We start from the raw sequence: 72,089 nt of genomic DNA on the forward strand, positions 1-72,089 counted from the left end.
AACCAATCCTGATAAAAAAAAGTATTCTAAGTGAGTGCAATCAGAGACCAAACTTGAATTTATGATAGTTATAATTTTGTCCTTAAAAGATGTATGCTAATTCTTTCGTATGAAATATCACACTTTCTGTCTTTTTCTCCCTTGCTTATTCTCAACCTAATACTTTATTTGATAAAAAAGTATTCTAGGTGACTGTGATTATGAACCAATCCTGATAAAAAAAGTATTCTAAGTGAGTGCGATCAGAGACCAAACTTGAATTTATGATAGTTATCATTTTGTCCTTAAAAGATGTATGCTAATTCTTTCGTATGAAATATCACACTTTCTGTCTTTTTCACCCTCGCTTATTCTCGACCTAATACTTTCTTTGATAAAAAAAAGTATTCTAAGTTACTCTAATTAGGGACCAAACTTGATAAAAAAAGTATTCTAAGTGATTAAGATTAGGGACCAAACTTGAATTTATGATAATTATCATTTTGTCCATAAAAGCTGTATGCTAATTTTTACCTATGAAATATTACACTTTCTGTCATTTTCTCCCTCGCTTATTATAAACCTAATACTTTCTTTGATGAAAGTGACCGCAATTAGGGACCAAAGTTGAATTTATGATATTTATCATTTTGTCCTTAAAAAATGTATGCTAAGTCTTCCCTATGAAATGTCTTTTGTTTGATTAAAAAATGTTTTCTCATTTTAACATTAGATTTGTTTCTTATATTCATATCACTCTCATATAATGATAATAATAAACTGGTTATTTGTAAGGTGGTTAAGAAATATGTATCTAAGCGCTTACAGGTTTATTATTACCCCAGTTATCAGAGTCAATCAGTCATGCCTACAGACAATATACATGTATGCACATACTCCACTCCATGGGGAGTATTAGTTCCACTTTACACAAACCATAATACACTAAGCCGAAGAGAGGTCACACAAGCACTTTATCCATAAAATCATATAAAAATACAATATAAAATGGAAAACTTTCTCCATCAATACATTCATTGGTCACTACAGACCTCCCCCAAAAGAACTGATTAAAGGGGAATCCAACCCAAATAAAAACTTGTTTTTATAAGGAAAAGATAAATCAGACAAGCTGATAGGTCAAAGTTTGAACAATATTGGACAAACAACAAGAAAGTTATGAATTTTTAAAAGTTCTAAATATTGGTAATCACTATACTCATGGAGACTTCAAATTGGCCGCATATGGGATGTCATAGTGATGTAAGGCAAGGACTACTCTTCCATGTACTCCAATACATATTATGGCTAAAATGTCATTTTCCCAAAAGTTTTATTTCAAATTATATTTTTCTTTCATGAGGACATAAAACAATATACTACCTGGGTTATATTTAGATTACTGCCCTAGGGGAATGGGTACTTAAGAGAAAACCACAAATCCCTGATAATAAAGTACATGGCCTATGGGAAAGTTGTCCTTGCCCCTTGTCATAATTTACTTACCCAGTTGCCAATTTGAAATCTACATAGTATTAGTGATCTCAATTTTAAAGCAGCTATAACTTTCTTATTGGTTGTCCGATTTCTTTCAAACTTTCACAATTCTGTTTAATTCATTTTTCTCCTTCCCAACACAACATTTTATGGCCAAGGCTGGATTCCCCTTTAATGAATTGATGGACTGATAGATTGATGGACAAAGGAATGAATTAACAATTCATAAACTAATCAGTTGAAAAATTAATTCATGAATAAGCAAAGAGATGGATGAAAAAGATGAATTTCAAAAAGTCAATAAAAACAGAAAGATAATGATTCACTGTTTCAATATCTTTGTAATATATCTAATTCATCTCCTTATCTATCTCTTTGCTCATTCATGAAAAAATATTATTTGAAAAGCAGGTTATGGGTGCCTGCCATTCACTCATATCCATATAAAACTTGAACTCTACATTAAATCATGTTCATTTGTGATTATACACTACAACCCAATATATATGCTGTAACACTCGTGCATACGAACATGACTTGTGACAATGAAGCATAAACCAGGGGTGTGAGTGGTCACAAGAAATATGTATCTAAGCGCTTACAGGTTTATTATTCCCCAATCAGCAGATTCAATCAGTCATTCGCATAGACAATGTATGCACATTCTCCACTCCACGGGTCGTGTGGTCCAGTGGTTAGAGCATTGGACTCATAATCGCAAGGTTGTGAGTTCGAATCCCAACTCTGCCATTGTCTCCACTTTGATAAAAAGGCCAGGGAGTGATATCTGTCGTCTATAACGTCAGCCACTATGACTGATTAACCTAGACGTAAAATGTTTCCTAGGTAATTGGTTATATACCAGCTTGGCGTTAACCAGCAAAAATACTGTCCTGCCGAGTTCCTACGGGAGTTACCATAAACAGAAACAGAAACAGAAACAAATAAAAAGATCTGAAAAAAAGCTGAAGAGTGTTGAAAAAAACTGAAACAGAAAGAGCTCCCACAGTTTTCGTCCAGAGAAAAACTAAAATAAGTGGAAATTAAGCTATAAAAAAAATCTGAAATCAGGTGAAAAGCTGAACTCTCACACCCCTGATAAACATGTAATTTGAATACACATCAAAATAGCATCCAATATGAAATCATCCAATACAAAGGAAACGGTAGTGTGAACGATGCCAGGAAAACGGCAGTGTGAACGAAGCCAGGGGAGCGGCAATGTTCTGCCATTTAGGTTTCTGATTGAAAAACGCTCAGGTGAGAGAGAACGCTCTGTTCAAATATCATATCCCCATGTCACGAAGCCACGGCTCTGCAAGAATGCAATTAGGAGAATGTCATTTTCTGCCCCACTTTCCATTACGCCCCAAAAGAACTTCTCAATAAAGGTGACTAAAAAAAAGGCTTCCAAAATAATGTGCATGTATCATGTTTGAATCTACATCTAATCATGCATTTAATGACCTCACATTGCCTCGATGATGAAGGTATCATTCATTCTTCAATTTTCTTTTTTAAGGTGGTGTTAATACTAAAAACATGAAATCAATTGCAATTCAATACAATGTTCTAATATCAATCATATTTTTTTTCATTCCAAGTGCCAACTGCCCCACTTCTCGCAACTGAGTATGAATCAATCATTAATCTATCATTTGGAAAATAATCAATGAAATTCACCAATGGAATTAATCAACTGATTAATATAAATTACCAGGTAAATTGGCCAACAGAACTCACCAACGAAATTTACCAACACAAATAATAATCAAAAGTTACTAGAGAAATGTATCCATGAAATTTTGCTAGCTATATAATTTTACCAACAATTTTTTTTTTTTCAAATGCATTTTTCTCGCAATCAACTTAATCGCTTTGCATGCACTAAGCTCACTTCTTGAAAACAATGACAGAATACACCATCAAATGGTGAAAAGTAACACCAAAAGGTATGTAATAAAACCCACAGGAGTACAATGACTTTTGTGGTCCTTTATGAACACCACGGTTTTTTATATGCACTACAGTTTTGCAGTGTAGGTATGCAATATCAGAACACCTTTCATAATGTTTGGATAGTTGTAAGGTGTAATAACACATATAAGTGTTGGACTAACACCGAAAATTAATACTGAAGTAAAATGGCTGGTGTGGTCCTCTGTGTACACTAATCAAGACCAGTTTTTTCTGTGCAATATGGTTTTTGCAGTGTAGGTATGCACTATCAGAACATCTTTCATAATGTCTGAATAGTTTTAAGGTGTTGTAATAACACCAAAAATTAACACCAGATTAAATGACTGGTGTGGTCCTCTTATGTACACCAATGAACACCATAGTCTTTACTGTGCACTATGGTTTTGCAGTGTATTTATGCACTATGCACTCTCAGAACACCTTTCATAATGTTTGAATTGTTGATTAAAACCAACAATTAACACCGGTGCGAAATGACTGGTGTGGCCCTCTATGAACACCAATCAACACAACCACTTTTGAGGTGCAGTGTTGGTATGCACTTTTGGAAAACCTTTTATAATGTTTGAGTAGTTGACAAAGAGGAGGAAGAAGCCATTCTATATTGGCTTGACCTGTACTTTTCTCAATGACATGAATGTAATCAGACACCGAGCGAATCAACCTAAGTATCATTGATATTGAACTCAAGAGGAAAGCCATACAGTAAAAAAAAATTAAACAAATGCAGAATTTTCATATGACCTGGTTCACTATGTGAACTTCTGTTTTTTTTTATAAAGAGATTTAAAACAAATGTTTTATCATAATATTGACTGGCCTCTACGCTAAACCATTGTGACGTATATAATATTGCATCTTGATTGATAGTATGACGTACATTGTGCTGCGCTGATCAATATGACGCATATCACTTTCTACGCGTCCTCAGATGCCCGGATGCGAGACCAAGGAAAATACAAAGGTATATTTTGGGTAATCTCTGCATGCAAAGTCAGTACGCGCAGAATGACCAAGGAAAATACAAATGATATACATGTATACCTATCCCTTTCCAATATTTATGAAATCTAGGGCAATACGGTTTTGTAAATGACCAGCTCAGATGTCCGATATGGGTAATAATACCCAGTAATACCACTTTGAATAAGCCAGTTCATGGTTAGCTCATGATCAACTTTTCTCAAATGACCTTTGTGATTTTTCATTAGGATAAGCACTATCATTTTCAAATGTAGATGTTGGCTTGTTGCGTAAGATTTACCGTTTGAGTATTCAAATTCTAAGAACAAAAGGCATTGTATAGACCAGGTGACTAGAATAGTACATCAGGGATAAAGTTTGGAAATCTGTTTTATTGTCTGCCTTTGGCACATTTGACTATTGTTTAGGCTACTGTCAAATACCAGTGATTATGAAGGCTCTATTTATTACTCTTCAGCTTGGACGTAATAAATATTTTGAAAGGAATACATGAATAATCATCAAATCACAAATGCCTATGTCAGTGAATTTGAAAGCCACCTACATGGTTGTCTCCAATTACCTTTTTCTGCTTGTGCGCAGTTTACAACCGTGAACAGGCTTATTCAGGATGCAAAAACAGTAAATGAAATTAGTTTTCTGCAGTTATTTTCAACTCAACACTTGGTTCATTGAGCAGGAGCAAACCTGTGAATCAATTTAAAACCACACATCTTTAGGCAGTTTCAAACCGCCTCGATCACAAGAATCCCCCGTTAAATTACGAGAACATTTTTAGGCTAAAAAATACCCATTAATTATTCCTGCATTCACACCGCCCCGAAACATACCCTTCGGGATAACTTCCTGAAGTTAGGAGCATGCACAGTATGGTCTAATAAGCAGGCAAGGCGCGAGATTCAAAACCACTAGCCCAGCAGCCACCCACGGCGCCCGCGCCCAATGACACGCTGAGCTAAAAGTTCCCGTAAATTGCCTTCACATTGCCAAAATACCTGCAACCTTGGAAATATCCCCGCGAAAGTTCTCGTAATTTCGCCAAGTACCTACTATTTAGCGGGCATTTTCTTTCGGGGAAATTACGCGTAGTTTGCTTTCACATTACCAAAATACCTGGTATTTTCTGATCGGGGTAAATTTCCCGATCAGAGAATACCTGGAACTGACGAACTTCGAGGCGGTCTGGTTTCTCAAAATTTCATGCTAGTAAATAATATTATCTCCTTTTTTTTCTTTTCCCTGATTGAGTATTGTCTTGTGCTGTGGATATTTTTTTTCAATATGAAGCAAAATAATCATTTACTTAAGAAATCTCTACTCTGAATTTCAAGAATTTAGAATAAACTTCAAATCTGCTGTGAATAATGTCCAGCTGAGTCTTGGATTTATTTTTTAACCATTAGGAATGGCTTTAAAACCTCAAAAGATTTAAATTAAAATCTGCAAGGTTATATCTGAAATTTAATGTTTGATTTAGAGTGTATGGGGTCATTTTGTAGTATAAAAATGCTTTAAAGAAAATCCGGACACAAGTATAAATGTTCCTTCACGATTTTCATTTTCTCGTGTCAAGGAATATGAATTAAATCAAACTTAAATGAACATCAAGTGAAATTGGTATTACATCTAAAGCTGTGAGTGTATTATGTCTATAGATGTCATTTCTTCAAATAATGATCAGCTAAAATGCAAGTAGTAACAGTTTCAAGTCCACATTGGCATACAAAAAATCATTGATGTATGGCATTTCTGGCTCCTTCCGACACCAAAAATAGAATATTCATATTTCAAACAACTTCTCCAAAATCAATATCAAAGCTGCCAGGGAGTAAAAGTGAAATATATTAATTGATTTGTATCCATTATTCCTTTTTCTTTATGGTGTTATTCATTGATTTTAGTAACCTTTAACTCTCTCAACTCATACAATGGCCTTTGATATTATCAAAGCCAGGTGGGATGTATTTATCTCTTCTCTTTCAATCAAAACGCTGAAGCTATCACGGAAGTGCGATGTAGAGCTGGCTAAATGTGTGGGCTATCTGCAATGCGATTGCACTGAGATGCGATTGACAACTTATTACAATCAGATCTTAGTGCAATGGCGTCCAAAGTTTCACTTGGCGTAATGTTTACATCTGAAAGACATAATCTAGGGTCCAACCTTAAACCTCTGTGTCAGTCTGTAACTAGTCTGCCGGCACAGACCCTGATTGGAACTTTGATCAACAACTGGGTCTCCATGCAAAGACTAGCACATACAAAACTTGCTGTTTCAATTCAGCGAGAGGGCCTTCAGTCCACAAGGCATGAGTAGGCTGCACATTCAGACCCTTAACTCGAGTGAAGGGTTTGCCCAGCAGACTAGTCTGTAACTTCCCTATGAAGCTTGGATTGCAGGGGCAACGTCGTCGCAACGCCCTATCACTCTCTCTCACTCACTCTCCCTTCTTGCACTCCTCACATTCATGAATTTCAAATGAAAATCTCAAGGAGAGAATCGAGTGTCAAGTCAGCTTTAAAATGTCACTAGGTCCACGCATTGACATTTATAAAACAACCAGGCTATGAGAGTTGCTAGGTGGGTGGCTGGTGAAGCAACTCAGGTGACAATACAATACAACATTCCAAGAGCAGAAAGGGCCATTCCAATCTGTTCAGAGCTACAAACGATGGAGTAATGCTTCTTCTTTCATACATATCACATATACATGTAAGGATGAATAAATTTCAGTGGCGATTTGGCCAGAACTCGCCACAATTGTCAGCCTTCCCATGTGCAGCCATCAGGGGCCCGTAACACAAAGCTTAGCAATGATCGTAGAACATTTGTCTACGATTGATTGCATAAACTACAATGTACAATCAATCGTGATAATCAAGCGTACGATCAATCGCAAACCTTTGTGTTACGGGACCCAGGTCTTTTTTTTTAGGGGGGGGGGGCATCAAGAGCATCAAACTCTCACCAAAGAAATGGTAGTACATTGTTTTATATTGCATTCAGGTTAACAGGTATTTAATTTTATTTCATATGATACCACATTCAAAAGCAGTCTACTCCCTTCCATCAGCCAAGTTCCCCAACTTTCCCCTATCCACCCAACACCACCACCCCCCCCCCCCTCCTCTATACCTCCTCATCACCCCTAAAGATCAATGACACGGAGAGCCCCCCTTCCCGAGTTACAAAGTCTGGCCTCAACGGAAATGCAATCAATGCGGTTGCGCTGCTCAGAGCTTCCTGTTCCAGTCACCTCCGAGTACTTTCTTCGTTCGCAGTGATTTACTCTTCCCATCGCATCAAAGATGAAGGAGCATAATGACATGCTGTTCATGTATCAGAACACGTTATATTCAAACTTATCAGGTGGTATTCACATTACAATTTCTCGTCAACACTTCCATGGAGTGCTTGGGTATGTCACGGCTCGCTGGTTCTGATTCTTGTCTTTCAATAGGGTTGAGGGTTCAAATCCCAACTAAAGTGTATATTACTTCCGAAAGATATATGTTGTACTACACTTAACCCAGGTGAGGTGTATGGGAGCCCTCATTGAATGCACTGGGTACAGAAAGGGGCAGCTCGAGCTAAAATCGGGGTAACAATCACCCTGGAAGTCTGAATTTTGTACGGTAGCCAATATGGACTGGGGTCATGTCATGTCATGTCGAAAAAAAACTCCAGAAATCGTAAAGTCAAATAATACCGTAATCAATATATATAGACAAATCACACCCACCCGTCCCTTCCAAATATAAACATAAAGGCCCATATTCTGAAGTTGGGTTTAACTTAAACTCAGGTTTAAAGTTGTGGTTTAAGCATGGATAGCCCATTGTTACATAAATCACTAACAGTAGAGATATCATATTTCAGCTCATTTGGCTCTCAAATCATTCATAATTATCTAGGAAGTATAAATAGATGATTGTCTTCACCATCGATGAATCAGGAAAGAGCACAGTAAACATAAAAAACATACATAATTTTAGCACAGAGTTAGACCATGGTCTAAGTTAAACCTGACTTCAGAATACGGGCCAAAGTATATACCAAAAACACAATGAAAATGAGATTATACATAAAATTAGATTAACTTACAAATACTGAACAAATAGTTATTACACAGCATAGGCCGACTTCCATTATATTAAATTTCATAATACCATCAATCGCATGAATGCAAGTGTGTGCATCAGCATGCGGATTTAATGCCTTTTAAGTCCTTCACAAACATTGTACAAATCCAATCATCAGCCAATCATAACCAATCCATTACCATGGCAACACTAATACTACATGGACTCATTATTGCCAAACACTATTATCAATTACATCTCAATTCACAAAAGACCTCCGTCAAAATCTATGTAATCAGCCCAACAACAATGGCCGCAATCATTCAACGCAAACTCAATCATATTACCAAGGGCATAGGTTTGTCCCATGCACCATGCTATTCAACTGCTGTAACAGTGTATAGTATGTTATATACACCTCACAGTGTATTCATATCTAATAAAGATCGTAGTGTATGCATGAAGAGCGCTGAGTTGATGGAATAACTATTATTTTTCACTCTCGGCTGACTTGTTGCCTTGTATTGTGAACAATGGCACAAGCAAAGTAGTTGAAAAAAGGCATGCTTTCTGGCTTGATTTTATTCAGGTTGGGTGGAAGCGAAAGGGAAATAATCTGATAAAATATTTCTAGGGTGTGCATAAATTGAACAATAGTAGAAGTATATATTCTGTTTACACTATATACATAAGAAATGCACAACTTTTTGAAAAGGCAAAAAAATTGAGATTTTACATCAAAGGAGACATTTCAGTATTCTGTTTCTTTTTTTTTACTCTTGCTGTGTTAATTATCATGACTAATATAAAATTATTATTGAAATTAACTTTATCATACTCTTTATTCTTAGTTGTATAATCGTCTCACTGATGCTTTCATTTTTCATTATTATAATTATTTAGTTCCCTGTTATCTTACCCAAGTTAATATAATCAGATTTAAAATGAGATCTGTAGCTAAACCAGGGGCAGATCCAAGATTTTCCAAAAGGGGGGGGGGCACATTTTCCGCAAGGAAAATGTGAAAAGCAAAAAAGGGTCCTCACTTGTGTATGAAAAACATATTCCAATTAAAAATATATGCTCTGATTTTCAAAGGGGGGCACACTTTGTAAGAACAGCATATTTACATTAGAATTGTTTATTATGGCTCTCAAAGGGGGGGGGGCACGAACTGGATGTGCCCCCCTCCGGATCCACCACTGGGCTAAAGGTTTAAAATCTGAAAGTAAGGAGAGGGTGAACAATTATTTGAGAACACCATACATGTACGTATGCTTCCTTTATTTCAAACAGATCTGCAAAAGCTAAATTTGCAACCCAATTATGTTTTTGCTGGTGTTCTTAATCCAAACTATACAGTGAATAGGAAAAGGAATGGGGGAGACTGGGTATATATAAAAAAGCATGCCTTGTTTTTCCACGACAAATACAGTTCAAACGAAAGTGGACTGATTGAATTAATCCAATTATTCAATCATCACAAAGGAGCTACTTGAATCCTGAGAAGTTTGGCCAGACATTTATGAAGCATCCATTTTAAAGGTCAGGGATCATAAATGAATTATAAAATCATTCCGAAAGGAGTGCAATTTAAATCAGACATCTGTCTTGTGTAAATCTAGATCAAGCCAAAGCCCATGCCAAGTTTAGTCAGTGTCATTGCATACTTCACCTGACTTATCAAAAAATGGGTGCAAGAGGAGATGAAATGGTCAAAGAGAAGAAGAGTGAGAGGGGGAAATAGGGAATGGAAAGAGAGAGAAAGGGAGAGGTAAAGTGAAGGGGAAAGGCAGGGTGCTACATAACTTTTTAGAAGCACTTGCCCAGTCGGGCAAGTAAATTTTTAAATAGTTGGAATATACTTGCCCAAAAATCTATTTCACTTGCCCGAAAAAATCCTTGAAAAAAAAAGGTTTTACCTCTTCAAAAGAAAGTTTTGTGGTTTTATAAACCATTGACCTTTTTCTCTCTTTTGACATGAACTGATCTACCTTGCTATTGCATTTCTTTTTCCAAAGTGATTTTATCTTGCCTGCATTGACCAAAATTAGGGTCAATATCATATCATTGACCCTAATTTTGGTCAATCTGCTGTGAGAATTTTGCTTGCCCAATTCGGCCAAGTAGTTATGGTGTTTACTACAAAACACTTGCCCGACTCTAACTTTTACTTGCCCCGGATAATCGGGCAAGTGCTTATGTAGCACCCTGCCCCCAGGTGAGGGGAAGAAAGATGAAGAAGTGAATGGGCATTGGAGAAAGGTGCAGGGGGTGTTGAGAAAGAGAGCGAGAGGGGTGGGCTAAGGGGAGAAGGGGAAGCAAAGGAGAAAAAAGGGGGGCAAAAGGAGGGAAAGGCAAGGGGGAGAAAGATGAAGAAGGTATCGCACGAATGTAGCAAATTCTGGATTTACCAACTTTTCTGATGAGTGTCGCAAACTCTTACGAATGTTTCTTTGCTATATAGAAATCTACTTGGGAACTGCTTAAAAACGAAGAAAAATATATTTACAAACATTCAATCCAGATTCTTATCAGTGGGTCAATTTTACACAGGAGCCATGCAGTCATTTGCTTGCTTTCATTGGTGAATAAAAGAGAACTTCAGCTACATCGTCTGATAACAATTTGCAAAGGCTTTGACCATTTGCAGAAAATAGATTCGCTAAATAATTTCGAACTTGTTCTTTGCGACCACAAAAACTGTGGAACAATGAAAACTGTTTACCAACTTTCCTGCTTCCATTTATGAACCCTGGCAAAATCTCAAATTTGCAACGCTTGCAATTATTTGCTGCTCTATGGGATACCCCCTAGAAGAAGTGAAGGGGGAATAGGAGAGAGATGCGGAAAAGGCAGAGAAAGAGGAGGAGGAGGAGAGAGGGGGACAGTGAAAGACAGGAAAGAGAGAGTTGCAAATGGAAATAGATTTGTCATGTAAACAGTGAACTTCACAGTCAATGAATGTGAAAGGGATTTTCTTCCCATAACACATCAGTGTAAAAGCAGAACATATTTACAGAGTGGGATTTCCCAGGAACCGTTAAAGGTGATGTCCTGTTTGCTTTTTTAGCTGGTACAAATAAAATCACTTCAGTTTATTTACAAGTAAAAGTTCTGCACAAAAATACATACCATTAAACGCTGTATTTTCAAATGCAGGAACATGTAGTGTGCTGCACAATTACTTTACCATAACCAAAGGAAAACTAATAATTTTTCATCTTGTTTCTTGTCTCCTTATTAAAGGAGAATGAAACGTTTGGAACAAGATAGCTTGTGCGAAAACAGACAAATAAAAGAAACAGATGAATAAATAAGAAGAAAATTATGAACACTTGAAGTTTAGATCATTATTGTAATGTAGATCCTCCCATTGGCAATGCGACAAAGATGTGTGATGTCACATGTGACCAACCTTCCCATTACTTTTGTATATATTTCACTTTAACTGCACCTTTATTACATCTATCAGTAGATCATGTATTCTTTCTATAGGAGGGTATGCATGTAATACAGATTTTCAAAGAAAACATTTATGGATAAAGAGTTTGTATCACCGTAAGAGCAAAAACAGACATTTTGGGGGTATTTTACAGTCCTTCAAATGGAAAATTATTCACATGTGACATCACACATCTTTGTCCCATTGCCAATGAGAGGACCTCCATAGCATTAGTGGTCGCAATATTCAAATGCTCATAACTTTCTCATTATTTGTCTCATTTTTCTCAATTTTCTTTGACCTTATTCTTTGATTGTTCTGTGTCCACACAAGCCTACTTGTTCCAAAGGTTTTATTCCCCTTTAAAATTTATCAATCTTCTGTTCTCTTGAAAATTTGAATTAATGTGTGATGCACTAAAACATTAAAACAGTGCCTAAATATAAAAAATTATTGTAATGCACACATTTAAATGTATTCACATATCTTATTCATAAAAATAGAAAATCAATAAAAAAAAAGGATAAATGGGTTCTTTGAAAGATATTTAGGTTGGAAAATGGACAGACAAGAATCCCCATTAAATTACGAGAACATTTTTAGGCTAAAAAATACCCATTAATTATTCCTGCATTCACACCGCCCCGAAACATACCCTTCGAGATAAATTCCTGAGGTTAGGAGCATGCGCAGTATGGTCTAATAAGCAGGCAAGGCGCGAGATTCAAAACCACTAGCCCAGCAGCCACCCACGGCGCCCGCGCCCAACGACACGCCGGGCTAAAAGTTCCTGTAAATTGCTTTCACATTGCCAAAATACCTGCGACCTTGGAAAAATCCCCGCGAAAGTTCTCGTAATTTCGCCAAGTACCTACTATTTAGCGGGTATTTTCTTTCGGGGAAATTACGCGTAGTTTGCTTTCACATTACCAAAATACCTGGTATTTTCTGATCGGGGTAACTTTCCCGATCAGAGAATACCTGGAACTGACGAACTTCGAGGCGGTCTGAAACCACCTATTGATTTAGATGACAAATTCTTAACAGTCTTATGCTTTAGTCATGTACCATTCTTGTGCCTGAGCACTCAAGTCTAATAAATCAGTATATACCCCACATGAAGAGTAAAAAGGGTGCTTTGTTATAGTAAATGATACTGACGCTATGCTGTTATGGCACTCCGGGGAGAATTGAAAAATACACCCAATCAATCAGCATACATGTGATATTGAGCATTTCGCAGAAAACGGTTACAATAAAAACTCGCATACATGCATTTGAGGCAAATATATCAATCATTGGCGTGGGAAAGAGAAATAGAGAACACTACGGGGTAATGCAATGTAAGCCTTTTTGCTTAAAAACAGAAAATATCTCTTAATCAGTTTTTTTTTATGAAAGAAACTTTCACAAAATGATTAATCAATGATTTTCACTGATAATGTTCACAATCAACTGAAATCCTCGCTTCTGATTGGCTAAAAGCAAATTCGCCAGTGAAAAATCACAGACAAGACACTTCAAGAAATGCTCCTGAGATCGATGATAAATGAGAGATCAAGCACTCCCGAAAGGAAAACAGAATAGCATCTACATGCATGATCACACACCCGTGTGATAATTATCCAAGATGAAATGCAAGAAACAGCATATTAGTAGTCTACTCAGAACCAGGTCTGAATTTATTAGCAAGACATGAAATGAATACACTGCCTGAGAGAAAAGGATTTCCAAGAAAGAAGAACTCACATTACATATAGTTAGATGCTATATAAACCCTTTGAATAAATGAATGAACCTTCAGAAAAATGAATGCCACTCAAATATAATCCATTAAGAACATAAAAGGAAAAAGCACACAGTCAAAACGCTGTTCAAAATTTTATAAAGCACTGTTTACTAAATGAACCTTTCAGTAGTAGTTATTGAACAGTTTAATCACCCATGCCTAATTTATTAGAATTAACAATCAAACTTTGATTAAGGTTTTAAAAACTTGTTTAAGCAGTTTAAACCACTACTCTGAGGTTCATATAGTAAACACAATTGCATAAAAATATTAAACAGCGTTTTGCTGTGCATGAGTCTGAAACTAACATCAACTGCCATTGCCACACAAGGAAAAAGAATCTTGAATGTTCAAAATGAACATGTGCAGATGATCATTTCTAGAAAACATCAAATGAGACAGGAAATTGGTCTATTTTGGCTTTGCTATTTTGGGACTCGCATCGAACATTCAGTATTCTGGAATAACAGATGAATAAAATGAACAGTCTTTGAGCGAAAAGAATGGTTGAATGTCAATGCTTCTGGCATGTTATACAAGTAATCCCACACGATGTTGCTTTTCTATTAAGGTATCATGTTACAATTGGGTTTTTTTTGCGCTTATACGTGCAGTCTCTGAATGGAAGATGATAGGGCAAATTTGATATGTCTTGACTTTTACCATTTATGAACAATGCTTCTTAACCTTTCCATCACAATCCCTGCATATTTTGTGTTGTTTTCTTTAAAAAAAAATAATATGAAAGAGAACAAAAAGGAAAAATTAGGGATACATGCCATTTTTTCAAATCTCATTTTACTTAGATTTGAATTTTACAGTGAAGAGGAAAGCTTATCGCATCTTTTGGATACAGATACATGATATGAATTTCAGAAAATATCAATAATACAAATTTACAATCCACAATATCTGATTCAAGTCATGTGATTTTAAAGTATTTTGGCACATTATAACTTGTTTATGTTCATTAATTTGTACAAAACCTTCCCAATAATTTATTTAGATTGAATTGCCAATGTCTAAATGTATGTTATACAAGGGCGCATTCACTCACCTTTCTTGGGTATACATGTGAAATTTTGGTTTTATTTGAAATCATGAATTTTGCAAGTCCACCATGGTAAAAATTTCTTGTTCTCCACACAGCTATTGTTAACAATGACAAGAATTTAACAACCCTTCTGAAAATGTGTAGAAAATATTAATATCCATACTCTATGCACGGAATATTGGCTTTGAAGTAATAATGGACAAGATACATCTCTGTTCCAACACCTGAGAGAAATGAACTTTCGTATCTGTCATATACAGCAATCTGCTTTGAAACTTATCCGTAGAAATTCTTAAGAGGAGAAAAACGGATGAATTTGCGGCTTCCTTACTAAGTACTTTATTAAAAACATACAAATCTGACTGGAAGAGTTCGAAGAGGATGTGGGCGTTACCATGGCGATTCATCATAATCAGCCTATCGGCTCAGATCACTATCAATCACGTTTCGGGGCACACACTCACACTCACTAATCACGTCATGAGCTGTATTGAAATTCTAAAAATTCCAAGTTTGTACCTGATTTGCAACTGTATTGAGATTGACAAGTGGATGAATATCTACTGTATGTAAAAGATATAGTGAAGGGTTACGTCCACCATTGACCATGGCAATAAGACAATAAATTTATTTCTTGAAACGGATCACAAGTAAAGACACATCGTCTTTTTGAATCGTTGAAATGTACACACCTAGTGATTGTATATATCCAAAAACTAAAATGAATATAACTTGGAATAGGTTAAAATATAGAAATACCAAAATATGCAGATATTTTATTTTGCTTGGGCACTCGATCAAATTAAATTTTCAGGTAAAATGGAAAATAGTTTATCCTGTAAAACACATTTTTCATTTTATATCCTCCACTTCATACCTGTTTTAGGGCATAGACATTCATAATACATGTAGCTTGTAATGAATTGGAATAGGGAAAGACACATTTAGGGAGATTAACCAAAACTAAAGACAGGCTTTGATCTTCTATGACACGGTTCTCACTACCTTCCTAAAACTAGTTTAACATGTAGTGAAAACGGTCAAAGCGGTCTTGGAAGCGATCTTCCAAACCGGTTCAGATTACCACCTCGCGATGCAGTTTTCAAGATCGCTTTGCCTCGTTAAACTGGTTTTAGCGTGAGGACACAACCCTTCTTCGGGAAGCAATCTTCGCACATTTTTGAGCGCGCTACTCCACACGACGGGTGTAGAATGCCTATTGATTGATTGAATTGATTGAAAATCACATTTATTTCCTTCAAACAGATACAAAATAATATTTGACATAATAACAAATACAGTATATATTTCGACACAATTTTGAAGGAGGCGAAAACCCGGAAAGCAGAGCTTGAGTTGGGGTCGCCAGACACAAGTAAATAACAAGTTACGTACTGTAATGACATCATATGTAATCGCATATAATTAAGAAAGTTAAGAGTAGAAAAGAAACTTACAGTAGATGGAGAAGAGGGAGAAGGAATGTAGGCATTAGAAGATAAGTTCATTTGAATAACAGAGTAAACTGGTCGCAATTACGTAACATTGGTACATGTATAAAGAGCTTGACTGACATTTCTCTAGCATAGCAACAGGTAAGGCATGTGCATTAATTAACAATAGAAATGGCCTATGCTGCGGTTTCAAATATTGCGCGAAATGTGTCACCCCACTGAGAGTGTTTCCATAGCAAAAGGATCGCTTTACGTGAAGTGATTTTGAAGACCACTTTCATGTGATCAAGTGGGAACACTAGCAAAGCAATCTTACAAACTGGATTCCTGAATCGGTTTCCAGTAAACTAGTTTTAGAAAGCGTAATGAGAACGGGCTCAATGTTTTCGTCAAGCGCCACCCTTGGAGGATGCACCCCTCCCACTCGAACCTGTTTTCTTGCTTTCTGGGAGTAAAGTTGGAGATGACAGAGCTTCAGAGGAGAATAAATGACACTACCTTGAAGGTGTACCAAGACAAATGCGGACTGTTAAGCAGTAGCACTCAATCTCGATAGCCATCTTGAGAAATGATCTGCGACATCCATCTCCATGGTTCACCGGCAAATTCTGCAGTAAGCGGGCGGACAGAGATTGAATCTACGAGACCAGATGATTTGTAATGCAGTAAAAACTATGGTATACAGGAAAGCACCGGTTAGTGTTCTGAGAGGGCATCAAGTGTTGAATTACACCATAGACTGTGACCATAACACCAAAAACTACATACCACACAGATGCAATTTAAGAGACTGGATGATTTGTATCAAGATCAAAACTATGGTGTACAGGAAAGCACCATCAAGTGTTCTGAGAGGGCATCGGGTGTTGAATTACACCAGACTCTGACCATAACACCAAAATCTATATTCCACAGAGATGCAATTCAATAGACTGGATGATTTGCATAACTGTAAAAACTACATACATGGTGTAAGGAAAAGCACCAGGAAGTGTTCTGAGAGGACATCGGGTGTTGAATTACACCATAGACTCTGACCATAGCACCAAAAACTACATACCACAGAGATGCAATTCAATAGACTTGATGATCTGTATAACTTTAAAAACTACATATATGGTGTACAGAAAAGCACCATTAAGTGTTCAGAGAGGGTATCAGGTGTTGAATTACACCATGACTGTAACCATAACACCAAAAACTACATACCACATAGATGCAATTCAAGAGACTGGATGATCTGTATAACTATAAAAACTGCATACATGGTGTACAGAGAAGCACCAGTAAGTGTTCTGAGAGGGCATCAGGTGTTGAATTACACCATAGACTCTGACCATAACACCAAAATCTATATTCCACAGAGATGCAATTCAATAGACTGGATGATTTGCATAACTGTAAAAACTACATACATGGTGTAAAGAAAAGCACCAGTAAGTGTTCTGAGAGGGCATCAAGTGTTGGACTACACCATGACTGTGACCATAACACTAAAGTCTACATACCACAAGAGATGCAACCCAAGAGACGGGATGATTTGCAACATCATTAGGGCAACCCAGAGTAGCATTTTTCACCAACAGGTACAGTGTACTAGATTTGAAGACAGACATTTTCTTCTATTGTAATGTGCCTTTTCTTGTACTTATCTTTACCTTTTGTTTTGTTGTTTTCTAAGCACCTTGAGCATTTAATCAACATGGAAAGATGCTATATAAATCCGATGTATTATTATGTTTTATCGTTTATTATGATTTCTACAACTGTAAAAAAAAAATACATGTATGTTGGTATGAAGAATACTATATTATAGTCAGTATTCTGATAATTTTGGAAACTCCATATAAAACTGAAAAATATGAAAATTCATATTTTATTGTTTGAAACAGAAATCAGAAATAGATATCCTCAGTAAATTCATTTTGCCCTATTGATCGTGGGCCCGGCAGCCACTGAACAGCGCCAGATAGAGGTTGCTCTATCCGTTAAATCGTTGAACACCAAACAGGGTAGCAGCAACTCCCATCTTTTAATGTCCTTTGGTCTTGACGCGGCCGGGGTTTGAACTCCCGACCTCCCGGTTGTTTGAGATGGAGGCTCTACCAACTGAGCCAACACACCAGTATATGCCTCAATTTTTAGACGGTTTTACAATTTTTATTGTTAAATTTATCATAAGTCCACTTGAATTTAACTAAATTGAACTGTAGATTGCCAACAATTATGTAGCTGTGATGCTTGGTTCAGCAGACATGATTCAGCAACAATCTCATATTAAGTACAGTGTTGTGGCTGGTGTTAATACAACAGCAACCCCAGATTTCAATTACTCACTGAGAAAAGCTGGGATTGAAATATTATGGGTAAGGTATCCCCAAACCTTAAGAGTTCCCAATCACAAAAAATATGTTTTTAATTTTATGACACCTTTTTTCATTATGATATAGGAGCACCTTGAGCACCTAGCAAGGTGGATATGTGCACTATACAAATCCTATATTATTATTATTATTTATGATGATCAGAAAGATGGCTTGTGATGCCTGAGAGAACTTTTCTTTTTTTTTCTTTTTTTTTTGGAGAGAGATCAGCAAAAAAATACTGGGTTAGTCTCTGTTCAAGACAGTAACTATCCATTAAAAGTATTTCAACAAATCAGGCTTGCCTTGAGACTATAGTGCCATACTGCCTAAAAGGGAAACCAAGCTTGGAGGAACAGTCTTCAATCATATTGGATGTTTTGGGGTCAGGGAGGAGATGACCGGCATAAAAAAACACCGACAGCTTCCAATTCTCCAGGTGCATTAATCCATCAAAGGCTAGAACCATGCTGAAAATAAAATACCACTTCTAAAAATGAATAAGCCTACCCACTTTGTACTAAATGTAAAATGGTGTAGCATATGTTATATATAAAGTAGAATAAATCGCCCATAATACACATACACACACACAGTAGAAACGTTGTTTACAATTTCATACAAAGCTCTTTACTATATGAATCCTACAGTAGCTGTTTAACAATTCAAACAACCATGCATAATTGAGATTTAAACATTAAGGCCTGTATTCTGAACTCAGGTTTGAATTAAACCATGGTTTAAAGTTGTGGTTTAACTATGGATAGCCGATTGGGGCACAAATCTTTATTAGTACACGTTCAATTTATTAATTCATATGACACTCAAGTAATTCATAACAACTGGGAATGATAACTGAAGTATTTTTCTTCATTATGAAAGCAAATGGAAACAAAACAGTAAACTTGAAATATACAATGTAAACATAATTTTTGAGTTTTCGGCTCCCCATAATTTTAGCACAGAGTTAGACCATGGTCTAAGTTAAAGCTGACTTCAGCATACGGGCCTATGAATTAAACTTTTAAACACTTGTTTAAACTGTTTAAACAACTACTGTAATGTTCATAGAGTAAACAGCATTGTTTAAAATAATTAACCAGCGTTTTAACTTTGCATGTACAGTACTTGAAATTGGAAGATAATTGTCAGAAATAAGTATTTGTAAAAGTTTGTAGAGAGAAAACTATGGAATACTACACTAGACCAATGTAGTATGTGACTTTTTTTAATGTATGTAGATAAAAAAAAAGTCACGCCATAATTTCATATGATGTAATTTAAAAGAAATCATGTCAATTCAAGTAAATTAATTAATCATTCTGCTTGAATCATATTGTGAGAAGTGGATCGGTGAATATTGACTGGGTAATTGAGATTGTCAGTTTTGTGTAAAAATATAAATCAGGATCTAATATTAATATTCAAAAGATAATACTTTGTTCTACTTTTCTCCAATCTTATGAGGTTCTTGGTATTTCTGTGTTCATTAAAATTAATTGGTTTTGAGGGTTTCAACAACTCAACTAACTTATCAACCTACCACAAAAAGACCATACCAAATGATGAACACTATCATTATTATCTGACGTAAAACCCATAAATAGCAAATTCCTTGAGAGTATGGGGGAAAAGTGGGGAAAATACTGGAAGAACCAAAATTATCTAAGCGGATAATTATTGTGATGGCTACTTGTAATTAAGTCCTTAATGTCAAAAATTTGTCTATTTATCCTACAGCTTTCTCAGAATTATATTCTCTTCTTATTTTGGGGGGAGCTTACAAATGTTGGAGGAATTAGACAAAGATTTTATTTTTCTGAAGTTGTATTATTATAAGGATATTGGTAATGATCAAGGAAGCCATATACTAAGGCCCCTCTTTAGTTTGGTGAATCCACAAAGTACATGTCACCATTACAAGATTGTATATATTACAAGATTATATAAATGTGTATGCCTTAAAATGGTTATTATATCAAGGATATGAAATATCTTATTGGAGAAATTTACCAATTTTACATCAAATTTTATTTTGAACGGGTGCCCAATAAAATATATATATCTGCATATTCTTGTCTTGTTTATACAAAACCCCTTCTCAAGCATGGAATGGGTTGAAAATTTCAGGATATTTTTGTAAATATTTGATATCTAATCACTAAATTTCTGATATTTAATCACTAATTTTAGTTTTTGTTAATGCTTAAATGGCTTTTTTAAATAAAAATAAAAACACAAGATTATTTTCTGCATTGTCTGTAATCTATTAAAAAAACACTTCTCCAGTCATATTTAAATGTCATATTATAGCCCATCAGCTGTACTCCCTTAATAAAACAGTCGAATGGGTGAATTGCCGGCATTAACTCCTAATTCACCACAGTCGCAATTCAAAATCACGTCATGAACATAAACCCCACTGAGCTGCAACTTCTGTGACATGTTAAGAGTTAAGCAGAGAAAAAGAGAGAATATTTCCAGCATCGTAAGCAAACACCTCTAATTGCTCATCCTGTACGTAATTCAACCAGACACATGCCATCACATTACATAATTTTCCATACCAATTTTAACCGTTTTATTTAGCTAAAAACGGCACGTGCGTGTTATTTGAAGGCTTTATGGGGATCATTGGCACAATAGACAGGAGGACGGCACAAAGGGGAGGAAAGGAAAGAGGGGGAGGGATGAAATTACAAAGAGAAGAGGCACATTCGTATCCAAACTCTCGCTCTGACGTCATTGAAATTAGTTGGAAAAAACAAGCACACTCAGTCAGGCGCATTTCCTGATGTGAGCACACAGTAGGGAGAGACTGTCACTGAATGGCTTTTTGTAGGAGCACAATTAAACCACCATGAATGCATGGATCAATGCAATATTGCATGGACCTTTTGTGGGAGGTGGAAAATAATGTTTGAAAATGTTTCAAAAGTAATTTCATATCTTATGATGACGACGATCATGGTATGTGATATATGGAATGCAATATACCATGTGTGCCTGTATACTTCCTTTTTTATGTCAATATTGCACCCATGCACCTATTCTAATTTATTTACCACCTTCTTTAATAATTTTTCATAAGTAAATCCTCAAGATTTGTCTTTCTTCCTACTAATAGACCTTCTTTTCTTTCTCTAATACACCATCCACCTCTTTAATATTCTTTAATATCCTCAAGATTTTTTTCCCCCTACTAACATTTTTTTTACTCCTCTATACTTCTCATCCATTCTGCCCCTTTTCTTGTTATCTTTCTCTCTCCCTTTCTCCCCCTTCTTCACTCACTTCCAAAATCCATTCCTTTGATCCCATCATATCTATATCTCATGATCTTGGCATCAAGACGCTTTCTCTTCCATCAAGGAAGCGAAGACGACAAAACGTTCCACACACCTCATCCTCCTCCACGAACCCCAAAATATCCCAGCTCCCGGGTTGAATCCCATCCGTAATTTGCTTGTAATTCAATACGCGCAAGTGGCTTAAGCCCAAATGAACAGGACATGCCAGGCTGCACCTAAGTTGTTATCCTCTAAACGAGGGCACAGCACGCTTGGTCATATACGGCAGGTCAACGCCCCGAGAAGAAATCAGGAGATGGGACTGTACTTAACTCTGCAAAATCCGGTCCCCAAAGATGATGATATACCATTAAAAAACTTTACTATCAATTTCCGCTTCCTCTCCGCTTTTGTGAGGTAATCTCCTCTTTGGGTACCTTGATCTGATTCTTTTTTCACTTTTATGTAGAATAAGTTAGATGCATCACTATAAAAAAAAAAGTTTAATTAAACAGTAGTCCACAACAAAATCTATATGGAGGAAAAACTATTTCCCATCATCAAACAATACATTTCGTTTTCTAAGGACTCTAAAGAGTAAAAAAGGTAAAGTTCCTAAGCTTCATCAAATGTTTATAGTAATACAGACGTAGTGCATACTTAAGTTTTATCCCACCTGCAAATTAAAGTACAATACATTTTGGTACCTATTAAGAACTTGATAGGTAACAATGGTAAAAACAGTTCCTTAGTGTCATAAAAAAGCTTGAAAATAAAAAACTAGTGCATACAAAAATCTGTCTTAAAAGAAAATGCAAGCAAACAATCTAATTTGTTTCCTAAGAACTTGTAAAGGTAACAATAGTTGCAAACTAGATACTAAGCTTCATAAAACCAAGTTTGGAAGTACAAATTAATCACCTACATGTATTCAAAACCAAAAGACCATAAACTTTGTTTTTCTGGATTCAGAGAATATCTTACTTTTCACTTAACACACCAAAAAGATGACCCCTGAAAATTATCAGTACTCACATTTAATGAAACAGTTTTTAGCAAAATAATTTGGGAGAGGTGTTCTTACACACATTGATCAATGAGTGTACATACACTATATCAAGACTAAAACACCAATTTTTAAAAGTTACTACATGTAGGTTAAAGATAAATACCAGTTGTGGTAGTGATCTCAAAATGAGTTCGAACAGAATCCAATAAAATGACCACCTAAGTGTTTGTATGTATAAATGAAAAATATCTGCCAACTGGCTCTGGAAAAAAAAAAGTGTAATTGCTGAGAAATTAGAAAAATGAGCAAGGAATTCCATAAAATGTCGGGTATTTTTCCAAGCAATATTAATACATTGTCCCACATATACCTTTTTGCATTCGTTATCAGAATTATTGGTTTTCAGCTAAGATTTCATGATTTCATAAAGGTGAGCCGATTTCAATGTACCAGATCTAGAGCTATGATAATATAGTGGTAATTAAGCGTGATTTCAAAGGTTTCTCATGAAATAATTGTTTGCTGCAATTACTTTCTTTTACCTTCAAATTGGGGAATTGCATTATAGAAAATGTGCAATCAACCTTACCATTATTCAGTAATCTTTGTGTAACGGGTCCCGGTCATTGAGCAATGAGACAATTGCTCAATCATCTGAGCTACTGAAGTTTCTCAATATTCATTTGAAACTCTGTATTATCCCAATTGGTTTGTATGCACTTGGCCTACTAGCAGAAATCTAATTCTCTGATCTGAACACCATCATGGCTTCATATTCTGTTGTCATGACATTTGCTCCAGCCACAATTGCTCCGCTCTAAATTCCACACAGTAATTGAATGACCAATTTTATCACTGCGATTTAATACTATACCCTACCCTAAAGTTTAAACCTAACCCTAAACCTATAATAAAAACTTATTGCAGCCCAAACCATGCATCTTAGATTAAATTAAGCCCAGAGCAATTGTCGCAGGAGCAAAGGTCGAGTCACCCATATTCTACCCTATGCTTGAGAAATGGTTTTATTGGATTTGATCGGGACACCCCTCCCCTCCCCCCCCCCCCAAAAAAAAAAAGCCTATGAAGCTAAAATGCTTTCAGGGGAAGATTGCTATGTTTTGCTAACTGTCAAAATAATTATTGCAATATGAATGTGTATTGAATAATGAATATAAAGCGCGTTATCATTCAAGTGGGTCAAAATTATAAGACTACGACTACTTAGAATGTTGCATCATGGGGTCGGAACCTGGCCAAATTTGAGTAGTTGAGGACTTGAGAGGGTGTTATACAGGGCTGTTGCAAAAACTTTTTACTCATGTTAAGGAGTCTGAATGCAAAGCCTACAGTGGCGTGTGTAATGAAGGCCCTCTGACTCAATCGAAACAGCAAGTTTTATATGTGCTAGTCTTTGTGTCAAGACCCACTTGTGGAATCAAAGTTTCCATCAGGGTCTGTGCCTGCAGCTGGTTTGTAGTAGCTTTTAACAAAGGCTTTAACCTCACTCAAGTCACTGCACTCCCTCGGATGCATCGGAAGGAGATACCCTTGCACAGACGTTTGAGAGTACGCATCCCCCCAAGCCCCTGTATCTATGCTTGTTGCCATGGCGATACACCTGCCATCTTCTTCATTTGAATTGAATCGTTAAGTGGTCATACGCTCTGCTTGGCAAACTTATTATGCAAGAGAATGCAGTGTACGCCCATAGAGATACGCATCTCCAAGGGATAGGCGAGAGAGCTGGTACGGTATCCCTAACTCTTCCCGAGCAGTACGCTGCGGTTTTGCTTGTAACAAGATTCTTATGCACAAATGTTAAAAATGCTTACTTGCAGTTACAAACAAAGAGAATGTATTCCACAGTCTTTTTTCCATTTCAAGCTGGTGAGTTGGGTCTTTACATGAACTTTTTATGAAGAAAATCAGTATATCACAAGGAGCCTGATTTTTCAATATTAAATGATAATAATAAACTCTATTTTGTTCTTAAGTCAATGGCTTGTCTCTCATGCTTTACAGATATCACCTCGATTATTGATACAATTTGCAAATTTAATTAATGTTTTTTGTGTTTTTACTGGATCTTTCCAAAGGGTATATTGTAGTTTATGACAAAAAACGTAATTCAATGAATTAAATAAATATTTTTTTTATTTGTCATAATGCAGACACCGTGGATATAATAAAACAAAAATGTAAAAAAAAACTGCAGTGTTGGATATGAATGGGCAGACAATTTGCCCCAAAACTTTAAATTACCTTCCAAGAATGACAGTTAGTAATTAGAGACTTAGTAATTGGGTGATTTCAAGTCCGGTGTTGGCCTTGGTGTTAGTGTTGGTGTTGAAATTTGGATAGCTTCCCCGAGCTCCAAAACCTATTCTGAGTTTGTAAAACTGATCCAGATCACATTATTGACATCTCAACAACTAGTGAGTGACTTTTCGGGACCATCTTCATGTTATGTTTGGTGTTATAATCGTGTAAAAATTGACCTAACACCAACACCAAAAGGTCAACACCGAATTTGAAATCACCCATCGTTGACAGGATATTCAAGCCGATACCTTATTCAAACTAATGACTGGATATCAAATATACGTTTAATAAAACAAGCCTGCTTTGAAAAATGTCTTTGTTAAAAAATCATTGATATCTGATGAAATTTAGCCTTTTTAATCAAACACCTCTTGAATCTGCAATTCTATTCTGATAGGAATATTATAACTCTATCTCACGATCACGATTTTTAATTAGCTATGAAATGAGATGAGAGTTCATGGAATCAGGAGTTAATTAAAGACAAGATTATACAGAGAGATAATTAATCCTGAAATGGAAGGTGTACACCTATATATATATCACCAAAATTAATTATACTTGTAATTAATCACATCAGATCAAATCTAGACAAATAAATTGGAATATTGTTTTTCATGAGTGTATTGAGATTTGAAAGAGGTGAGGATTATTTGTGCTTTATTAAGTTTCAGTCTGTCTATCCCCCATTGCCCCCCCCCCCTCTATATCCACCCTTAGTCCCTTAAGGCCTGGTCCACTGGCCGACAGACACAAAACATATTCATAACGGATACAGCGGACAAGCCAAATTTCTGGGGGGCTCTATCTGTTTTCATCCGCTCCAGACAATGAACAAAATGGACGGATGCTCGATGAATATAGAGCGTATGAAACACGTATGCAAAGAGTTCACAACTGACACATAATGTTTTCCAATGGATAGCAAGATACTTTTCCGTATTACATTCTCTCTGAATCCATATTAAAGTGCAGTGGGACCAAGGCTTTACCTCTCAATTTCTCTCTCTTTCACTCTGTGCACATGTCTCCCCTTCCGCTTGTACATTCTTCAGTATATTCAAGTTCATGTGTTGATGAAAAGTTAAGAAGTTATTTGAAGGACTTCACTGAAACAGTCCGGACAAATATTGTAATGCAGAAATAACAATAAGAAACATTAAATTAACAAGAGCAAACGCAACAACCACATCATTGTCAATGTTGTTGTCATCATCGTTACCATCACTATCTTGATCACATTTATCAGAAAGAGCATTGTCACCACCAACTGTCCATCACCATTCTTATTATCGTCATCATCATATCATCATCATCATCACCATCATTATCACCATCATATTTATCAACGTCATCATGATCATCATGATCATCATCTTCATCATCATCATCATGACCATCATCATCATCATCATGACCATCATCATCATCATCATCATCATCATCATCATGACCATCATCATTGTCATCATCACCATAATAATCCTCTTCCTCTTCTTAGTCCTCACCATCCTCCCTTATATTTATTTTCATTTTCAATATCATATTCATGTTAATCTTCATTTTTATCATTATCATCATTATCATAATTACCACCACTGCCAACGAAGTCACCATCACCACCACCTGCACCATTCCTTTCTAATTACCTTCATTAAGCCATTCTCCATCCTTCATCGCTGCTTCAATCGCTGCCTCCTCCTCCGCCTCCTTTTCCGCCTCTTCTTCTTCCGCCTCCATCGCCTCTGCCACCATCTCCCTCTGGACTTGCCCTTCCTCTGCACCCTCCGTCTCCATCTCCATGGCAACCCAGTCAATAGCCTGGAGAGCCTCCTGGATGATGCCCTCCTTCTCGTCTTCGTTGAGTCGCCTCCACTGTTCCTGCTCCTGAGGGGTCATCTGGGGGATGAGCTCGTTGTTGATGAGTTGGACAGCCAGTCGGTCAATCCCTGGAGGATTTGGAGAAGACGTAGATGAGGAGAAGGTCTGCTAGAAGAGCACTATTCATCAGCAATAGGCAATTATTATCTTGTTAGTTGGTTAATACATTAGTACATCTTGGGATCGAGGGAGTTGATAGAGGTGGGAAGATAGATAAAAGAGGGCTCTTTATACATGCACTCTTGTTTGTATATTGGGAATGCATCTTATTATAATAGGTTTTCCATGTACAGTATTGACCAATGTAGGAATATACTGGAAATGATAGAGAAACAATGGACAGTAGAGTGATAAGTACAAGGAAATCATCATCCCTACCTTTCTCTTCCACTTCATCCTTTCCTACTCCTTCCAAAGTCATCAGCATCATAAAAATCATCATCATCATAAAAACCATTGTCTGCATCACCATCATCATTATCATCATCAACATCATCATCCTCATTATCATTATAATCATCATCATCATCCTGATCAATATCATCATCATCATCATCATGGCCATCATCAACATCATCATCCTCATTATCATTATAATCATCACCATCATCCTTATCATCATCATCATCATCATCATCATCATCCCCATCATCATCATCATCATCATCTTCCACAATCACCATCACCACCACCACCACCACCATCATTGTCATCATCATCATCATCATCACCATCATCCTCATTATCATTATAATCATCATCATCAATATCATCATCATCATCATCATCACCACCACAATCATCATCATTATCATCATCGTCGTCATATAAAAATATCAATATTGCAATCCATCCCATCCTCCTCCCCATCAATACCACCATCCGGGAAACAACCCTCTCCTTACCTTCTTCTAAGATTTCCTCCAATCCACCTTCACTGATGCTGCTACTGCTCGCTTCCCACCAGCTACTAGAACTTTGACTCATCCCTCCATCAACCATCCCTTCATCATTTCCTTCCATCCCAGTCTCCTCCTCCTCCTCCTCTTCTTCCTCCTTATCCAACTCCCCTTGGTATATCTCTTCTAAGTACTGTTTTAAGTAGTCAAGTTTTTCCCGAACCTCTGCATAGTAATCTGGACTCTCCTCCCCGTAATCCTCTTCCCCTGCCAACCTTTACGAAAAATAAATAAATAAAAATGAAAACATAAATTGTCGTTCTTTTTACGTACTTCCGAGTCTGAAGAAAAAATGGGTTACGTTTCATGAATAATATACATCTCATGCATTGATAATGACATGTGTACTTAAAATAATAGTAGTACATGTATTTTCATTACAAATTCTGACAACTGAATTTAAATCTAGAATAAAAATAATTCAGTAATGACTGCATATTTGCCCATTGCTTGTAAAGTATGGAACAAAAGTAATGACAGAAAACGTATAAGGGAACATACTTTTCATTAAATTGAAGTTTAAACTTTAAAACATGGACACATGCACAGCAGTCATTGAAAATCTTTCTTTCTTTGACAGTGTAAACATTGAAAACATCTTGCTTAAATGTCTCTTAAGAATCAAATAGAGCTTTCATTTTAATATCTGCCACCTTTTACACTCTTAACTGGCAAATTGAAACATGATGATATTTCTTCATATCACACAAAGTCTTGCTGGATAAAAAAGGTTATATTTTTTAGCTAACTCGTTTTGTGCTGCCCTCTCAATGGCTCTATACTGCTCAAGAAGATCTAGGTATTTCTGGTAATACTCATGATACATCCACTTTGCCTCTTCCTCCGTCTCCCTGGGGCTTGAATTTTCAATAGCTTGCACGTACTGCTGTATTAAATCCTCCACCTCATCCTTGCTGGTTCCCCTAGCTACCTTGTTTTGGGGAAGATAGGTAACCTTCTCTTCCTCGGTGTAATAAGCAGGATCAATGCCATAGTTTCGTTTCTGGAAGAAAACATGAAGGTCAAATGTCAGGGAAAGGTAAAATAATTAAGCATCTATTTATGCGTACATGTATGTTTTAGTTTTTACAAATGTGTGTCGATGAGATATGAATATTTTCATCTGGGTCTGACCTGTAATGTCATCATCTGAAAGATGTGAAAAAGGAAATGAGACGAAAGGCCTCGCAAAGAGACATAAATGCCTTGGCTGGGAATTGAACCCTAAACTATCATGTGTTTTATTAGCACCTTAAAACACTCCACCATCGTGCCTCCAAATGCATTCAATTCATCAGAATTGTAGATAAACTGTCTTGTTCAGGGGTATAAAATAGATGACAGTAAAATGAAAACTTTAAAGACATAATTCATAAATTTGGTTCTGAATTTGAAAACTGGATGATACTCTCTCAAAGTGTGAAATTAACAAGATGCAGGAGCTAATTATTCCCCTAAAAAAAGGGTGACACTAATTTGTGACAATGTAACACCAAATTCAAGTTAACAACTTGCATTTTATCCAATAAAGTCTGGTTTCATCTGACAGTCTCCACAGTGCTTCTCAGCCAATCAAAATCAAGGAAACTCCCTAAAATGTTCATTCATATTTAACATCCATCTTTTCACGGTGAATATCTTGTTCAGGGGTATGCAACAAATGACAGATGACAGTAAAATGAAAATTTAAAGACATAATTTATTAATTTGGTTGTGAACTTGAAAACTGGGTAATACTCTCTCAAATTGTAAAATGAAAAGATGCAGGAGCTAATTACTCCCAATAAAAAGGGATCAATGTTAATATTTTTAAGCGACACCAATTTGTGAAAATCTAACACCAAAATGTAGTGAAGACCAGCATGTTTTTTATGCATCTTTCTGCAGTGAATATTTCCCAATAAACAAATATTCAGCTTCCAAGCTCCTCCTCTTTTCTCCACCTACACCATTGAAGTTAAGACCAGCATGTCTTTATGCATCTTTTTGCAGTCAATATCTCGCAATAATAAACAAGTTTTCCACTTCCAAACTCCTCCTCTTTTCTCCACCTACCATTTCCTCTGCATTCTCCAGTCTATCGTTGGTCTCCCTGTTGAAGAAGAGACTCCCGTACTGGGCAGCCATGTTCTCCAGGGCCTCCAGCTCCAGCTCCCGCTCCCTCGCATAGTTGACCTCTAGCTCCACCTCCGGGTCCACGTACTCCATGCGGTACTGGTCCAATATCTTCTCCAGTGTTTTCTGTGAGGAGGTGGACAAAAGGGCAGAGAAGTTGTAGATGGTGAAATGACATTTTTACACTGAAGACAATGATCAACACTCTAAAAACCAACTTGTGAAAATGACTATACAGGACAGTGATATTGTAAGCTGCATTTGATAATTTTTTTTTTCAGTTAGAATCCAAATGTGTTTCTAAAAGCCTTTCCAAATGACTTTTCAAACATGGATAGAAAATACCAGCATTTTACCAACTCATCTTGCGGTGATATAATGCAATATGGACAAGGTGCTAAATGTTGGTTATTATCATAATTATACAACTGTATCACAGGTGACATAATACTCGGAGTGAATTTTACTTCAAACAATTGCATGTACCAACTTTTCAAGTACAATATCACCAGAAACCTTCATGAAAAAAAAATAAAGCTATTCACATAACTTTTTCATTTTACTGAATGAACTACTTGTTGTTTTGGGGAATGGAAATAGTTTTTTCTCTGAGATAGTATTCATAATCCATACAATTTTGACATCCTTTACATTGCTTATTTCAAAATATTTTCCTGAGAACCAAATTGGATTTAATCTCATGCATAATGCTGCCACTCGCTTTTAGGAGCTTCAGAAGGCTGAGTTTTCTAATTAATTTTTCCTTGAAACTAAATTTACACAAAATATACCCTTGATACACTTAATGTTTTTATTATTCCAAAATATTTTCCTGAGAAGCTTAAACTTGATTAATTCTTGTCACTGGAACCTGCCCCTTGCATTCAAAATTTGAGTGAGCCTAGTTTTACCATTCATTTTTTTCATGAGACATTCAAACTCATATTCCCTTGATATTCTTTATGCTTTGTTTATTCCAAAATATTTTCCTGAGAAGCTTAAACTTGATTAATTCTTGTCACTGGAACCTGCCCCTTGCATTCAAAATTTGAGTGAGCCTAGTTTTACCATTTATTTTTCCATGAGACATTCAAACTCATATTATACCATTGATAATCTTTGTGTTTTGTTTATTCCAAAATATTTTCCTGAGAAGCTTAAACTGGGTTAATTCTTGTTGCTGGATCTTGCCCCTCCGAGGCTGAGTGGGCCAAGTTTGATCATTCTAGAGGCACAGTCAGCCTGAGAGGTGTAACATTAGACCCCCTTCCATCTTCAGATGGGGATCTGAGATGAAAGTGAAGGATCCTCTTTGACTAATCTCTCATCTACCGTGGACATGGGTGGGCTACAAATTAAAGAATAGTTGCAGTGATCTTTCTCTGTATTTCTCACTCTCTCTCTCCTCGCTCTCCCACGCTCTCTTGTTTTTGATCCCCCTCTCTTGGCCTATATTTCTCATTGATCTTATTTCTTCTTGACACAAAATCTGATGATCAATAACATAGCAAAACTTTGAATACATGATGTCATCCTCTTTGTCTCTTCAATCTTCTTCCAATTTTCTTTCCGCCTTCATAAATTGTAGTAAAGGGAATTCTTATCTCTCTCTCTTATCTTCTAATCACCTTTCTCCTCCCCCCATCCTCTCCTTTCTCCTCCTTCTGTCCCCCTCCCTCCCCTACCTTCTATCTTTCCCTCTTTCTACCATTTTGCTCTTCTGTTCAATGGAAATTTTATCTCTCTTCCCTCATCCTACATACTTTCTGCCAACCACCTGTCATCCCTTCTATAGAAATCTTTCTTCTGAAATATTCTCAACATCTCTCTCTCTATATATATATTCCAATCTGCCCCACCCCCAAGAATTAATGACTGCAGATAAATACATGTATATAACCAATATCCTCTACCACTGGTCTTCCTATTTCCCTATTCTGCCCACATTGCCTCTCTCTCCCATGTTTGTCTCCCTCCTTTACCCTCCCCCTTCCTTCTCCACCCCTCCCTCCAAGTACCTCTTACCCTTACAGACAACCCCTCCCTGATTCGACATCTACCCACTGACCACACACACAATCGCGTGCGTGGGGATGTAATAATAAGGTGACCATAGGGCTTTCGGTTCTAGCTCCGAAATAGCGATATTCGATTAGTGCCCTTTACACAGGGGAGGAATTGGGGCATCGTTTTCTACGGCGCATGAATCCTTAATAATTTTCAAATATCAAGACATGACGAAAAGAGCGAAAAGAAGGTCAAATATTGGACCTCAGGTATTTCTGTAAAAGGACAGTCAAGGCAGTCTTATACATGTAAAAATCTCTTGCCAGGGAATACTTTTTTGGGGTATCACAGCCCACTTTGCTTCATATTTCATAAATACTACTACACAAAAAAAGTTTACATAGTAGATTTTTTTTCTTCATACATGCATGTATAAGTATATGTATGACTTTTTTTTCAAGATTTATTAATTTCATTCGATAAAAAGATACAATTCATACATACAAATTTACAAGATTTACATATACATACAAATTTACAAGATTTACATTTGAATACAATACAATTTATACAAACACAGAAATGGTATTGATTTCACATATACAGAAAAAAATCAAATGGAAGTGGGTCACTGCAAAAGTTCAAAAAGGGACTTGAACTTGTCAAGGCTGTGTCCCAAACTGGAATTAAACATTGTTGCAATGGATAGTTTAAGGTAAATAATTATAAAAAACAATACAAAAATAAGGAATTTTACAAAATAAACATAAATTGAAGTGAAGAGGGAGTGAAAAGTTGAATTATTATCGTATGAAAAAGTATATAAATAGGGATTAGGTATGTGTTAACTTTAACAGATATGATTTTAATTTCCTTTTATAACCATTGAAATTACTAGTTTGACGTATCTCTTGAGGAAGTGCGTTCCAAATAAGGGGTGCAGTATGTTTAAAAGTAAATAGCATCTTAATATGACTGTACAGGTCTTAGTTGAGAACTGTTTGTCATATGAAAGTGTTTACCAAATGGGGTAAGACAATCCATCTTATAAATGGGCAGTTACACATTATATTTTGTAAGCATAAATGGACATCATCATCACAATCTAAAAACAAAGTGAAAGTATTTAGATAATAGCAACCTGGGTGCATCTGGGCCCCGCTGTATAGACATTACCATTATGGTAACTTTGCAATGCAATGATAACTTGCATGGAATCTTTTATTTTGATTGGCTGTTGATCAGCATTACCATGGTAGTTACCATTGGATGGCACAGTTACCATAATAGTAACTTTAATGCAACGGGGCCCATATATCTCAATCCTTTTATCTACATGATGTCATTGTTAAGAGTGCTTAGTTAAAACATCCTCATCACTAAAAAAAAAATAGGCTCGTATACTTTCATTTTATATAATAAATAAATCAGAAACAAAGCATTTGAGTGTTGTTTATCTTGCATTTTGTTACAATGGTACTTAAAGTGCCGCATTTTGATCCAATTAGGGAGTAAAATGTATTAACTGAAGTTTTTCCAAAGTCTATTCATATCTACCACAGATGACATTTCAAGAATGAAGCACTGCATATATTGTTTGATCAAAACAATGGCAGAAAGAAGGATGCTCTTTGCACTCATTTTCGATTGATCTGCTGTTTACTGCACTCCATACAAGTGTTGCCATCCATCGAGATAAAGTGTATTGTAAAATCAAGGAGACATACTAGCCTATTTGAAATTCTGTTGGTCAGCCTTTTGGCTCTTCCTATTGTATTTGCATGTACTTGTATTCTACATTTTTAAACAATGAATAGGATAACACAAAAATTTGCATCTATGCATATGTACAAAGTATTGACAAATGAAACTCTGATCAGACTCATGTGTGAGTTTTTGATTTTGAACTCCTTCTTTATTGATTTCAATTTTATATAAGAATATGAAAGAAGAAGTAGACGTAATTAAACTAAAACAATTGAAAAAAATTCACATCTTTACTTTCATAATCTTTTACTTTTGTTACTGAGTTGAACCATTTTTTTACACCCTGAATATAACCAGTTTGTTCTAACAACAAAATGTGCTTTTTATGCATACATGTAAATGCAGTCATAATAAAATGGATGAATGTCATCATCATTCGTGCAAGCTATTAAAAGTGACATTAATCTCTAGCTGCAGTGATACACAGGCCAAATAAAGATGTTCCTTCTAATAAATGCAAGAATAAATGTCACTTTCAATATTTTTGCACATTAGATGCTGCAAGCATGAGGCCGCAAATGTTAATATGTACAGATGTTCATAGACGTGGACCAAATGCCTTTGGTAATTCTTGTCAAATATTCTAAGAACACTATTCATCCTGGATGCCGGAAAAAATTGTTCTGACGTAAGCGGCATTGATCGCCCAAGAGTACTCATCCTCAGTCCATCATGCAGTACATCGCAAAAAGAAGATACGATCAGGTCTAAAAATATACCCTTTTTTATTCACCAACTCTCGGATTAAAGAACACGGTCCTCTTGAGGGGGAAAAAACCAACAATACTACAATATCTTTTTACTTCGGCAATATAATATGATTATATCCCTGGCTTCCTGCGATTGAAGCGAAGGAGATGATTTTTTTTTGGTTAGTTTTTAAATGGAAGGGAAGCAATATGCAGGGCACGTTTGAAAGACAGTCGAGGCAGCAGAAATATGAATCTCTTGGATGGTCGCTGAGATGTAATTCACAGAGTATCGACGTCATTGCTCATAAGCAACCGGCTACTCAATAACATCATGGTGCGTGTGTCTCTCCTCTACAGACATTTTATTTATGCGTTGTGTGTCCTTTTTTTTTTGGATGAATTCCTGAGAGTTGGAGATGGTCATTCCATTTTGAGAATTTCTAATCATCATCCGTTCTTTCATCTTGTTTTTCATTCAGTGAAAATCAAACCAAATCTTTTCTCTCTCTTGATTTCTCCCATTCTCTCTCTGTCTCTTTCCCTTCTTCATCTTTTCTTGAATTTGTTTCCTCTCCTGAGCACACATCTTTTATTCATATAAATTCATTGGCCCATATTCTGAAGTCAGGTTTAACTTAGACCATGGTCTAACTCTGTGCTAAAATTATGGGAAGCCAAAAGTGTCAAAATTTGTATTAAGTTGTATGTTTCTTACGTTTACTGTGCTCTTTCCTGATACATCGATGGGGAAGACAATCATCTATTTATACTTCCTAGACAATTATGAATGATTTGAGAGCCAAATGAGCTGAATTATGATATCTCTACTGTTAGTGATTTATGTAACAATTGGCTATCCATACTTAAACCACAACTTTAAACCTGACTTTAAGATAAACCCGACTCCAGAATATGGGCCATTGTGTGTAGTGGGTTTCCTCAATGATTTCCAAACATATGGGAAGGTGGTCACATTTTGAGAATTTCTAATCCTCCATTCTTTGAACTGTTTTCATTCAGTGGAAACCAAACCAAATATCTATTTCTTTATTTCTCCCTCTTTCTCTCTCTCCCTCTCTTTCCTCTCTTTATCTTTCATTTTATTTGTTCCATCTCCTTTTCTTTTTATTCATATTATGTGTGTGTTATGTTTTTCCCCCAATGATTTTCAAAGAGTTGAAGATGGTCAATCAATATCGAGAATTACTCGTCATCCTTCTTTCCTTCATCTCTTTTCCATGAATCAGTGGGCCATCTTATCTCTTTCTTTCTCTCTCTTTCTTATCTTCATATTTTCTTTAATTTGTTCAATCTCCTGTACACAGACCTTTTATTTTGATGTGTGTGTGTTTGCCCCAATGGTTCCTAAACAGATAGAGATTCCATTTCGAGAATTTCAAATCATCCTGCATTCTTTCATATCTTTCCATGAATCATATCACAGAGGGGCATCTTATCTCTTTCTTTCTCTCTCTTTCCTATCTTCATCTTTTCTTTAATTTGTTCCATCTCCTGTACACCGACCTTTTGTTTATAAATATATTGTGTGTGTTTAACAAACAATTTCTAAAGAGATAGAGATGGTCATTCCATTTCCAGAATTTCAAATCATCCTGCATTCTTTCATCTGTTTTTCATTCAGCCTATCCGGACAGATCTTATCTTTATCTATATATCTCTTTCTTTCCTCCTTTCTTTTATTCATTTTCGTCACTTTCTTCAATCCTTCATATCCTTTCCAATATCGTTATTTCATTCACCTCTTGCTTCCTCTTGTACTTTATCTTCACTTGAATGGCACATGCCTCTAACCAAATCTATATTTTTTTCAAAAACTGTTTGTCTTCACCCAATCCCTTTTCAATTTTTTTTATATTTACCTCTCCTCTCCACTTTATCCTTCCTTTCCCTCCATAGAATATCATTCTATAGATCAATATGTCTAATCAACCAATCTCTCAATTTTCTGTCTATATACCCATTATCAATGCATTTGTCCATCTATTTATCTATTGATTTATCCATCTATCAATCAATTTCTATATTAATAAATCGACCTTTGCCTTTCTATATGGCTGCCTGTCTATTAATACTTATCTATATATCTATCCATCCATCCATCCATCCTTCCTTCCTTCAATCCATCCACCCATCCATCCTTCCATTCATCCATCCATCCACCCATCCATCCTTCTATTCATCTATCTATCATTCCATTCATCCATCCATCCATCTATGATCATCCATCCATCTTGGCCGTTACACAGCAAAACGATGTATCTGCAAAATGCACATTCTTAGAAAAAATCTCTTCGAAGTTACAGCTTTTGTCTTTCTTCAAAAGAAAATTTCCCAGTGTTGAATTTAGTTAGATTTATATGAATGTCATTGAATTCATCTTCCTTAATAGTTGTCATAACATTTAACTTTTGTTTTTCATCAAAATAACTGTTTTTATGTAGATACAGCATATAGCCAAAATATTCAACTGTCCACATTAGTCCTACGTTTATGGCAAAATAAGGTATCTGCAGATACATCATACAATTCCTCCGGCGATATTATGGCAAAAAGGTGTATCTGCAGATACATCGATTAGTTTTTAGATGGTTGAATCATGGCAAAATGATGTATCTGCAGATACATCATTTTGTGTTTATTGTCAAATTCAATTTAGCCATGAAACAAGCCTTTAAAACTTTAAAAGACATGACAACTGGTAAAAGGGTGTAATTTGCAAATACACACTTTTACCATAAACTAGTATTTGACTTTTGTTGGCACAATTTTTGTGGAAAAAGATTAATGTTGCAGATACACTACTTTGCCATGAACTAGTCTCTGAATTTCGTGGCACACAATTTGTATGTTGTAGATACATTTTTTTGCCATCAACTAGTCTATGAAGTTCGTGGCTCACGGATTATGGTAAAAATATTTATGTTGTAGATACATCCTTTTGCCATATTTCACGAAGCTGGGTGCGCTCAATCATTTGATGGAAGAAAAGTGTAACTAACAGATACATCTTTTTACCAAAGAACATTGCGCTCTACTGCGGCACTTTTTGAGTGTATCTGTAAGATACATCCTTTTACCATCAAAGAGTTGGCAAATTTGAAAAAAGTACTGCAGATAGCCCATGCTATCTTGAAAACTAAAATACCTGTAATTATGAGAGTAAGATAAATGAAGAGCTCCCTGAAAAACCCCACCAAATGTCAAAATCTGAAAAAGTCAAAATTTTCAGATACATAATTTTGCCATGTGATGGCCGATCTATCTACCTATCTCTCTATTTATCTATCTATCTAAATATCTATCTATCTAACTATCTATTTATCTATCCACCCCTCTCTCTCTCCTAATAATATTTCATGGTTTGCTCTGTTTGTTTCCCTATCACATGAACTTTCTTCCTGATTAAGGTCACTTCTACCTTCAAAAATAATATGTATCACTAGCAAGATAGATCAGCCATCAAACTTTTAGCACTTTTTACCAAATGACGTAATCAAGAGAAAAATAACTCCCACTTCAAAGCCACAAACACCATAACAACTCTATACAATCAATCTCTTCCAGACACAAACGTCATCACTATTTCTAGTCATTTATTGATGAATGTGTCTTTTTTTGGGCTACATACTGTACTAAGCTGCCTTCACTTGGAAATGTCAAGCTGCCATGCCAACAGGCTTGTTTCAACTTAAAATTGAGACAGAGAGAGATTAAAAAGAAGAATGACAGCGGCATCAACTCCTTCAAGACATGAAATGCTATGGTAAAAAATGTTGTATTTCAATTGCACATATTAAAGCAGATGATCTAATTCAGTGGCATACAAGGGGGGGGGGACTTTTTCATGACAAAGAAAAAAAAGAGAAAAGGATGGAGAGAAGGGTGAAATACGATAATTATTTTCTGAATTTTATGTGAAAATTTTTCTCAAAATTTGATTTTTGTAATAAAAATGTTGAAATTTTGCTTGCTCGATTCACTCGCTCGCAGTTTTCTATAAATTTTGACCGATACGCCATATCTTGATTCCTCAAATTTTTTGGCTCATTACACCACTGGTCTAATTCTCAGATCGTCTATAAACATCATCGCTTAACCTACTTTGTAAACTATAAGTTTGGGGTGATAACCATTTGATCCAAGCCTCTCTTGGGGCCCGTAACACAAAGCTTAGCAATGATCGTAGAACATATTTCTGCGATTAATTGCATTGGCTACAGTGTACAATCAATCATGAAAATCAAATTAGCGATCAATCGCTTACCTTTGTATTACGGGACCCTGGTCTAATTACGTCTTACACTGTAAAGTGCATAGAGAGAGCCTTTTTATTATGCACTTTAATAATAAATCAATCTTTATTATGACTATTATTATACCCACTTATTCTAACTCATTTCGTCAAATGCCCATGTGATGTATACTATATAACACTTTTCAAATTTTGTTCATAAATAAGTTTGGTCCATGTCTATGAACATCTGGGGGTCTTTCACAAAGATTTAAGTATGACTTACAGTCAGAATTAAATGAATTAAGACACATACATTGTATGCAACACGCAATCTTATGGATCAATACGCTGTTGCGCGCGTCCTCTTTGCATGATCTAACCAATGCGGTCATGCCTTTTATACCAAACGCAACTAGGCATTTAAGTGCGACTCTAAGTCAGACTTAAATCTTTGTGAAACACCTCCCTGATCATACAGAATATGTTTGTATCAGACCAAAATGACATTCGATGAATGGGTTTGATTTCTTTTCAATGGTAAATGGGCAAAATGTCAATTAAATCAAATGATAAGTTGGTTGTAGATGCATGAACTAAGATTTAGACCATGTGGATAAGATCAAACGAAAAGAACACAAAGTACTGTTACAGGCATTCATTCTTCTTCAACAGATTTTAAAGATGAATTTCAGGGGGGTGTTTCACAAACATCTAAGTATGACTTAGATTCACACTTAAATAACTAGTTGCGTGCAATATACAGGCATGATCACATTGGTCAGAACATGCCAAGAGGATGCGCACTAATGCGTATTAATCAATTAGATCGCGCGTTGCATATCATGTATGCGCCTGCATTTAAGTGTGACTCTAAGTCATACTTGAATCTTTGTGCAACACCCCCTAGATGTGGTAACTATCGTAAAATGAGTTTGAACAGAATCCAATTCATAGATGATCGCTAAAGTATTTGTGTATAAAATGCGCCAAATAATTCTGGTAGAAAATTTGTAATTGCTGAGGAATGGATAAACTAAAAAGCATGGCATTCCAGTTAGATGTTGGGTCTTTTACCAAGCAATAGATATACACAGTCCCACCTGTGCTCATCTGTCTAAGTGATCTTCAGTATGATCATTTTCAGCAAATGATTTCATGATTTCACAAATTTAGGTTTAATAATGGACATTTTAACTGGACAAGATCTAGATCGATGATGGTATGATGAAAATTGACCTCGATTTTAAGAACTTTCTCATGACATAACGGTTTGCTGCATCTACATGTACATGCACTTAGCTTCAAAATCCTCTTGAGAAACATGAAATGTAATTGTTATTATAAAAGCAATTACCTGTGCTGCATCATCTCTCCACTGGTAGCCTCTATCCAGGAGAAATCGAATAACGATCTTGAGATCGCGGAACCCGTTTCGGCTTACATCGTAAAAAGGGAGGGAAACTGAATCAGGACTAACACACGTACCAAATAAATTATCTGCAAAGAAAGAGACAGAGACAGGGAAACAAATAGTCAATTACATTCAAGTTTTGGTTTTTCAAACATAATGATCTAATTACTTTGTATGATGAAATGAGCGGCACTCCAAATTTCAAGTATCTACAGTGACTTTGTATAGTGACCAATGATAGCTGGATATAACATTGTCAATCCAATAAGGATTTATTTTTCTATTTAAAAAAATCTCTGCATTAATTCATAATAACAAAAACGTCTGTACATTTTCCTTAACTCTACAAGCATAAAATAAATTCCAGACTAAAATGCAAACATCATTCAATATCAAGGACATTACATGTGAGTGCCTGAAGTATGCATCATCCTCAATACAATAATTCCAAAGATCAAGTACAATCAGGGGCAAATTTCATAAACACTTGTGATTAAATGGTTTATGCTCAATCATTTTGATGACTAAAATGGAAAAAAAATGATCTTGATTGGCTGCTGAGCCTTGTAACCATGGCAAATAACAATAGAACAAAGCTTATATAACCATTGATTAGTTTTTTTAATGAAATTGACCCCGGATCTTCAGTAGATATTGAACTACGAGAGTAAAAGAGGTACATGTATGTACCGGTACCATAAAAATACAATAAATGTTATGCTTTATTGGGTTCATTTCCAATTCGTCTAATGCCAATTTGTCCAATTGCCAACTCATCTACTATCATCTGGTCTACCATCAGTTCGTCCAATCCACATGGTCTAATTGCCAGTTTGTCCACTCACCAATGGTCTAATAACCAGTTGGTCCAATAGCCATTTAGTCCATATACCATTTGGTTTAATTGTACTAAGTGTTAATTGGGTAAGATGAATGAAAAAAAAATTGGTTTCAGACGAACTGGTTATGAGACGAAATGGTCACAGACGAAATGGTGATTAGACAAAGTGATTATTGGACCAAATGTTTATTGGACTAAATGGCTGTGATGGACAGAATGACATTAGACTAAATGAAGGTAGACCATGTGATGAGAGGATGAGTTGGCAATAGACGAATCGGCAATTTACCCTTTATTGTAGCTATCTATTTATGCAAGATCTTCAGTAGATGTGAAATCAACCATGAAAATACAACATACACAGTCAATGTTAATAATGAAAAAAATCTACGTTTATTATAATATACCTAAGATAGCCACTTCAATTAATTAACTGATCAAAAAGGGGCCCTGCATATTAACATGGCATCATATTATCACCCTTCACTGATCAAAATGATGAGCACCTACATTGTATAGCAAGAAGGCAGAAGGTCCCATTGTTTAAGTGTTTGTTATGAATCAACCACTGAGCTATTATGGCCGCTAATGGTACAATCAATTGTAGCTATTATTAATCTTATTTATGTAAACAGGTTATTCATAAAATATCAATTGTATCTTTGACATGTTACAACCCAAGATCTTATGTACGCTGCAAGTACAGGGCCATTTAACATGAGAATATGAAATTGATAGTAAAATCAATTGTAACTATAAGTCTGTGGGGGTGTTCGTTGCAAGAAAATATGCAAGAAAATATTTGCAATCAATCGCAAATTTCGGATGAAAATTTACAAGAGAAAGATCAATTTAAAGAAAATCAATTCATATTTGTTGATGAAAGAAGCAGACCATCAATCAATTGTAAATTTGTAATGAAATAAATGACTTTCAATTGAGTTTGGGACCTGAAATTGACTTGCGATCAATTGCAGGTTTCTTGCAACATCCCAAAGACAAACATGTACATGCAAGATGTAAAAATGTAACAATCAAGTTTAAATGTCAATTGTATCTAATTCCATTACACCTAAAGATCTTAAGTAGAAAACTACTGTAACTTTAGGGCCCTGTAACAAAAATACCATAATCAATATCAACTGTGTACGATCAATTACAATTGATTATAGATATTGATTGTAATGCTTCATGAAACAGGGCCCCAAAGAGACAATCAAAAGAACAAGGCTTTATAAGTAAACTCAATTTATTTAAAAACGATAATAGCTTAAATGGAAAGATAACCAAGTGCAGTCTACAGAGTGAGAGACAGATAGGAGATAGATAGATAGATAGATAGAAAGATAGATAGACGGACGGACAGATAAATAGATAGATATAGATAGAAAGATAAGACAGACAGACAAGATAGATAGATAGATAGACAGACAGACAGAGAGACAGAGAGACAGACAGACAGAGAGACAGACAGACAGACACACACACACACACACACACACACACACACACACACTCACACACAGACAGACAGACAGACAGACAGACAGACAGACAGACAGACAGACAGACAGATAGATAGATAGATAGATAGATAGATAGATAGATAGATAGGGAGAAAGAGAGAGGGAGAATTGGAGACAGAGAGATGTACTTGAGAGAGAGACAGCGAGAGAGAGATCTGAAATTAAATATTTATATAAAACAACCTTGATACTAATACTCATTACATTTGTAATCCACTCTAAACAGGCCATCCGAACAATAACCCCAAAAATCACCAAATTACACTGGTGATTCACGTCAGCATTTTTATTATGGCAGGCTACCCTCAATTTCAGTCTCAACCAACGGAATTGACCGCAGAAGCATTATCAAAGCACCTACATGTACATGTAATGGCCTCAGGGATTATTCTCTACTCATATGGATAGAATTGACTTCATTGCCTAATTTTTTCTCCTAGCCACCCTTCCTTTCCACCACATCTAATTCCAACAACCAATAAACAATATACTACCGTGCGGCTCCGTTTTACCAATATACGATAATGGGGCCCAGTAACGGTGTGTGTGTACAAATTAAAGCTTGGCGGTCATTGATTACGACCGAACTAAAGGTCAAGCTTTCGATTTTTTGGCGGCCAAAACACGTCAGGCCTCGGCTGCAGGTGAGGGTCTTTAATACCCGATTTGCATATTTCGTGGGCGGCGGATTACCGTAGGTGGCAAATAATTGTAGATGGCAAATAATCGTAGGTGACAGATTATAGCGGAATTGGTGCAGATAATAAGATATGAATAAGGCTAACAAACATGTACTGGGATTTTTCATACATGTACATGTATGGGAAAGGAAAACAGGAGTAGAAAATGCTGATATACATGTATGTAGCTTCACAGATAAAAAATGGACTGTTTTCAATATGGGAATTTAGTCTAGCTAGTAAAGTCTATGGTGCTAAAATTTTACAAACCCTGTGAGAGGAGTCCTTTGAATATGTCAGAATATTATCCAATCATAAAAAAACCTTACATATCAGATAAAGCTGATTTTATGAACCTCAAGAAAGGAGTCAACTACAAACGTCAGAAAGTTTTATATTTGTCAAATCAACCCTTATGGAAAGAACTGTGTCACACAGTGTGATCACAGTGTGATCACAGTGTGTTCACAGTGTGGACTATGTGAAAATATTATTCACACTGTTTCAATGCTCAAATTCAACAGTATGAAGATATTTTCACACTGTGGACACCTCGACAGTGCGGCTGCTCACAGCATGTTCATATGGTCGACTATGTGAATATGTGATTCACACGGTTGAAATGCTCAAAATTGAACAGTGTGGAGTTGAATTAACATTGTGTTCCACACTGTGAACTAAAATAGTGTGAACGCACTGTGGTACACACTGTGGGGCACTGTGTTCTTTCCAGTAGAAAAATAAACTAACAAAAAACACAAAGCGTTTTCTTTACTGATGACCTACATGAAACGGTCTCCAAGATGAACATGTCATCTGTCAAGTTATCAGATCTTTCCTTGATTCTTATTGACTCAGAAGCGCAGGTGTCTGACTGTTATGAACTTATGATGGTCACTGTCAGATGAAACAACTTTGTCAGATAAAATGTCTGACAAGCCCTCTCATGACACACTTCCCTAAATTAAACTTCATGGGTGATATCCTGATAGGCATGGTTTAATTAACCCTGGAATAACTTAAACCCAGCGCACACTACACAATCCGCTGTATTACAATAATTTAATAAATAGCATTTTGCATTAAATGTGAAGGTTCCAAGAAGTAAAATTATTTTACTTAAAGTTCGGCATTATGTTTATAGGAATAATAAAATCATAATTTTGCTTTGCAGCAAGCCCTGTGGTTGGAGTGAAGTCCAAATCGGCTTCAAGTCGCAGCCAATGATGAAGTCAATAGGATTCGAAATTGAAACTGCTTTTATTCTTAAAAAGAGGCCTGAACTAGACTTAATTTCGATTTCAGTAGTCCTACCACTATTCTGAAATCTGATCACTGATATCTTATCGGTTGGAATTACAATTTCTTTTAAATTTGGATCACAACGAGTTGCATAGTGTGCACCAGGTTTTGGACCACACTTTTATGGAGTGCCATATGTCGACTTATCCATAAAGTAAAAATTATTCTAATCCTGCGGTAAGAAGTTGTCAAAAATGTAATTGTATCATAAAATGAAAATAAGAAAATACAAAAATATAATGAATCAAACACAATATCTTTGTCATGAAAGGCATATAATGGAAATATGTGGAAATGTATAATGAAAAAGTATTATTAAAACCGGCAGTCTATAGAACTGTGGTCTAACATTATAATTTTAGATAGGGTTAGACCAAGGTTTCTTATTCAAAGTACATGTACCACCCCATATCTTTATGCCAACAGGTCGGTAATCCATGGATACTGGTAGAAATACCTGTACCTATTTCATTCTCTACAAAATGGGGATTTTTTTTTTTTTTTACTCACCTTCTATACAATCTTCAGATTCTTTACATACTTCACTGAAGTGGCAACCTGCAAAAAAAGGGGACAAAAGTGAAATTGTAAATTATCATGAAATATAATCAATAAATTATGGACAACATAAACATTTCGTTAGGAAAATTTGATTAAGATAAATATATTAAATCAGTCCATGTAAATTTTTTTCTTACAATATTCAGGACTTCTTTGTTGTCTTAATCACATCATCTTAATTGTATGCCTGTTTAGAAGAATATTCATACTGTATACGAAAAGTATTTTATTTCTGGTTCGAATATATGCATCATACACATATATTATTATATACCACCCTTTGATAGTTTGATACTACAATGGGCAACATTCATGTCGTTAGAATTGTAACGAAAATGATTTTATCCTCCCCAACATCATCATATAGCTATTCCCATCATCCTCCCAATATCATCATCATTGTCATCATCAACATTTCCATTATCTTCATCATCATCATCCTCCTCATTAGTATCACCATCATTATCACCACCACCGTCATCATCATCATCATCACCATCACCATCATCGTCACTATCACCTTCATCATCTCCACCATCACCATCATGAAAGCGGCCATCGTTGTCCATATAAACTTTATCTACATTTCTTTTGAAACTGTACATAGATGTACAGTAGTTCACTAGCAACTGCCTTCAGAATTATATAATCCTATACTTGAAAAAAAAATCCAATTTAGAATTTATTTCTCATAGCATTCAATATCCCATCATCCAAGCCATTTTGTTCTATCTTACTCCATCTCCTCATCAAAAATTCCTTGAGATACTTCTGCCTTGAGACAACCTATGTGCGTACTTAGGTCGAAATTAGACAATACTGTTGCCACGGAAACGCAATCCTCGCTTGACAATACAGGAATGACCTCACAAAAACTCAGTGCCCAGGAGGCCAGGGGAGAGAGATGGAGAAACAAGGAGGTGGTAATAATAATAGAGAGAGAGTGGGAGATAGAAAGAGAAATATAAAAGAAGGAAAAGAGAGATTATTAGAAGATAGCCGAAGAAGGAAGAGAACAGATAGAGGGGTAAATATTAATCAATGGCTTGTCACACAAGCAACATCCTGCCTTGCACAAGCCTATTCGTATATATATACCAAGCTACACATGAGCATAACAAACCGACCACCAACTGCACAAGCAGTTTTAACGAAGAGCCGTGCTCATGTACTTGCGGCCTGTACAAATGGCCGTTTATGTACACAACACCTAGCTCAAATCTCATGCATTAAAGCATGCTCTGCAAAGTCCTGCTGGAAACCTGACACACACACATCGGATTGCCTTTAATGCATAATGAAGATCGAACCCGCTGTACGCTGCGTGTAGCAAATTCAGGAGTGTAACGCAAACTAGTTGTATTATGTAAACATGCATTAGGGAAATCACACAAACTCACAATAATCAAGCCTTTGTCCATCTTTTTTAGGTGAGGAAAAGGTAAAATTTTCTCCATAAAAAACAAATCATGACTTTCTTTTATAGAAAAATGATAAAATTAGTATACAAAATTATAAGGAAGCCCTACAAGAACCTGCCTGGGTGTGGGTGCATGGACATGTACATGATTACGTATCATGTCAATATTTTGGCGATTTCAATAATTCAATACAGGGCATCTGTTGTCCTATGACACAAGCCACTCTAATCTTCACAAGACAATGTAGACATCTTCTTTCTTGTATGGTGTGATACTGATTGTATAGTGAAGATACTAATAATTTCAACACATAGTTGTATTTTGAATTGAAAAGCAAGGAAAGTGGTAGTAGTAGTAGTAGTAGTAGTAGTAGTAGTAGACTAGTAGTAGTAGAAGTACAACAGTAGCATTAGCTGTAGTAGTAGAGGTAGTTGTAGTAATGGAGGTAGTACTTAGCAGTAGTAGTAGTAGAAGTAGTAGTAGTAGTAGTAGTAGTAGTAGTAGTAGAAGTAGTAGCAGAAAAACTTAGTAATAGTAGAAGTAGAAGACGTAGTAGTAGGAGTAGTAGTAGTAGTAGGAGTAGTAGTAGTAGTAGTAGTAGTAGTAGTAGAAACAACAGTAGTAGTATATGGTAGTTGTGGTAGTAGTATAGTTACTACTTCTACTTTTACTACTACCATCTTCTTTCTTCTCCTTTTTCTCATCGCTGCCGTCCTCCTTCCATCTTCCCATCCCCATCCATACATCTCCCCTCTTTGACTTTATACATTATATATTCTCTCCTCCTTCATTTGAAAGGAACACACACTCTCTCTTTCTTCTCTCCCTCCCCTCTCACCCCCCCCCCCCCACCCTCCAATACCTCTTTCCCCCTCTCCTTCCCCCATCCTAATCCTCTCTGATATTCCGAATCTGCTCACAATTCAATTACATCCCACCATCAGACATCATCTGAAAGGCATACATTCGTAATAAAACAATTGGCTACCATCCACTCATCTATCCAACCTATGCCGGGCCTTGGGGAAATTATTGATAAATGGATTCAGAAATTAAGGCTACATCCTTGTATGCCCCAGTTACGGTACTCAATGGCAAGGCTGATTTAAAGTAACCCAAAATCAAAATGCCATGCGGCATTCTCCGATCTTCATAATCCCTTAATATATGGATTGTATCAGAGTAAGAAACAAACAACAACAAGCCAGAAGGTTACTGTGGAACATGGTTTTCCAAGTCATATACATGTTGATCAATCCACAGTCGCATTCACGCAATTTCTTGTTCATCATAAACAATCTAAACAATGGCTTTTTACTACTCCTTTATTCATATTATTTTATGTGTTATTTTTTGTATTTGTATATTCCTATTAATTTACCTTTGCATCGTACTTTGCACTTTTTAAGATATGTGGAATATAATTCGAATTTGAAAACACTGAGTGATTCATGCCAGTTTTCACTGAAAACCACTGAAAAAAAATCTGAAATTCATGAAATGCTCCCCTAATGCTCCCTTAAAGGACAAGTCCGTCCCAACAAAACCTTGATTTGAATAAAAAGAGAATAATTCAACAAACATAACACTGAAAATTTCATCAAAATCGGATGTAAAATAAGAAAGTTATGGCATTTTAAAGTTTCGCTTCATTTCACAAGATAGTTATATGCACATCTCAGTCGGTATGCAAATGAGGAACTGATGACATCACTCACTCACTATTTCTTTTGTTTTTATTATCTGAAATCTGAAATATTTCTATTTTCTCGTCATTGTCATGTGAAATGAAGTCTCATTCCTCCCTGAACACGTGGAATTCCATTATTTTAACATTTTGTGCTTCAGGCAAGGAGGTCCTAATCGTCAAATTCGTAAAAATTGAAATATTGTATAATTCAAACAATAAAAAACAAAAGAAATAGTGAGTGAGTGACATCATCATTTCTCTCATTTGGATGTAACTGACTCGTTCATATAACTATTTTGTTAAAAATAAGCAAAACTTTGAAATGTCATAACTTTCTTATTTTACATCCGATTTTGATGAAATTTTCAGCATTGTGCTTGTCTGATTTTTCTCTATTGATTCAAATCAACATTTTTCTGAGGTGGACTTGACCTTTAAAAACTGTTCTCGCTTTAAGAAGAACACATGAACTGGAAAGTTGGTGTTTTTTTAAAGTGTTTTCTATATAAAGGAATAATACGATTTACAAGCAAGCATAATTCTATTCTGCTAATTTTTTCAATTTATAAGAAAAGAGTCCTACATGTACATCAAATCATATCTGTTTTCAGAAGAAAATTAGATGAAATTCGTTTTAGTGAAGCAGAAAAAAGAGATGTGAAGTGGAAATGTGCAAACAACATGAAAAAGAGGTAATTTGCAACTGGTCATACATGTACAGTATATACCAGTAGGCTTTACAATGACAATGTAAACTGTACACAGTATCAATAAGGGTAGGATATATAGGTCTACTGCAGTAAAAGATAATCGCACAAAGAGTGGTATTGCATTCATAAATCTGAGCAAAAATTTTGACATGAATAAAAAATTATTTCTTGATGCCACCAAATCTGCAGATAAACAAAAGTTCATTCTGCTACTTTTAAATATAAGATGTGAGCGGGATGACAAAAAAACCGCATATACATGTACTCTATGCACATGCCATGCATTGCGCTGTATGTATGCATGTGTTGTAACTTGTAAAAAAGGAAAATATACAGCATCACCTATAATTATGCTAATGTTGGCACTAATGAGCAGATGACCCACTGACCATCTCATTAAGAAAACAGGCAGTAGTGGTGATAAGTGGACAGTTTGGGGATTCAAACTGACCATTAATGAGTCAGTGACTCAGCTGCATTGTATCACAGACTCACTTAAAATTTGTTGGTGTTAATCTAACACCATAAGAAGACACCTTCAACACCATAGATAAACACCTCCAACACCATAGGTATGTGTGGACACCTCTAACACCATAGGCAAACACCAGGAAAGTGCTGAAACAACACCTGCTATGATGTGTGTGAAACACTGACTGGTGTTTTTAAAATGCCTCTCTGGTGTTAAGCCATAGGCTACACTGGTGCGGTTTCAGCACCTCTGTAGTATTTTCCTGTCATAATAATAATACAGATAATAATAATATCAATCATAATATCATAATAACATAACCATTACACCAGTATTTTTGCAGTACATGAAATACAAAATAAAAAGGCATTGATTTCATAAATCTGAGCAGAGATTTCAACATGAATCATTTCACTCTCATGGCCAAAACTGCAGATTAACAAAGGTTTTCCCTCAGAAATCCTGGTAGTTCTATATATTCATAAACACACAGGATACATCATGCTTTATGAAAGTTCCGCAAAAATAACTGCATGCCAGCAGAAAATACCACTTACCATGAGGTTATTGAAATATGTAAGAGTGAATTTCACACTTACGTGATGCTCAGTTTTATCAATGACTTTTAACAAGGGGGTGATTTAATAATTTAGTTCTCATCAGATATCGCATTGACAGAACAAAAACAAGGTTGAAATTGAGAGATTTTCCTATCTCAAATTCAGATGGGGGGTAAAGGGATGACCATAGATTCTGTTCTAAACTCAACTGCATGAATCCCATTAAGCTCTTATTCTTAGGGATGCCACTTAAAATTGCTGAAAAAAGTCTGAAAATTATGTAGAATGTCCTATTTCCTACATGAAAAATGAATTTTCTATGGCCGAAAATATGTGTATTCTACCTACATGTAGTGTTCCTTGATTCTACAAACAGAAACTGATATTCTAGAAAAAAATCATGATGTAATCTTTTTAAGAATCTGATTGTATATGGCAAAATAAAGTGGTTGAAATATTGCCAAAATGTTTGTGGATGATGAAGGTTATCTTCCCACACGTCGACCAGCTGACGATATACCCATGTTCAGCTTTGACCTTTTCTTTATTCATTTTTGTGTAAAGTCTTTAAGTCCCCAGTCAAAGGCTTTACATTCAAGAATCAATGTTTGACACCCCTTGTTCAAATTCAGCACTGACCTTTTCACCGATGCATGATTTCGGAGGTATTTTGTGAACGGCTCATGGGGGAAAATTTGAGCTCATCAATAATTCAAGCGCTAGCTTAAGTCAGTAGCAACTATTTACCAGGACTTCTCAATAATAAAACACTCGACAGACACAGCTGAACATGACTGCATAATGTTTATACTGACATGGAGAGTATGCTAAAAGTAATATAGTCACTAGTTATATCTGATATTTTGAGGCTTCAGAGCCAAATAATGTTTGAACTCTATAATTATCCAGCAAAAATTTGGAATTTAATTCTTGATATTGTTCTAATACGCATTTCTTGTTAGGAAAATCTATCAGTGATTAAGCATGTACATGTGGTAAGGTTGCCAATTTGACAAATAAAAATTTATCAAATAAAGCTTCAAATGATATATTGTCCTTTAAGGGTCAATATTTGACTATTATCAGATGCAAAGATTTTGCTGCACCAGCAACAATGCGTACATTAATGTGTAAAGTACATGTACATATAGTTCTAAAGCAAAACATGTACACAGTGTACGTCATCAGCAAATTTTACAAGCTGCAAAATGAGAGGAAAAAAAGTTTCGAAAATTAAAATGAATTGACCTCAATATTATTCTTATGAACCCTATGAATAAACATGGTTTATAAATGACATCTAAAGAAGATGTGAAAGTAGCATATGTGGGAGAAATTGAGATTGGAGATCAGTCCTGCAAATGAGTGATCAAGGGGTCTAATCCCCACATCCCTACGGCTGCACTGCACTGTGCATCTTATTTCACTGTCCATCTTATCTTACTAAAATGTTAAATAACAATTTAAAAGTCGGGAGGAATGACCATACAAAAAGGTTCTAAGAATATACTTTTGAACCTGGATGGCAATCGGGGGGGGGGGGGGGGGCTGGAGGATTCGTCCCATCAGACCCATCTCTCATATTTTGAACTTTTAACAGCAGCTTTAAGGGGGTTTTCTCATCTCCCCCCCCCCCTCCCCTGCCATGAAAAGAAATCTCAAGAAATCCTTGCATAATTATTAAAAATGCTAGATTCAACACATTAATCGTTGGATTAAGCACAACAGTTGAATATTCCACATAAAAACTTAAAAGGTGTTCATCTAGCATGTACATGTAGTCACTCTCCTGCCATTATAAATAGCGATTTACCATTTTAGTACTTGGGGTGTATATTCCAGGATTCCGGGAGATTACTTCAAAAGACATTGCAAAATAAACAAGCAGGCATGGATTTGGACTCATGAATACATGTCAAGAAAGATTGATAATGAGCCCGTGGGCTCGATGGTGATTGCCCAAGACAATCTGAAAAACAGAAAAATTGAAATAGACGGCTTGTCTGTTGAGAAGCAAAAGGGTTGAGGAGGTTAATCAGTTGTGACTTTCTTGCTCTCAACTGATGATTTCTCCCATAATCCTCAAACAGAAAATGAATTGGAGCAAATGATGAGAGACAGACTGCAAGTAAAGAGTGTAATGTTCAGTCAGTGGTATGTGCAAAAATTACAGTTCCAGGTTTTCAGCAATTTGGGAAACTGGACAATTCCATGGACTTTGGAAGATGAAATTCACTTCATTTCATAGAGAAAAAAAACGTTTTCAAGCCCAAAATTTTGAATTGTGAAAACAAATGCACTGAAAATCGTAAATCGAAGCACTATCCAATATAAACACAACAGAATATCACTAGAAAATCTGATTCTCAAACACTCGAATCTGGTCAGACAAGATAAAAAAATATTTCAGAGATACGTGTAGATTAAGAAGAAAAAAGTGAGGTACTGTAGTGAGATAAAATATAAATGAGAAAAAAGGGTATCAAGGTGAAAGGAAGCTCTAGATAAAGAATGAGACATGGCAGCATTATCAACAGTGATACACGTAAAAGGACAAACATGTGGTTTGACATTTCAAAAGGAAAAACATGTCCAAGGAACAGTTATCAAAGATGTGCTTAAAGGAGAATGAAACCCAATAAACAAGCAACTTGCATGAAAACAGAAAATAAAAAAAAGAACAAAAGTTTGAAAAAGAATTTGAGAAACAATAAGCATGATATTTATAAGCATTTTATTTCAAAATTATATCCCTTTGACAATGTGACCAAGAATCATGATGTCACAGAAGTACAACTCTCCCCTTTGTAGTTGTACACTGAAAAACAATCCTTTTTTTTTATTCTAATCATAGTAAAAACTCTTTTTCCATGATATATGTCATAGATGCTTTTATTACTCCATCCCTCGGATAGGATGTTAAATGGAGGCCCCGTGTAGAGGAGAGTCACCACCTTGGCATGTTAAGAACCTACTGCACTATTCGTATAACAGTAGGGGGAAACCCCGGTGAAGTGGTCCACCTGCACTCCCCCTAATCAGTTATATGATCGGGAGGAGAGACCTGCGGGTCACAGTGCTTTTTGCCTCCCTGGCACAGGTGATGCCAAACAAATAATAATAATGATAATTACATATTCTCCCATGGAAAAAACACCTGACCTATGGATATACTTGATATAAGTGAGAATTTAAGTAAAATTTCCAGAAATGTCATTGGGGCGTTTGTACAAACTTGTGTAACATCACACATTTTGGTCACTCACATTGCCAATAGGAGGATGTCCCCATCATTCATCAGTGATCTCAAAATTCGAACCCACACAACTTTCTTATAAGCATGTATTTGTTCATTGAAATCTCCTTTAACTTTCGTTGATTTGTTTAGATTTGTCTATTTTTACATAATCTAACCTGATCCCATGCATGGTTTCATACTCCTGTAAACTTGAGGAAACGCAATACCAAGATGCTAACCAAGAAGGACAACATCTCAATGATGTATCAGCATCAGGTGTTCAGGACCGCATCCACTCTCAATGCTTCCTTCTCTCTTCCTCCAAATGCCATCAGAAGTCAGAATGGAGAGGAGGAGGCTTGGCCAATGTGCTGTGACATTTCAAATGCTTTAATGGAGGTTGGAAGTTCCTTGAACTTCATCTCAAGACTGTCAAATAAGAGTAATGGTTTCGCAGCCTATGGGGTATGACAAGCAGCTTTTTCCTTCTCTTTATACTGAATATTTTATGTACAATCATCAAACTGAACAAAAATGAACATACACGTACTTGACGTCATTGATGCCCATAAGTCCATTTAGTTAAATATGCCACATAATTATTGACTACTCATTAATTCCTCGCCCCACCCATGCCTCCATCTCTTATAATCTGGTTCATGCTCCCCCTTCTTTGGTACCCCACATCCATTCATTCCGCCCCATCTATCAGGTCTTCTTACCCCTGCTACTCCCCCTCCTCCTCCTTCTCCATCTTTCATCTTTTTCTCCATCTTCCATCTTTTTCTCCATCTTCCATCTTTTTCTCCATCTTCATCTTCCTGTTCTGTTCATCCTTTATCATCCGTTTCTCCTATTTCTTCTTCTACTTTTTCCTACACACTCTCGCTCTCTCTTATTATTTTCCTCCTTGTCCCCTTTCTTCTCCTTCTTCCATCATCTTTGTTCTTTCTTCCCCACCCCCCTTCCCTCTCTCTCTCTCTCTCTCTTTCTACTTTCATGTCCACATGATGAGTTACTGAATATATCCTGTTTTAATAGATGTTGCATGGTTAGTCAAGGGTGCTATGTGCACATCACGTTGTGGTAGGTCCATGAGCGCAGCTGATAGAAACAGCATATTCTTCTTCTCCTCCTTCTTTCTCTTCTCTTTCTCCTTCTTCTCACCCCCTCCCCATTATCTCTAACTCTCTTCTTCTCTCAATGATGAGCTACCAACCTCCTTCGTTTCATTTGCATGGTCAGCCAAGTGTGCTCCGTGTGAACATGCCCAGCAATGAACGCTGCTGATCATAGTTCACACCATAGACCATCTATTAGAGACTTTGTGCATATTCTTTATCCCCTTCTTTCTCCATTTTCCCTCTTCTTCTTCTTCATCATACTCTAATATTGCTCTTTTCCTTTCTCTCTCCCTCTGTCTTTTCTCCTTCTTTCTCTTCTTCTTCTTCTGAGTCTTTTCCTCTCTCTCTTTCTCTCTCCATCTCCAAATGATGGGCTCCTAATCACCTTTGTTGTATAAGCTTGCATCAGTTGCATGGTCAGTCAAGGGTATTACGTGTGAACATCCCCCGCAGTGAACACAGCTGATCAATAGAAACTGTGCATTAATATGAATGAGCCCTACAACTACATGTACCAAGCTTCAATGTATACCAGTTACCACCAACAAAAAAACCCACTGGGGCATAGGGCGATATAGAACTCTATTAATAAAAACCCTTTAAAGGTCAAGTCAATCCCAGAAATACGTTGATTGGAATAAATAGAGAAAAATCAAACTAGCATGACACTGAAAAGTTCATCAAAATCGGATGTAAAATAAGAAAGTTATGACATTTTGAAGTTTCGCTTATTTTTCACAAAACAGTGATATGCACAACTCAGTGACATGCAAATGAGTCATTCGATGATGTCCATCACTCACTATTTCTTTTGTTTTTTATTGTTTGAATTATACAATATTTCATTTTTTACAGATTTGACAACAAGGACCAACTTGACTGAACCATATAGTATTAAACAATGCTAATTCCACATGTTCAGGGAGGAATTAACCATTGTTTCACTTGACAAAGAGGAGAAAATTAGAAAATTTCATATTTCATATAAAATACAAAAGAAATAGTGAGTGGATGACATCATCAGTCTCCTCATTTGCATACCGACCAGGATGTGCATAATAACTGTTTTGTAAAATAAAGCGAAACTTTAAAATGTCATAACTTTCTTATCTTTCATCCGATTTTGATGAAATTTTCGGTGTTATGCAAGCTACTTGGATTTTTCTCTTTTGATTAAAATCAACTTTTTATTTGGGTGGACTTGTCCTTTAAGTTGTAAAGATAGCCACTGTACAGACAAATTGGTGGATTTCAATTTAGTTTTTAAAAATGGTTTGGAATGGACCCATGTATGTTTGTGCAAGAGGAAACTAGCCTGGCACACAAAACAAAGAAGGCTCCAAGTACAAGTCCAGAACATACACTTGTGCTAAAAAAGTTAGAAACCGCACCACAAAATGCACTCCATCATGCTGAATGTTGAATGTAACAACACTATTGGCGAGCCAAGAGAAAAAAAACTGTATTGAATAAAATTTTGTATCACCCGACTTAACAATTAAATATCTAAAACATATATAGCAGAACTTGAACACTTTTATATGTTCATTTTCTGGTGGGGTTCGCTAACTTTTAAGCACCACTGTACATGCATAATTTTTCCTTAATATCTATTAAGCATGAATGATATTACTTAGTGGAAGGGGGCTAATTTTCTTTTACAAGGTCATTTTGAGATCACTTATTAAAATTCGCTATACTGTACATTTTAGATACTAATTTGTTAGGTAGTCTTTAAATTAAATCTAACATACATGTAGAAAATAATGCTTTAGAATTATTTTGGTTTATCTTTCCTCTGGCAGCAACGTACATCATGTACATATAGGCATGGAGGTTCACTATGTAATAAATTACTGAAAACTTAAACCACCATGTACGGTGTGTATAGATCTACTCTTTCTCAGTTCATATTCTGTATAATTAATTACTTTCATGCATCCTACATACTGCAGGTCTATATTATTATTAGTAAGACGGAGATAGTATACACGTACACTCAATCTATGGCCAATTGGAGTGCCTATTACATGTACAGTCATTATAACCACTGAAATAGAATTGTATGCACTGTATGCCGGTCAATATTACAGTTCTATGGCCAATTGGAGTGCCTATTACATGTACAGTCATTATAACCGCTGAAATAGTAATTTTATGCACTGTATGCCGGTCAATATTCCAGTTCAATAGCCTCCATGATGCAATTATTGTGGTACATGATTGAGGCTGGGTGTCACAGGAATAATTCAAAGGTCAAATCTTCCCAAAATATGAATGAAGAGCATAAAATGACCATTGAAAAATTATAGGGTGAGTGCCTGAGTGGACTTCATATTTAGTTTTACTGTACAGCACATGTATGAAAATATGTAGCCAAATATTCAGACTGCTTAGTCACACAGCAATGCAAACATTCAAATCGGATACTATACAAATAATGAATGTTTATGAGTGCAATGGACAGAATACTTCTTGAGGTAAAAGATGAAAAGATCCATTCAACTCGTCTACGCCTTGTCGAATGGATCATTCATTTCATCTTTCACCAAATGAAGAAGTATTCTGTTCATTGCACGAATGAAGGAACATTCATTATTTGGTTTATATGACACTTAAAACTAGATTATTTTTCATAGGAAAATTATCAATTTCGATGCAAAATATGACCATTCAGTGCAAGCTCAGTCTGTTGATTGTGGCTTGTGTCGCGTACAAAATCGTATAGATCCAAAATTGCATGATGAATGGATCCTAAATTGCACGGTCGATGACGTCATTGTAAAATGGTCCAAATGATCGATATCAAACAACCAATCAAATGCCAAGGATCTATCTAGGTGTCATATAAAAGTCAATATACTGTGGACCCATAACAGAGTTAAATTTGCTTCATATATGTAATTGAATAATTCCTATACAAGCTATGATAAATTGCATGTGCTGTACATGTACAATGTATGGGTAAAAAATAGTTAAAGGTGGTTTAGAGTCATTTTTTAATATTGTTAAAATTTAAAAACATTTTTAAAAATACAGTGTTAAAACTATCCCTAGAGGACCACACTCTGTGATGTTGAAATTACACCCTACAAATTGAACATTACACCAGAGTGTTAAACAACCAAAGGTGTTGTGAACTTGTGATAAAATCAATAGGTGTTGAACTGACACCAGAAAATTAACACCAGAGTTCAATGTTTAATGTGGTCCACTATACACTGTAATGTACACCAATCAACAGCATAGTTCTTGCTGTGAAGTTTCTGAAGTATTATTCATGAGGTCAGTATGCCTAAAGTTGCTCAATAACTACATGTATAGTGCAACATAGAGGATGAAATATCCCATTTTACACATATTGCAAAAGACAATGGTTGATCTCTTGCTTGTACGAAAGTATGGATTATATATAAATGCAGATTCTCTGATCTCCTTGCATTGCATGTGTACAGACAGTATCTATAATTTATGAGGTTTACAAGTCATTTACCATACTTGAAATTTGAAGAGAGTTAGTGCAAAATTGGCAAAAGATAGTAAGACAAAAGGAACCAAAATCATATTTGGCTCAGGCATACATGATAATTAACAAGTGAATACTCATGGATGAGTGCATTCTAATAGTGTTTTAAATTTTTTTTTTTTAATTTGAAAGTAAATATTTGAAAAAAAAGGTTACACATACTTCCTTAAAAAACACTTAGATTTCCCCCATAAATCCAAAATGACAAAACCATGTTATAGTTTAATTTTTTATCATGTTAGAATTTGACATTGAAACAATTATTTTTCATAAATTTGTAATAAATAATTTGTTGTTATTAAACTATTTCAGTGAATGACTGACTGAATCTGATAACTGGGCTAATTAAAAATCTTTATTCTGTAGTGTAAGCAATTTTATAGAATCTATACAACACCTTATAAATAGCCAGATGATGATGATTATTATTATTAATCTTAACAGAACATATTCAGTAAACAGGCTTTTATTTCAATATTAATTAACAAATTAAGACTTAACTCAACATTTTTTTTTTTTTTTGGTTGAATTTATGTTTAAAAGTGTATTTTTTTATATATTGAATATGTTTGTTTTGTAAATTGGAAAACATGTTTTTTATGTATATGTGCATTTTTATGCGAATAAAGAAGACTTTGAATTGAATTGAATAACCATTACCATCCATTGATTAGTTCCATATGAATCAAAACAAGGCCAATCCAAATAGGCACTTCAGGAAATCACTACATCGTGATGCAATATGTCAGAATCAATACACTTTTACACATGTACAAGTATATCCTTGTTACGCGCAGGTTTTGCAGATATATACTTTATTCAATCTCTTATTAAGCAAATCAATACGGCTTATTAGCTTAACCTTTGTGGTGAAAGGGTCCCAGCTAGAGAATCAATGAACCTGCCAAATCTGTTTCCCATGCATAGAGAATAGATTCAATGACATAATTTGTGCTCAAAGGTGACATGTTCTCCCGTGCAAAATCTGCATTTTAAAGCCTGGTCAATAATGTGAATTATCACCCGTATCAGACATCTGAGCTGGTCATTTACAAAACCGTTTTTCCCTGTATTTTATTATTATCAGGAAGGGATAGGTATATTGTTTGTATTTTCCTCGGTCTCGATGTGCGTATTGACTTTGCATGCAGAGACGACGCAAAATATACCTTTGTATTTTCCCTGGTCTCACATCCGGGCCTTTGAGGATGCGAATGAAGTGATACGCTTCATAATGTTCCGCGCACCAACAATCTACGTCATAATAAAGACAACGCTGGATCTGGGCGCTTGCAAGTACGTCATAATGGTAAAGTGCAGAGCCTAGACAATGATATTATCATGACACAACAGAACTCTATTCTTAAAAGATGTCATTGACGTCTAAAGACTCGGGCCAATATGATTCTTTTGCTGGCAATATATTTGATGTTCCCCTCAAGACCAGTCAATATTATATAATTATACCTGACTTGAGTATTATCATGGATCCTACTACATTATCCGATATTCCAAAGTTTACACGGTACAGTTGCCTGTGACTCTTTTTTTTTCTGCCCTTTATTCTTGGTTGAAAATTTATATTTGTTTTATATTGTAGCACCCCCCCCCCTCTCTCTCTCTCTCTGTAATCTTTTTATTTTCCTTTAAAAATCACAATTTGAACACTTACCTGTATCTTACAAATTTAGCATGGGATACCACAAGCTACATAGATCTTGAGTGGGATTTTGAGTCCATTTTACAAAAAGAACAAAATACGAGGATATCTCATATTTTTTCAATATTTTTGTCATGTACATGCTCAAAAGGTGAAGGATGGCATGATTCAAAATAAAATGTTCCAGTAAAATAGTATACACTGAGTAAAGCATATTATATGCATCATCCATAGTCCATTTTACTATACACAGCAGTTTTAGGGCATACAGTATAATGCAATGCAATTCAATTCAATGTACACGTATGGAGCAGCCCAAAAGCTAAATTGTGCCTGTTTGCATTGGATTACATGTACATCATTGGCGATGTACTACATAAATACAGGCACAACTTAGAAATGATCTGGAATGACAGTCACTTTTGGGGCATTTACCAGAACCTAAAGAAGAGGCTCTATTAAAAAACGAAATCTTCAAAAAAAAATTCTGTGTGTGCAAGGGAGACAAATTATCCCATGTTAAATCTGCACATTGAGAAAAGCATTGATGGGCAAGTATATGAAAAGTATGAAAAGTATATGATTTGTTTTTAAATAGAAACAAAACTGACAAAAATAAAACAATTTTAAAAAATCAGGTGTTAGAACCACAAAATATAGTATGCTGAAAATCTAACTGCTAAAAAATATCCTAATTTGGAATTTTTTGCAATTCCAAATATGGCGGCTGGTCCACAACTCACAATAGAGGATAGTACTTAGGGCCAGGGGGTGGGGTATTTTGTGTGGCCCGCCCCCTCGGACAGTCCCCCTTCAATGTCAATCAGATAGGTCAAAGGGTTAAGTAATATCACAGGGTATTGATATCAAGACTAGCACGACAGCACAGTTGCGTATTGAGAAGCCATCCACTGTCTTCTTGGACGTCAGTTTCCAAATTAAAGTCACAATAATAGGCCTACTAACAAAGAAAATAAATTATTTTCTATTTTTATTTCCATGCAACTATTGATTTGATCCTTTGATGGTCATTTAGATTTAAAGTGAAATCTTACAATCACACATATGTATGTTCATGTCAATGACTATTATGGAAAAGGAAAAGCACAAGAAACATGAAATGGCTTTAGTTTTAAAGTGTTGTACAAATACCTCTCTTTTAGTTTTGGTAAATTCCTCCAAAAGTGCATTATACTGAGTCCTATTCATTACTAGATTATATATTAATGTGTTTCCTAAAACAGATATGAAAATATGAACTAAAGATGATTTATTAGATAAATTTACCAAATTAACATCAAAATTTAATTTGATCAGGTCCCTGATCAAAATTTATTTAAACATAAAACCCCTTCTCGAGCATGGAATATGATGAAAAATTTCAGGATTTGATAATTGTCAGTAGTATCCAATTATATGTAAAATAAGTGTTCAAAAAGCTTATCTTTATTTTTTTTTCATCATTGCAGAGAGAGGGTGCTAGATGCAGACATGCAGCCTTGGATCCAGGATTTTCCAATGGGGAGGGGCAACTTGGTTCAGGAAAGTTTTGACAAGCAAAAAAACGTCTTCACTTACATACAACAACACTATAATGTTCTGCAAGTCCAGAGAAAAAAGTATTGAATGTAATATTCTATCACCTGACTTCACGATTATATCTAAAACATGGCAGAACTTGAAGACTTTAAACATGTGCATTTTCAGGTGAAGTTCACTAACTTTTGAGCCCCTGTCCCCCCCCCCCCCACCCCTCTTTGAGAGGAAGGCATGGGTCAAATGTGCCCCAACCTAGATCTGCCACTGCCACTGCTAGATACCACGTTCATACTTGAAAAGATGCCCAATTTAAATTGTAACGGTTGAAAACACATTCAATGACTTAATATCTATACTTTTGCAATATTAGAATGTCAGATGATACTCGCATAGAATTCTCATTACTGACCTTTTACCACAGGGGTTGTAAATGGTTTTAAAAGTGAGGGGAGGCTGACCATGCAAAAAAATCACAATTAGATGGTCATTTTTTACATTTTTGAGCACCATTATTTTTTTTTTATGGGAGGGCTAGAGCCCCCCCCCCCCCCCTCGGCCCCTTGACCAAAGCTCACGACAAGCATTCATTAACAATGGGTTCAACAAGAGATTTAATACACACATGTAAAATGACTGGTGTTGTCCTCTGCAGTACCAATGTTTTTGCAGTGTACAACAAGTTCTAAGGCTTTGATGCTTCAGCCAAGTCCACTACAATCTGCGCTTCAAGTAATAAGCCTCTAGCAGTAATTTTCTCCACAGACAAAAGAAAAAGAACTTGAAGATCAAGTTTTCATGAGGTATCTGAGATGCTAAATAATATTCTTCAAGTGTGAAGGACACAGGATAACCCTGAAGAAGAATGCATATATAGCCTAGGTTTCGAAGCCAGGTTTTAGAAGATCATTAGGGCCATCCGACATCATTCATAATTAGGCCTAAATCTACTTGCCAGCCAAGTTTACACAGTTGAGGTGTCAATATATAGCATCAACCTTCAACATTTAATATTTTTTTATTGCTCAGATGGCATTGCTATTTTGGCCATCTGTGAATGTATTTTGATTGCTTCAGAAAATAAGCAACTTTACTTTATGTATGAAATACTGATAATACGGCTTGCTGGAGAAGTTTCATATTTGACATGACAATTTCTGACTTTCATTCAGTAAATAAGAACATATATCATTGTATCTGAAAAAAATTTCAGAAAAAACATCTTGGACCCTCTCACTACTGATTATCTAGGCCTAGAGTTTTTTAGACAAAAATACCCCCTTATATTGCAGATTTTAAAAATTGTGACTACCACTACTACTGCAACACTCCAGATAGATCATTTTCCTTCTAGAGGCTAACAGGCACATAAATAAACTGAGAAGGAAAATCGGAGATAGATCTCCTCCCACACACATACTCATAAGCAGCACAGACATCTCCATCACACGACCACCCATCCCCATCTCACGAAACACATCTATTTGCTCCGCCAACGCCACGGCAGCCTTCCTAACATCCACACCGTTCGACAACAACCTGTTCGAGCTGCGACTTACCAACGTTCCCATATGGACTGGAAAAAGAGGGGGATATGGCGCTTAAAAGCCACGCCAGGCGAAGGAAATTCCACAACATGTCTCCTTCAACTCCTCTTCGCCATGTTGATGTTATGGTCCACTAAAATGGTCCTTTTTACTATCCTAAAACATGGGTGATTGTCAAAAAGAAAACTGAAAACCTCACAAGATCCTAGCAGTCCGCCGCTCCGCGACTGCCCGTATGTATACCAATGGTGTATAAAACTTGGTATACCCCGTACCGAATCACAATGATGCGATGGAAATGGCTTCATCCTATAGTCTATATTCAGACCCTCAATCTCAATCTATACATTCATACCTCAATAATCACTCTCTTAGTAAATGATACAAGGATATTTAATAATATTTTCAATACTGTATCACTCGTGTATTCAAAAAGTTAGGTCTAATTACATTGTCTTAAGATTTAATCAAATTTTAATCACAAACTTCCAGTAGATTTTCGAAATGAGTATAGAACATAAATCTACGGAAGGGTACAACCGGTCTAACAGCTGATTACCCATGCCCAAACTCTCCTCCTTTATCAAATCTATTATCGTCATTTTCATTTTTTTTTATCATTCATTTAAAGCATTATATCATTAAGGCAGCCATGCCTTAATGTATTTTAACACTGCAAGGAACAAGAATGTTTTTCTAGACCTCCATGTATCATGAATTATTTTTCTATGCGATGACGTCAGAAAATAAATATGCGTGGGAGAATTACGTTCGCAAAATAATGCTTTTGATGTCGGTTCCTCCGCTCATTCCCCTTTATGTCTTTCGATTTCTTTCTCTCACTCCCCCCTCCCCCTTCTCTTTCTTTCTATCTTTCTCTCTCTCTCTCTCTCTCTCTTCTCTCTTTTTAGGGCCTTTCCCTTGCCTCTACATCATCCCCCACTAAAGAAGTTCTCTTTCTTAATGCACAATTTATTATTTATGATATTCATTGCTCTGAAATTGTTCATCTCTTCATCATGAACGACACTTTTTTTCTGAAGGGATGCTGTTTTATTTAAAGGACAAGTCCACCCCAACATAAAGTATATTTAAATAAAAAGATAAAAATCCAACAAGCACAACACTGAATATTTCATCGAAATCGGATGTAAAATAAGAAAGTTATGACATTTTAAAGTATTGTTTAATTTCACAAAACAGTTACTAGTATATGCACATCCTGGTCGGTATGCAAATAAGGGTACTGATGACGTCATCCACTTACTTTTTCTTTTGTATTTTATTATATGAATTATGTAATATTCTCATTTTCTTCTTAGCATTAGCATTGTTTTTTTTATACTATATGGGTCAGTCAAGTTGGTCCTTATTGTCAAATCTGTAAAACAATGAAATATTGTATAATCCAAACAATAAAAAACAAAAGAAATAGTGAGGGACATCATCAACTGTCTCATGTCCATGTCACTGAGTTGTGCATATCACTGTTTTGTGAAAAATAATCGAAACCCTAAAATGTCATCACTTTCTAATTTTGTGTCCGATTTTGATGAAATTCACGCATGTACAGTATATGATATTTATCTATAAGTAAAAGCAAAACAAAACAGTATTATATGTAAGCAAAATATCTAAAAAACAGTGCTTGTATTGTATGTTCGGCGTTATGCAAGTTTGATTTTTCTTTATTTATTCAAATCTCCATTTTTCTGGGATGGACATGACCTTTAAGTACAATGGCTTCCTTTGTTTGCTCACGCGTTACATACATCTTCACTTCTTTTTTTTTTTACATCAGCGTATTATTTTTTATGGATTCTACAAAAGAAGATGAAATCCCCATAGGCCTAACCATATCATTATCATGATTACTACTGATATCACTATTATCATCGTTAACAATATATAATTTAACCTTCATAGTCGTTATCAGTATCACCATTATAAACACTTTTTAATTCAGATTTATGAGTGGAAAGTGGAGGGGTCCACGAAAAGGCTGAAATTGCGGGATTACAAAACAAATCTTAAACTAAACACGACATGATGTCGTTATTGCTTCGGCTTGTCATGTCGTCTAACGATTTTTAAACTGCATTTTTATCTAATCGTAACTGGAAATAGGAGTTCACATTTTCATGGCAATACTTACCACGGTAACTTTAAGATGTATATATATGATTAATTCTGTTGCAATAACTTGATTACAAAATATCTTTATTTTATAACTTCATAATGCAAATCAAATCTGAATGATATTTCTGACCCTTTTGTTACCTACTTTTAAGTTCAAAACAGATTTTTTTCCCCACTACATAATTATTCCAATCCCAGGCAGGCACTTTTCCATACAATGTAATGTCTCATTCAATCAACCGTTTTCCTCTTTCAAATGTAGATGATTTTAAGTGTATACAATCTTTGAATGTAAATCAGTTTTTAATGTAAACATTGCACCGTAAGTCTGCAGACAACAGCGCTGCATTGTTTGCATATATATGTTTTGTATCTATAATAAACCAAAATTGAATTAATCTTAATTTGAATCAAATTGAGTTGAATTAAATGGATTTGACTGCATGGGTTTATTAACCATTAGGTATAAGTGTACTTTTTTTAAAGATTATAAAAAAAAACACAAAGAAACAAAATAGCAGCAAGAATGGTTTAAAATGACTGATTTGTTTTCTCTCTCTCTCTCTCTCTCGTAGAAGTGTGAATGAAATAAGGTGCCTTATGCTGTATAAATGCAGTCTACGAGACAACTATTTATACTTTTAAGTTTTCTGAGAGAATGGCATGTATATTAGTTAATAAACCACTATATATCACATGTCATAGGGGAGAGATACACACATGAGATGTCATAATTAAAATTTCTTTAGAAAACAAAAACAAAACAAAGCAAAAAAATATATATAATTGTTTTCTAATTGATTTATACTGTTCTTTTGTTGTTGTTGTTTTTCTTGTTTCTGCTTCATCTTTATCGCAGCTGTCTCTTAAAATTATCAGTTGTGAATTCTATGAAATAACAACAAATTCCTGTATACACGTGCAGAGAATACACCTGCAACCAGCCAGTGACATATACCCCTGTTTTCTTCTTCTCAAAATCACAAAGACAAACCAAATATTTGTCTTGACTTATGAATAAATGAATAGATATGAAATTCGATTGATAAGCTTCACAGTTAGGCGATCCACGCAGTCGCATTTTTTTATTATTTTAATCCAGAAAGGACGAATTACGCAAAGTGGAATACGTGATGGTATCACTGCATGAGTAATTAACGAACTTTTTTTTCTTGTTTCGTTAAATTATCTAGCTCGAACCCGAAGCTCAAGAGGGGGTCAATAATATTGGGGGTAATCCTTATCGCTTGCTTTATCTTGGTTTGTAATCAATAAATTAACATGAAAAAATCAGAATAGATCTTCCATTGAACACTCTATGAGTTGATGATTTCATGACCCAGCCCAAATTTCCGGATTGATATTTCACATTTTCGTCAAAAATAATAAGCCAGCAGGATATTTGTATATCAAATAGGGCTTATTAATTGATGAAAACACTAATAAACAAAGTTCCATTGAAACACACTAAGACAATTAGCCAAAACCATCACCAATCGCACAAAATACCTTTTATTTTTTTTCATTAATCTTTTTTGTGGGGGGGGGGTTCATGTAGGGAAAGGACTTCTTATATATGAAAGCAATATGTGCATGTTGAAAAATAAGAACTGCACGTTCTTTCTTCCATTGACTGCATTTTTCTTTTCAACGATCACTCACTTTAACAACAATAAAAATAACGTTTTATTTACCCGGGGTAGGCAATTTGGTTCTATGACATTTGCTCCGGCGGACCGGCGACAATTGTTGCTCCGCCGTAAATTCCACACACCAATGGAATGACCAAATTTAACCCTGGATTCAACCCTATACCCTACCCTAAACCTTACCCTAAACCTAACATAAAACCCTTATATCGCAATCCAAACCCTTTATATCGTAGACGAAATAAAGCCCGGAACAAAAATTAATATAGTGTCACCAGCCAAGTTAGTTATGAAATTGCCCTACCAACGTCGCTACATAAAAATATGATCATACCCTTTTCTAATGTACTATACTGAGAACCTGTAGCAACAAGGCAGAAGTTACCTTTTTGCAGGTCTTTGGTATGACTAGGATCGAACCCCGGCGACCTTCTGTTCATAAAACGGCTTGCAGCCGCTCTACCGGGCGCTCTACCACCGAGCCAACTCCGTGAAAGCTTCCCCCATAATGTAGGCCCATGGACGCTACTCTATTCCAATTTGTAAAAATTATCTGAATACTCGAACAAATACAAAATCCTTGCACTAACCCAAAAAAAATATATTGATGACAGTACATTAATAAATTTACCTAATTTTTTTTCTCGGTTATTCACTGCAGCCTAATTAATTAATTATCATCATGATCGTAAACGAGTCAATCAATTCACAACCAGTCTGCAATCACCAATGATCCAATGCGGTCCTCTGATTGGTTGCAAATGGAGTTCCGCTCAGAATAGCGCTTTTTGATTGGTCAAAAGTTCAGGGGGTTGACAGAGATTCCACGTTTTCTTCGTTCGATGCCTGCTGTTGTACAAGGTTAAAAATAGACCGCCCTAGATATAGCCAATTTCGATTTAATGACAAACTTTCAGATTTGTATCATCATGATATGACCGAAATGTTTATCTCCAGATTGTTGATGAAGATAAATTGTTCAGATATTCAGGGGCACTTAAATCCGCAAAAACAATCATGAACGCTTCCCGTGAGCGCTTTGATTGATTTGCAGTAAGGGGCGAAATCTTTCATTTTTTGGTCATCACGGGGCTGGTTTAAATTCTTTGATGAAACGTTGCAATTCCAAGCACAATGGGCGATTTGGAATGACAGATTAAAACAACAATGTTTATTTTAATAAAATGACCACCAATCAATATAATTTGGTTTGAGATTAGTACAGGGGGTGTGGAACGGTTTGAAAACGTGGCGGGGTTGACCCCCCCCCCCCCCCACCTTCTCCCTCCCCCAAGAAAATCAGCTGTCCTGTTTACGTTTTTTTTTTGGTAAACAGTTATTGAAAAAAAAAATGGAGGAGCTTGAGCTGAGGGGATTGTTTGTCAAGAAAAAAAGAGGATTACATAATTTATTGGACATTCACGGTCGAAGAAGAGAGAAAATGTAATGAGAAAACTAAGATTGAAATGAAAATTGAGAAAGGGTCTCCGCAGGTTCGAGGAGCTCGAGCTGAGGGATTTTGGGCCCGGTTGGGGCGGGCGCGGCGATGCTGGTATCATAGGCTGGTATGCTTACGCGCTTTTAAGTTTTGCGCGCATAACTTTTCTGACCAGCCACGCGCACTGACCTCCATTGCCGGATGCCTTTTTGGCAAAAAGAAAAGACAAATTCAAGATGGCAGCTTTCAACTTCGAGACGAAGTGAGCGTGGATTTTGTAACATGCTTATTATAAGTCTGCCTCATTAATCAAGTTGTAACAAATTTGGTCAGGGTGAGTGGGCATAACTTCATATCTTATGTCGTTGATGATAAAGTAAGGAGGGTGTGAAGGAGACTGTTGTTGATGATGATGATGATGATTATGATGATGATGGTGAAGATGGTGAACATCAGGGTTTGAATGATGATGATGATGATGATGAAGAGGAGGAGGAGGGTGATAATAGTGATGGTGATAATAATCATGATAGTGATGATTAAGGTGGTGTTGATGATGATGATGATGATGGTGGTGTCGGTGATGATGATGATGATAATGAAGGTGATGTTGATGATGATGATGGTGATGCTATTGTTTATGGTGAGAGTGATGACATTGGTGATGCTGCCAGCGGAAGTTTAATGTTAGGATGGGGGGTCGGGTGTCCGGACACTTTATATTCTCGAAGCCTTCTATTTTGTCTTTAGATTACACTAAAAATATGAATTCAATAGCCTAGTTATAATCATCTTCTATTTTGTTCTCTATAATATTTCCTAACATTTTATACTAAAAATTGACGAAACTTCGCTTGTAAATTTTTCCAAATGACTTTCTAAAATTGATCGTCCGGACACACCACCTGTCCGGACACACAACATCTTGGTATACACGTCAATTTTTATTAAGATTATGCAGAGTTTCTCGAAATAAAATTAGAGAGTGTTATATGGGGCTGATAATCTTTTAATGAGAGAGAAAATGAAAAATGGTGGGGAAAAGGGCAGAGAGTGAGTGAGAGAAAAGGGGAGTTGGATAGAATGGAAGAGGCAGAAAGAATGAGTGAGAGAGAGGGAGAGAGGGAGAGGGGGAGAAGAGGAGGTAGTGAGAGTCACAAAAGAAAGAGAGATGGAAGGGGAGAGAGCGGAGGGTTGGCGAAGAGAGGAGAGGGGTGGGATACAGGTAGATGAAGGTGCATTAATTGAATTACCTTGCTTTTAATGAATTATCAGGTGTTTGGCTGAGAAAATGAGGAAGACATGACACTTTCCGAAGCTACAAGCTGGATCTTGTATCTAGTCTTTGTTCAATGCGTTATCTCCTCGGACCATGATCACTGCATGCAGTCAGCGTGCATCTGTGAACGGACAAGATTGATCTGTAATCCACATCACATGGGAGAAGAACAGCAGGAACTGCTTGATGAGATACCAACTCCTCTTCGTGAGCAGCATTTTCCAGCGTTCGAAGAGGCGTTAGTATTACACGGATGATGCTGGTGATGTGAGAGAAATGACCATGATGGCATATCACTGTTGATGATGATGATGATGGTGATGGTGGTGGTGGTGGTGATGGTGATGATGGTAGTGATGATGATGATGATGATGCAGGTGATGATGATAATGATGATTATGATGACAATGGCGGTGGTGGTGGTAATAATGATGATGATGATGATAATGTTCATCATCATTATGATGATGAAGAAGATGATGAAGATAATGATGATGATTATCATCAATGATCATCATTATTATTGTAATGATGATAATTAGATTAAGTGATGATAGAAATGTTCAAATAATGACGAATGTAAAGATGATAATCCCGACAATGAAACTGATGCTGCTATTTATGATTATGGTGATTTTGATGATGATGATGAGATGATGATGATGATGATGGTTATGATGATGATGATGATGATGATGATGGTTATGATGATGATGATGATGATGATGGATATGATGATGATGATGATGATGATGATGGTTATGATGATGATGATGATGATGATGATGATGATGGTTATGATGATGATGATGATGATGATGATGATGATGGTTATGATGATGATGATGATGATGATGATGATGATGATGATGATGATGATAGAGGTGGTAGTGGAAAGAATGATGTCATTGTTATTTATGTCATGTTGATGTTGGCCGACATGTCAATAATAGAATAAATTGATGCGGTATGTATTTGTTTTAATTCTCCTCACTTATCCCAGGAAAATAACCTCCCACTTCCCTGCTTATCCCACCTTACAGAGATTTCAGATACAACAACATTGGTGATGTAAAGACGAAATCATTTCATGGCCTTCACAATCTGAACATACTGTAAGTACATAGATGAATAAGGACGAAAAGTTAAAACAATAATAATAGTAAATGTTCATCGTGTGAAACCTAGGAATAAGAACTTTAAAGAAGAAGAAGAAGATGAAGAAGAAGAAGAAGAAGAGAAAGGAAGAAGAAAATAAAGAGTAATGATAATAATAATCTAAAGAAGAAGAAAAAGAAAAAGAAAAAGAAGAAAAAGAGAAAGGAAGAAGGAAAAAAAAGAAGAAGAAGAAGGCGAGAGAATATCGATTGCATTGTATTGTATTTAATGTGTTGTATCTAATTAAAGAGAAAGGAAAATGGGAGCTGGGAATTTGTATTCAATGGTCAATGCAATCATTGTACTATTGTGTGAATTCCATGTGATTTTTAATCAATGTTACAATAATTGTTATTTTTCTATAATTTTCGTTATATGTTCTTCCCAGATGGCTCTCTCACAACCAAGTATCAATGCTAGACGCTCATGCATTCAGTGGTGCTACGGCGTTACAGATTATGTAAGAACCATAATGGTTGTATTTTCTCGTCTAAAATTATGAGATGAAGGGAAATTAAAAAACAAAATCATTTAAAATGGGTTCGTGATAGCAACATGACTAGTATAGAGAGAGGAGAGGGGGTGGTATAGGGGAGGGGGAGGAGGATGTATGATCAAGAACCAGGGCTAAAATAACGGGTTCCCTGAAAGAAAAAAAAACCTGATGGCTAAAAGCGTATCTTTTGAAATGTGTTTGTTTAAATAAATAAAACAAAACTGATTATAAGAATTTGATTGGTCAACTTGATGTGTCCGACCAGAATATTGGTAAAAATATCAATTTGATGGTTATTATCACCAGATATTGTTAATATTGATGGTCATAGTTATGCTGTTTGTCTCGTTTTTCTTGGCAACGATGATACAATGATGGGGAAAAAATTAAAGGGGTGTGGGGTGCAAGAAATATCTTTAAAAATCACGTGGTGCTTGTTTTATGTGTTTGTTTTGTTTGATCCAGAGACTTATCTTACAACCGATTGGAGATATTCGAGACAAGGGTGCTTGCTTCGGAACCTCATTTGTTGAATTTACATACCATGTACGTATCATACCGAACATTATATCTAACAAAGTTCCTGTAAGAATAATAAAAATGAATACAGAATATGTTCAGTCCGTCCCAGCATTAATTTTAGGATGATAATTTTTCTTATCGAGATCAGATTAATAAAATAAAAAAGAATTTCCTTACGATAGTTTTAACAGTAATTTAAAATGTGCCACAATATTTGTACATCAACTTCAGTATTCATATTTACACTATTTCTTATGATTGATTTACACTATTTACACTATTTCTTATGATTGATTTACACTATTTACACTATTTCTTATGATTGATCTTTTACTCCAAAAGAAAGATATTCGTTTGTGTGCCGACGCTGGTTATTATGAAAATACTTGTCCCCTCTTTAACCGTTTCAAGACTTTAAAAATTGATAATATACTAGTACATACATTTCAAATTGCTTTGTTTTTTGTTAAGGTTTCACTGTCGCCAATTACCGATAACATTTGATCATATGTTCCTTTAAATTCATTTATTCATAATTATCCTATACGAGAACCTCAACAAATTTACATTTATCAAACCCGCTAACCACCTTAGCCCATATAGGTCAATAAGACATACTGGTCCAGATACCCGGGATGATATACCCTTAACAATACGTGGTGCTCCTACGGAATA

The 72,089-nt window shown here is 35.8% G+C and overlaps 2 protein-coding genes across 2 annotated transcripts in view; one reads left to right on the plus strand and one right to left on the minus strand.

The window, feature by feature from the left end:
- Nucleotides 1-26,788: 26,788 nt before the first annotated feature.
- Nucleotides 26,789-45,818, minus strand: LOC129274526 (cilia- and flagella-associated protein 251-like). Its single transcript, XM_064108936.1, has 7 exons — nt 45,746-45,818; nt 45,199-45,246; nt 40,283-40,425; nt 30,148-30,333; nt 28,842-29,095; nt 28,039-28,307; nt 26,789-27,201 (listed from the first exon to the last, which is right to left on the minus strand). The coding sequence occupies exons 1-7, from the start codon at nt 45,816-45,818 to the stop codon at nt 26,894-26,896; spliced, it is 1,281 nt and encodes a 426-aa protein (XP_063965006.1). The 3' UTR covers nt 26,789-26,893.
- A 23,443-nt stretch (nt 45,819-69,261) lies between these two features.
- LOC129274528 (uncharacterized) overlaps nt 69,262-72,089 on the plus strand; it is a 15,618-nt gene continuing 12,790 nt past the window's right edge. The window contains exons 1-4 of the mRNA XM_064108380.1: nt 69,262-69,476; nt 70,282-70,353; nt 70,785-70,856; nt 71,358-71,438. Coding sequence (XP_063964450.1) covers nt 69,262-69,476; nt 70,282-70,353; nt 70,785-70,856; nt 71,358-71,438 — 440 coding nt within the window. The remainder of the gene's footprint in view (nt 69,477-70,281; nt 70,354-70,784; nt 70,857-71,357; nt 71,439-72,089) is intronic.

This window comes from Lytechinus pictus, chromosome 13 (assembly GCF_037042905.1).
Source record: "Lytechinus pictus isolate F3 Inbred chromosome 13, Lp3.0, whole genome shotgun sequence".
NCBI lineage: Eukaryota > Metazoa > Echinodermata > Echinoidea > Temnopleuroida > Toxopneustidae > Lytechinus > Lytechinus pictus.

Excerpts from the sequence above, each read along its gene's own strand:
- LOC129274526 (XM_064108936.1), bottom strand. The coding sequence starts at position 45,818 with ATGGACAACGATGGCCGCTTTCATGATGGTGATGGTGGAGATGATGAA. Across the intron at positions 40,426-45,198 it reads ATCTGAAGATTGTATAGAAG|ATAATTTATTTGGTACGTGT; the intron begins GTGAGTAAAAAA and ends CTTTCTTTGCAG. Across the intron at positions 27,202-28,038 it reads GGAGGAAATCTTAGAAGAAG|GGATTGACCGACTGGCTGTC; the intron begins GTAAGGAGAGGG and ends CAAATCCTCCAG.